Here is a 69,910-nt window from a genome sequence, read left to right on the forward strand (position 1 = left end):
AAATAATGTCAAATTTAACCAAAAAAGCAGCAAAGAAGATTAGCATTCATTTTTATTGCAACTGAGGTAGCAGCTAGTTGGATAATGGACCCCAGCAACATCATGAGCTTGTAACCTTTATAATGTCACGAGGCCATCGGCAAGTTTCTAAGGATTTTTAAACTTTTGAACATTTCGTCCCATATGACAAAGAGCAACTAACAGTCAAAAAATGGCCAAAACACCCACAAAGAGAGAGAGAGAGAGAGAGAGAGAGAGAGAGAGAGGAAAAAAGACAGGAAGGAAGGCAAACAGATCAGACGGATTGCAGTTTCATCTTTGTGCAAGACATAGATTTCAAAACTTGAAGCACTAACAGCGATCAGAAATACACAAACACTTGCTGTCAAACCATGACGTCTTGACAGAAGATGTCGGAATCAACAACAGCGTAGGATTTCAGTAGTCAAGTCTATACAAATAAACACATGAGAGAGAGAGAGAGAGAGAGAGAGAGAGAGAGAGAGATGGACATTTGCTCTGGTGGAACTGCATATATTCTAATAGTTGGTATTGATCTTCACATTGAAAATGAATCAATCACTATGTAGGATGAGTACCAGAAGAAAAGAGCCCGATCTTTGACAGACAGGAGGGATTTCACACAAACCAAGTCAAATTCAGCTCAGCACACAAGCGAAAATTCATGTAATCAACAAGCACACATGTTTGTGCTCTAAATGAACTCAATTATCAGAATACTGAGATCGGTCCGTACCTTAGGGAAAACTGGCTCTCTTCAAGAAACCCTTGAGAAAAGCTGTCACAAACCAAAAGGAAGGGAAGATCGAGAAGAGAGATTATTCTCTCTTCCTGTCTCTAGCCTGGACCTCCCTTTTGCTCGCTAGAACACATGATACTTCCCCTTTACAGATATTTGGTACTACTTCATTCTTTTAACCATGACTCCCCATCTCTCTCTCTCTCTCTCTCTCTCTGTAGGACTTGGAATCTTGGTGCTTGCTGGTATGAATTAAACCTTTTTCCCTCCCTCCTACCTTTCACCTTTTTTCTGGGATTTATAAATTTTATGTTTCTTTTGGCTTCACCATCATGATGAGAGAGAGACGCACAGGGTTGGCCACTTTCTCACTCAAGATGGCCAGTTTCAACTAACATTACTTCAATGGGAAGACTATAGACAAGCAACACTTCCCACTTACAAACGGTTGTTGTTAGGTTGGTCCTCTGCCTTTTATTTTTCTTGATTATCCTATAATCATGGTATCCCAATCTTGTGAAAACTAATAAAGAACTGAACAATGTGTTCCATTTATAATGCAATTTGAAGATTCCCTATGCTCCTGTCTTGCGTATATGCTCATTGATAAATCAGGATCTCCTGTTTTATACAAATGTACCAACCGTGAGCTTATCATCTTGTGCGTCATCAAATCACGTGCCAACCATAATTGAAGAATTCTATAAATAATTAATATCATGTAAGCCTCGCTGCTTAGACAGGATGCATTTTTGGGGGATCGAATTGCCTAAATGTCATGTATAAATTACCAATAATTTAGAGGTATTGTGAATATCTAATAAGAACTCATCTCCTAGGCACGCAAACGTATCTTAATGAAGTAATATATCAAGTCTGCTTTCTTGTATGGACATCACATGTTCAAAAATATTATTTAACTTTGTTGGAGTATCTAACAAAACCAATACGTTGCTTTCCTCATGCGACCAACATTCTGGGGAACAAATCTTTGGAGTCCTCAGGTCGCAAAAGGATTGCATCACAATAGTAACTTATTCATAAATGCAAATACTGTATTTACAGGAGCAGCGATAACTAGTCGGTTTTGTCGGGTAGTGGGTCTTCTTCTGGTGACATCAAAGAAAGGTATCAGAAGCTTATCCTGAGATAAAAGCCAGCCAACCTCAGATATGTTCCATTAATTAACTTGTTTAGGGCATATAGAGTTTGCTGTTTGACCTAGAAATCATAGACTGCTGGAAAAAAAAGGATTAAGGATCTTTCGCTGTAAACGGTGAAATAAATGTTGTTCCCAAGTGATTCTCATGAAAGGAACCAAATACCAACCACTACACCGCCACCACGGGTGGTGAAAAAATTAAGGATCTTTCGTCTGTAATCGGTGAAACAAATGTTGTTCATTCATTCACATGACATGATGCGTGCCCTTTGAATGAATGAATGAATATTATCCGAGGGGATACAATGCCTCCTAAATGTCTTTTGGATTAGTGGACTTCATTGAATATGTAACCCCGTAGACTTATCTTTTAGATGAATGGAACTAGCACTTCAAATGTATTTTCCCATGACTAAACACCATCACTTCAAACATGTCTTTTGAGCCATTAAAATGTTGCAATATTTCAGATATTCATGTTTGATCACTTTGTCACAACTTTTCGAATTGGATCATCCGGCAATATACTACACACTATAGCTCCAATATCTATCGACCTCCATAGGTCAGTTGAGTTCTTGATGGTTCTTTTTCAAAGTATGTGAAACATTTCATCTTCAAAACATTTCATCTTCAAAACATGGTAAACTTCACTTAGAGTAATTTTAGAGGTCATGCACGCCATCTTGTATGTAAAGCCTTAACCCTATGGATGGCAGGTTTTTGCTCATTCGTGGAGATTAGGCGAGTCAAATGTTCAAATGCTTTTGCATTACATCAATATGTACGTACGTATGTATGTATGTATGTATGTATGTATGAATATTTTGCCCCTGTTATATTTCCCAACTGTCCAGCACCTAGTAACTGATGGAGTGTTTTCTACACCGTCAGATATATGCAAGCATTGTGTCCTTCTGATGCATGTGTGGAGTGGCATTGATGAGAGGGAGACTACTCGAAATTGGACCATCTTATCCCGAGACATCCCAATTGGACGCAACCATTAATGCCAAGAGGCTGTGCTGTGACCATCAACCATGTGCGGCTTGCCTCATGAAGGGACGTACGCTGGGAACACACGTGGAAGGAAGCGTGAGTTTTATGTACGTGAAAAACGGAGATGGTCCTCTACTTCACGAAGCATCCTAATCCATGTCGCAGTGTATAGAACCGGCTGCGTGCAACTTTAGCTTTCACAAATTAAACAATCTAGATGACATGTATTGGGATACTACGCATCTGACATGAATTGAGACATTGATAAATTATGGTTTACAAACATCTAGCGAAATGCCTTTGAAGCGATGATTCAAAGGAAAAAAGTGGCCAATTTAGGACTTTAGTATTCACTTTATTTCATGGGTGTCATTGTTGGCTAAAATTACTGTTCCTAAAAGATGTCACATAAGAACCAGATATGTAAATCAATGGCATTGTGTAGATTATTCAAGAATTTTCGGAAGATTAATTGCCAGGAAATGCAAAATGTGTCATGTAAGGATAGAATTATACAAAAAGCACCATGTTGGAAGATGGGAATGGAGTCTTAGAGCATAACAAGCTCTGTTTCAGAATAAAGTTCCCATAACAATAGAAGCTGGAAGATTGCTCAAGGACTAAGCTAAAGCCCACATGCTAGGCTTATTTATCACTTCCGTTTTAAGAAACTGCTGATGGAAATGATGGTAGAAGATGAAGATTTCTCTATCTGCATCATTTGGAGAGACAAACATACAGCAGATCAGCATGAGGTCAATCGTCCCCGAAACTTAGGACGAGTTATGAAGAAAAGCAAAGGGTCAAGAAGATAATTTGGCAAAGGCCAATGAAAGCCAGGTTTCAGGACACAGATGCTTTAAGGAAAGTGATAATGCGGTCACCAAACCAATTGACTGAGCAACTATTTGGATAATAAAGGCGAGACAGAGCCCAAGCCCTCTCACCGATTTTGCTTCGAATGTTCATTTAGAGTGGCGTAAAAGCAAGTCAAGAACTTGATTTTCCCTAGTGGGGTCCCAGTGTCCTTATAAGATCCTAGGATTTGGTTTCTCCATATTTGGTTGTTAAAGTAGAGGGAGACGAATGTTTTCAGTTGTTGGGTCATTGAGACACGAATCTATTCCAACTTATAGATGGTGAACCGAATAATATTGTCAAGAAAGAAATGGATTGTTATAATGCAACTCATTAAAAATGAATAATTTTAAAAATATTTTTCCTAAAAATTAATCACTTGTATTTGCAAGAAAATTGTTCAAAAAATCCTAAACCTATTACACTTTTGTCAATTCAATCATAAGCTCTCAATTTTGTCCTTTGAGTCCTTTTCACCTTTTACCAATTAAGTCTATCCAACCTATTTTAATTGAAAAATTGCTGACGTGTAGACAATTTTTTATTAGATTTTTTTTATTTTAATTTTTTTTACTTTTTTTAGTTAAGGCTAATGAGGGTTGTCGGCCAACCCTCACGAACCCTTGGGCGAAAGCGTTATAGCCCTCACTAGCTTTAGGCAAGAGTTGCAATGCCCTAGCTGGCAAAAGCAAGGACACATGAACCCTCACCGGAATCAATGAGGGCCTCAACACCTCTCGTCAGGCATCTGGCGCCCTAGGCAAGGGTGTCCCCTGCCCTCACTTTTGCTATCCGTCCAAACCTTTAAAATAAAAAAGTAAAAAAAAAAATCAAAAAATCAAAGAAAAAAAATTAAAATATCATTAAAATATTATTTAAAACGTGTCATGTTACGTTAGCACGTCAATAATTTTCAGGTAAAATTGGCCGGATGGATTTAATTGACAAAATGTAAAAAGATTTAGGACATCCACATCAATAATTTTTAGTTAAAATTGGCCAAATGAACTCAATTAATAAAATGTGAAAAGATTTAAGACTTAATTGGTAAAATTGAAAAATTTAGGATTAAAAAAAAAAAAAAAATTGAAAATTTAGTACAATAAATTTAGGACTTTTTGGACAAATTTTCCCTTATATTGCTTTAAACTAATTAGTTAATAAAAAAGTCATACTTTTATCACATGGGAACAATTTATGTTTAAATATTTTCATTTTCTTAAATGATGAAATTTTTTTTAAAAGGAGCCTAAAAGATTTTTATTCATTTTTTTTTTTTTTTGACCCCGGGGAAGTGATAAATACAATCATTTTTTAAAAATGTTTTTTGTATCATTCATTTTCTACAAAATAAAAGGAACCTAAAAGATTTTTGTGCAAATATAATCTTTGCATTTTCTTTCAAGAGAAAAGGACACTTATGACATATTTACGTAAAATAATTTTTGTCTAAAAAGAATGTACGAAATAGAAATCACATGATATATTGCTCATAATTAATTTTTGTTTCACAAAATACTCACATTAGTATCCCTAATCTAAATCTTACCTTCATTAGCATTCCATTCATTATCTTGTTAACACCCATATGTTTCGACACATGTGATAGATGATTGCAAGGTGGATCTTACGGTGAGAATGTCATAACTGACATGGAAAATTTCATGTGTGTTGACACGTATGCGTTTTACTAAAATGTAGATTTAGATCAAGAGTACAAGTTTAACATTTTTGGTCGGACAAAAATTAGTTTAGCAGCAAATGTATCGCACGGTGCCAGTTGGGCCATTTTTAATGGACTTAACCCTTTCTGAAATGTAGATTTTTTTTTTTTTCAATTTTTTCTAGTTAAAGAAGGGCAGCTCACAACCAGAAAGAGAAAACAAAGAAAAGAAATAGAGAACAAAGGGGAGATTCATTTGGAGGCCCATGTGTCAATTCCAACTCCGACACGACACATCATGGGCTTTCCCTCTTGGGCTTAATCCAACTCCAGACAGCTCCGAAAAGAGAGACAGAGAAAAATGCCCTTCTTCTTCCCCGTCGTACTTGGCAACGCTTCGACCGATCGAGCTTCCAGCGCCGCGCAGTGTTCCCTCCGCCGTCGTCGGTCGGCGGCTCTTCCTCGACACTCCGAGCTAACTCGAGCAATAAGGCCATTGAGATCGAGTAGTGAGCTACCAAGAAGACCCAATAAGCAAGATCTGAGTTTCTGCCGCTGCGGTTGAAGTAGTTTAGGAGGCTTTGATTTAGAGTACAGAAGCAGGAAGACTGGAGTTTGAGCCATGAAAAGGAAGGAGAGGAGAGAGCATGCGGGTAAGAGCTTAGCGGCGAAGAGTTTTTGATGGATAAAGGGCAATTTGGAAGGATTCACAGAAGATGCCAAAGAAATCAAGTGTCTTCAGATCACCATAGACTGGATTTACTATGGTGTACATGTTAGTAGAAGTTAGTAGATGTTTACTTCTAAACTTGTAGCGAAGTTTGAACTCCACCCTTCTATTCTCCCGGTATTGCGAAAAGAATTCAATTCTGGAACATTTGATTGAGGGCTCTCTTGAATGTAAATGCATTTACGCTGCTGAGCAAGGTCTCAAGTTGGGTAGACAGTGGTGAAGCACAAGTTCCGTCGAGCTCCTAAAAAAAGAAGAAAAGAAATATGTTTTCCTTTGAACTTTTCTCATACTGAATGAATTAAATATGTTTACGACCAGCTACAGATTTTCCGTATTTCTGTGTGTAGTATGAGTGGAAAGAAGTACGGGAATTATATTTATGGCGTGTGGGCTTGGATTGATAAAAAATTAGGAAGGATGAATGCTGCTGCCTTTTCGTTTCTGCGAGCTGAGGTTTCTCCATAAACTCGGTCTTCTTGTACATTGAAACGCAATCATCAGATTATTCCGTTCTTTATCTTTGTAGGAAATTGAGAATGCCCATGATAACCCTCCAATTTCTCTATTATATTCTTTTTCTGAAAATGAAAAAGAACAGAATTTCATTTTGATAACGGCAACTAATTTTTTTATTACCCATAATAGAAAAGTAGCTGAGAAATATGAACAAAATAGGAAGTAGAAAAAAAGAAGAAAAATAATAACTTCTTTTCAAATAATTTTTTATTTCGAGAAATAGAATAATAAGCGAGAAATAGGAATAAAGTAGCAAAAGTAGCTTGGTCCTGAGAACAATTTTTAAATATAAGACATTTTTTTTTTTCTTTTTCCTCACCGCCGCCACCAGCCTCGGTTGCTGTTGATTGTCGACCCTGTAGTCGGATAGAAGAGCAAGGAGAAAAAGAGAGGAAAAAAGGAAAAATGTAAAAAAATTAAAAGAAATTTCACGTTACAAAGAAATTTATGGATCGCACTAAACGCATTCTTATTTTTTTTTTTTCTATTTTGCAAGTAGAAATTTTGTATTTTTACTTAGAAATTATTCCAGACTATTTCTGAAAAGAAATTATTTTTCATAACAGGACAAGAGCCCCCCTCATCATCAAATGCTATCTTCGAATGAGGCTCATCTGTTAGAAACTAGGAATATCAGATATTTTTGTTCTTGGATGAGACTAAAATATATACCAGTAGTTCTCTCTTTTTCACTTCTCGGAACCCTGTGGTTTACTCTTTCAAAATAGCTTCAAGGCTTTCTTACTATAAATTCTCTCTTTCAAAGTAGCTTCAAGGATCATCACACCAGACATCGCTTGCATAATTCTGATGTGAGCACTTCAACTGGAATGTGTCCTTTGGGCCTGAGATCAGAGTTTTTGAAAGACGGCACCTCACGTTCTAAAAGTATACCGCGATTCGTGACCACATATTGGAGCACAGTCCATCCTCAGCTCAAATTCATTCAACAATATTCAGTCCTACTAGCTGAAGATAAAAACCCCTTTGGGCGGGGAGTAAAAGCTGAACATACGGAATTGGCTCCTTACAAAGAAACGGAAAAAACAAAAACAACGGATGAAATCACAATCTTTAATAACCAAATTCCGACAAGGTTTCTTGCTAATAATACAAGGACTTCAACATGGAAAACAATCTCAACTCAAGCAAAACTCCAATCTTCTGATAATAACAAAAATGGCCTGCCGATGATGGCCAAAACGTGTTTGCCTTGTAAGTCTGTAGGTGAAGAAGCCTCGATCTTTACTTCTTAAAGCCAAATCCTGTGCCTTTGCAGAGTTTTCTTTCCAATCATCAACTGGGCATCTTTGCCTTGATATATTGTTGGTTGTTGCAATCTTCCTGATGGCAACTACGACTTCTTCACCACCTCTGCATATTTTAGGTACTAAAAAGTCTCTATCTTGATGCTTGTCCTTTGACTTGATGATTCGAACTTGACTTGTGTTGGTACAACTTGCTTTCTAGTTGGCGAACCGGAGGGGTTCTCTCTGTGGAATGGACCCCCATTCGCTAACGGTCAACCCAGTGTCAAGCTCGAGAGGACTCCGTGCACAAGCACCATGTTCAGCACAGACGGGTCCAGGTTGATGGTGATAAGGTCCGACTCCGTGATTGGCGTGTATGACTGCAGCAACTTCAAGGAAATCAGGAATTTCGAGATCCCCAATTTGGCCACGGCAGCATTGTCCCCGTGCGGGACCTATCTTCAGACTTTCCAGAAATCCTCAACGCCACAGGTGAAGAATGTGATCTTGTGGAAAGTTGAGTCTGGGGAGTCTGTTTATCAGCTACTCCAGAAGAACATAACAAAAACGACATGGTACATGATATTAGTCAGGATCATCAGTTGGTCAATGATAGATTACTCATGATAGTGCGTACGCATTATATAGCATTGCACCATTAATTTTCCTCATTTATGTGCATTGCCTCTCCATATTTTCACTACTTAATGGTTTGTGTGCTCCTCTCCAGGCCCTCCATCCGATTTAGTTCTGATGAAGCAGTTGCGTGTCGACTTGCGACAAATGAGATACAATTTTTTGATGGTTGTGACTTTTTCGAAAGGTTTCAAATATAGGCTGAGAGTTCCTGGAATTGCTGCAGTTGAGCTCTAAAACTCCAGGGTCCCACATTGCAGCATTTGTTCCAGAATCTAAGGTTTGTGTTTCATGGCTATCTTGAATTAGTAAGGGACTGGTTCATAAACTTGACTAATGTGGCAACTCACGAAAAGTTCTATGACCAGGCCAGAGCAGACAACAATGTGATGAACAGTATCAGTAGCTATAATGTCTAGTTGCGTTCCTTTTTTATTAGACATTAGTTTCAAGCTGACTTTATGACCTGGAACCTATTAATAACAAACTCTTAGATTGGTTGGTTTGGTATTTGATGCTGATTCGAATAACTAGTAGAGATTCCGGTTCTTAAAAGATGACACAGGTGCTTTTGACTGCTCCTATTGGTGTTTAATGAATACAGAGATCACTTGTATTACATGATAGCAAAGAGCATGATGACTTAGGAAGATCCATGTTTCGCACTGTGTACTGTAGAGAAAAATAGTCTTTATTTGCAGCGACCTAACGTTTAGTGTATTTTACGGTCAGCCATTACAGCTTTAAAGCATGCGGGTTTTATAATTTTGAATGGCGTTTCCTTCTTGTCTGGAGAGAAATGAGTTTGGTGCTTAAAAGTAGGTTTTTAGAAAGTTTTGTCCTTTGTTATTATATACGAATGGTCCTTTATGTATATCAAGTAACTTGACCTTGATAAGATATTTGTGGTATATGGGGTGTCCCTGCCAGTGTCCAAATATTTGCGTGTAGGGAGGATCCGCAGAGTCAACCTGTTGCACGGCAAAGTTTCTTCCGCTGCTCATCAGTGCAGCTGCACTGAAATTATGGGTCCACTGGACTTCTGGTTGTGGTGCAGTCTGATGTTGATAAAACCAACCAGAGTTACTATGGGGAATCGAAGTTACTTGACAACAGATGGGACTCATGAAGGGCTCGTGCCTCTTCGTAAGTCTTTATTTGTTTTCTTACTAAAACTACCTATGTAATTATTTTCTTGAGACTTATCTTTTGAAGTTTTGGTGCTTTATCAGGTAAAGAGGGACCTATTCATGATGTTCAATGGTCATACTCTGGTTCAGAGTTTGCTGTTGTTATGGCTGTATCCTTCACTGTTTTCAACTAGTATCATCACATTTATCACGTGGGAGTATGATGGACAAACATCCATCTTCTTATTAAGTTTGTATCCTCAAGGATTTAGCTGGTGGAACTTTGTAATGATTGTTCTTACTCATTAGTAGTTAATTTGAGCTCTAGAAGGTACTAGGTTGTGTGATCTCAGTTGGATCTTGGCCTGTGATGGAAGATTAAGACGCTCAACTAATATGGAGTAAGGTAAATTGTGATTAACTCTGATATCATTGTGTTATGGTTCAGAAGTTTCTTGTAGTGACACTTCATTATCTACATTAGACATGTAGGCATCACTTACTTCTCATGCATTATTGGAACTTTGTCCTTGCAACCGTTAGCTTTCATTTTGACTTTTCCTTGATCTGATCTAGTCATACCTGCAAAGGCAACCATTTTTGACAAGAAGTGCAATCCACTTCTTGAGCTTGAACGGGCCCTTATAATACCATCAGATGGAATCCGAAGGGGAAGTGTATCCTTGTGAAACATTATTTGCTATGAGTTGATACCGACTCACTATTCAAGATAGCCATGAAACACATTACTATTCTTTAAGAAGATGTTTGACAAGTTATACCACGTTAGCCTTCTCTGCATTATCTCGTATGAATTGTACTAAATCAGCCCAATCCTTGGTGGAATAGAAATGGCTAACAACTTGCACAGGCTGAATGGAAACCAGAATCACCCGAGAGATTTTGTGAAGTTGCTGAACTGATAAAGTCTGTTGACTCTCTAAAGGTGGAAGAACGAAAACCACAAGGTTTTGATTTGTTTTGGTAATCAGAGAGTGCTAAAGAAGACACTCCTTTCTAGAGCTATGTATATTTTAGGATCTGCTGAAGAACTTTTGCCACTTAAACAGGACAAACAGCAAAATCATCTCAAAATTCTGCAAAGGTAACTTCTATTAACATGCCCGCACAGAAACCTGCTGCCTATCGTCCACCACAAGCTAAGAATGCAGCTGCTGTCCAGGTAGAGGTGATGATCAAATACTTATAACGTGTTCAATCTATACCATATCAATGTGGGATGCTTGCCTGATAATTGGTTTTTCTATTAATCCAGTAATAGCATTGTCTGAACTAGTTGGCTGTTTATATGGAACATTTAGGTGGAATTCGCTTTAAAACTTAGAAATTGTTCTTTAAGGCATTCACTTTTGTTAGTCTGGCTCATGGTCTGGCTGTAGTTCCACAAGATGGTTGTTCGACTCTAATGTTTCTCCCCTTATTTGAATTATCTGCAATGAGATGTTCCAACACTATAAGAGATTATCTCCATTTCTATCCGGAAAAAGCGAAACGAAACTTTGTGGAACTCATGTGGGATTTGTTACGTTTAAACTCAAGATTGAAAGGCATAAGACGGGCAAGGCTATTGCACATGTTTTGCTATTACTATCATCTGTATGATTTTATATCCTTTCTTATGCTCAGTTTGAATGTGCTGCTAGACATTTTTGGCTCATGTAAAAAATGCCTAGCCTTGCTACCTCTATTTTAGCTACAGTTGAAGCCATCATAGTCCTCTCCATGTCAGATTGGCTATTCATTTGATATAGCACGAAATGTTTATCATGTGGTTGCAGTCAGCTGAGACATTATGAAGGAATTAAAACCAAAGTGCAATCTTCTTGTTCTTATTCTACTCTTCCCTATTGAAGTCAAGTGTGGAACTCAGTAGTTCTACTTCTTCCTATAATTTTTTTTTCGCCGGGGGGGTGGGGGTGGGGGTGGGGTGGGCGGGGGGAGGGGGAGGGGAAGTGTTAGGGGGTGATTGTACTGTTTGATTTTAACTTTTTGTCTATGAGAGTCTGAATCCTTTGCTTGTGTTGTGCAGCTGTTTGGAGAGAGCTCTTCGGAGTAAGTTTTCTGTTACATGTTTCATTCATTGCTACGTCGTCCTTTAACTAATTCTGGCCCCTAACTCACAATGCTGGATGAATGCTGGATGATATTTGATAACAGAACACTGAGCAAGAATGCTCTGAGAAACAAGAAGAAAAGGGAGAAACAAAGAGAGAAAAAGCTGCGGAGGCTGGTTCTGCCCCGAGTGATTCCTGACATCATACTTAGTGTGAGTTCCATGTCTAGAATCTTGGTCACTGGTTTAATTTCCCTCACATAACAAAGCGGCCATAGGGAAAAGCAGCAGCAGAGTCCCTTCTGGCATTTCCCTTGGAGTGGAGCGACTCCAATGATGCTGGAATATTAGCCTTTGAGTGAAGATTGGAAGACATACTTTTGAGGGGACGATCAGAATACTTCTTTGCTCTCTATTTACTGTTCTTTAAATTCTTTGGGATGAGGGGTAACATTGTATGAAACTAGGAACTTCTTTTTTCAAATAATGTTCGAATTTCAGCAGTACCTTATCTTTGAAATAGCAAAAAAATTTCCAATCACTGATTTGGCAAATGAGTCTTGTTCCTTTGTTTCTTGATCTATAAATCTATATATGACGGAAGCTATTGCAGAGAGAGCATTCTCAGAGCTTGGGTGCTATATTTTGCCAATCTGCTTGGTTGGAAATGTTGGGTGGGTTCCTCTCTCGCCGAGGCACCTCCTCTATTACCCCTTCATTATTTCACTATTTAATTGTAAATTCTTATATTAAAGAAATGATTTTCAGTTTAACAAATAATTTAATTTCGGTGGGAGACAAACCATTATTTTGAAATTAGCGTACTTAATCAAGGTACAATCAGGAGTACATGGAATATATAGGTTAGACCATAATTGCTCCAAATTAAATTATCACTCATATTTTCATTTGTGCGGCCCAATTTTCTTAAAAAGCTCCACAGTTGACAAATTCCTTGCGAGCGGCATTCTCTGGAGTAGGGAAAATTTGGTGTTTAATTTGACTTCAACCAAAGTAAAGCGTTACCTTGCATTTGATATTCTTACGTTGCAGCGAAGTGAGAATTTTCTTTAGCTCCATTTGGTCCAACTTTTGAGAAATGTTTTTGAAAAATGTAAATATCTTTAAGTTAAAGAAAATTTCTAAAATGCAAATAATATTTAGTAAATTATAATTTTAAAATACATTGGAAAATGATTTTAACTTAAATGTCGTTTAGTAAAAATTGTATTTTGTAAACAACTTTTCCTATTTTTATTTTAAAAGGTCTAAAATATTTCCTTATGGAGGTCGGTCGTTGTCAACCAAAATAGTCCTTGGACAGCCTCATTCTGAGACAGCCTCGTTTAAGGTTGCACAACTCATGCCAACAATTGCCTAGTTCAAGCAATTTAGGTGATGCCTAAAGGTCCTACAAGCTCAAGCAATGATATCGATCGTTGCCGTGCTCTTGCTTGGTGGTCATAGACCTCCGTTTGGCTTTTCCGAGCGAAGCACGGAGAAGATGAACGGTATGGACGAGATTAAGACTTATTTTTGAAGAATGCTACTTTCTAAAGGACCTCCAAACCTTTGAATCCACAAATTAAATGCTTTTCTTGCTCTTTTACAAGGAGAGGAGAGATAAAAATGAAGCACAAAAAGAAAAATATTTGCACCGCCAAAATCCATCCTGCTGTATACGCCTCTTGGTCACAACTTGGGCGTATCTTCTGTGCAAACGTGGCAAACAAGATGGGTTCCGATTATCAACACGTGTCCAAGTAGGGCCCGAGTAGTTAGACGATTTTGAATTCTCTCATCTCTCTCTCTTCGTGGCCCTCTCTCTTCCACCAAGCCCTCGGCCGACCGACGAACTTCGCGATGATGGAGGTAACCTTTCGAGTGGGAGGCGGAGGCCGCACGATGGTTCGTTGGACGAGGGCTCAGTTTGACTCGGAGGGAGAGAGACAGGGCATAGCTGGAACCTCTCCAGAGAACCCGCTGTGCGGCAGGTTCAGCGTCCCGGAGAGGCTACCAAGCTCCGCGAGCGCTTCGGGGAGTGACCCATTGAGCGAGTTGGAGAGACAGGTCCAAGTGGGCGAGGTTACGGAGGTTCTTTTGATCTGGGTCGGGATCAGACGGGAGAGCGAGTTTCGGGAGAGGTCGAGAGGAGTGACGTCGCACTGAAGAGGCGGGAGGAGATGGGCTTGGAGGAGTCATCGCCGGCAAGGTTGAGCCGTCTGAGCAAGCTGAGGAGGCCAAGCTCGGAGGGGATGTAGCCGGTGTAGGAAAAAAACTGATGAGAACAAATAAATTTATTTGAGGCATACAAGCGTAAACAGTGTCTTTTGAGGATAATTCCGCTCTTTGAAATGCAAAACTCGGTGCGATAGGCTGCTATTTTCCAAATATACAACAAACCTCCTTTTATATTTTGTATTGAATATTAGAAGGAAAAGAAATAATGTTAACATTGCGTATAATACAGTAAGGAAATGAAAGATTTCAAATGAAAAGAATATTCTCTATTTCGTACATTTATACGTGACGCAAAAAGCCTCAAAACCTATACTCGCATAATGCGTTTACTTCCATTTTCTTCTTCTTTTGCTTTTCAGGTGAGGAATGCCCTTGCCCACCTAGGGGAGGGCAACCCTCGCCCCATGTTGGCGAGGGCCCACCTTCACCCGACGCAAGAGAAGTCATCCAATTTTGTAGACGACGACTAAAGCCATGGTCATTAGAAATGCCAAGGCCGCAGCCAGTAATCCGATGCCACTCATTTTGTAGCAGCAGAACCATTTGCCAGCGAGAGCTACTAAGAAGCTAAGCACGTCACCAGCCACAATCAGGTAAAACAGCACGTCCTTAGCTGTTGAAGAACCGTCGCTCTTTTTATAAGCCACAAGAGAACAAGCACTCTGAACGATCACACTGAGCAACGGATCTACCATGGCGGTCAATCTCTCCCAGTTGTCTTCGGGAGCATGATGATAGGAACATAACTCTCCCAATCTCGGCTCACGCTGAACATGACCCGAGGAACGCGTGCCTCTCGTCTGGATATTACTGTCATCAAGACCAGCACCTTGGGATGAGGAATCTCGCCGAAGCAGCGGCCCACCTTGAACACCTTGAACATGAACTGAGGAAGGGATGCCTCCTGTCTCGTTATCACCGTCTGTGGAAGGCATATTGAGCACCCGATTCGGCTCATCGGGATCATATTCCAAGGAGTGCTCACATGAAGGGTTGTCTTTTTCTTTTTCATGAAGTTCCCTCAGTAGCTGCGATTGCCTAGAGGACTCGACAGTTGGAGGAGAATCAGAAGCTGAGAGGTCAGCCTGAGAAGGCTCTGATGTGAATTCATCCAACACAACGGGCATAGTCGGTATCGTCACACGGTGACAGAGATCGTGGCCTGGTCCCATCTTGATATCACCATCTTTACGAGCAGACTCATTGACCCCGCTGCTAGAACCGCAAGTCCCTCCAAGTCCTTGTGAAGGACACCAGGAAAAAAAAAAAAAAAATTGAGTGGTTGTGAGGCTATTCAAATCCCTGGATGAGTAAATTGACTCAGTTTTGCCTTTGATCGGATCTCTCAATCTCTCCTCTATATCTCGAGAGGTTTTGGTTGTCCCATTAAATTAGTCTCATGCACAGATTGTAAAGTTTCAAGGTCATATCACCAAATTTCCCTACTTGAAATTCTCTCTTGTGCGTTGGAATATTTAGACACTACAGAAAACCACTGAATTTTTGCACAAATTGCATGCATATAATCAATAGCCCAAATAGGAGTTCTTACTGTTTGCTCATATGCTATGATATGAATATACCACATCAATTCCTTATGTATGGATGATCATATTCCATTAATACAGAGCCAATTTCAATAGACTTATTGTAGGGTTCCATTGGCATTCATCTAGTAGGATTGAACCTATAAATTCGTCAATTAAGAGATGGACGCTTTAACCATTCAGCCATTCATAACTCTCTCTCAAGAGATTTCCTATTAAGTGCTTCTAGCCATGGATTCTATCTTCAAGACTTTCTATAAATGGATTGAATCTGAAAGACTAAATTGACCTATTTGATCGGATCTTGCAATCTCTCATATGGTGACGTGCGATCATCTCGGGGAAATCAAGGGGGGGATACGATGAAAGAAACTGATAAACGAACGTGCAACTTATAGATTTGCTTACCTTCGGGATCGGGATCGACCTTGGGGACCATCCTCGGCGGTGATATTTCTGAGCCGGCAAACTCTCCGCCTCTCGTGATGAATGTGGTGAGTGATGAGCGCGGTGTGCGTTTACAGCAGGAATAATGGAGTTAAAGAAATATGCGGCTTTTCTTCTTGCTTTTTTCGAGTGGGGTGTAGGAAGTTGGGAATGGTTGAGCTCGTTCGGTCTTTTTTCCTTTTATTCCTTTCGAATAATAATGCGTAAGGGCTCATCTTTGGTGGATCCAATTGAGTTTCGAAGTCTTAAGATTCCTATTCTGGGGAACTGTTTATTTTATACTAGTGCAGATGGACAAGAAAACAATCTCGGGTCTGAAACCCTCGAAGAAAAAGCAGATCCTCTTCTTCCCTTTTTTTCTTCCCCATGGAACTGAAGACGCCGCTTCATCACAATCCATCCCGAATTGATCCCAATCATCATCATCATCGTGAAGCCTCCATCCCGAGATTCATCGTGACGTTCACCTTTGTAACCGGCAACGGCCTAGCCCTTCTTCCGACGTCGATCCTCAGGCGAGACTCGTCCACCTTCAGATGGCTAGCGCTGTCGATCATGCTCGCCTTCGCATCTGCTTTCATCTCGCTGCTGTTGATCCACTGCAACAAGGCGGGATTAGCTGAGAGAATTTGCCGATGGACTTCCATGGTCGCCATGGCAGCAGTCTTAGTCTCGCTTCTGGCCGTGTCGGCTCTTCATCTATGGTGAATGGTGAAGCACAAATTCCGGCAAGTTCCTGAGAGAGCCGGGCGTTGCTGCGAATTTTCTATGTTTCCTTCTGAACTTTTTTTTTTTTTTTTTCGTTGGTGACCAGGAACCCGCAAACCTCTCATGCGGGCCTGGGAGGACACGTGGAAACCACCATCACGTGTCCCCGGGCAAGGCCTCCAGCGACGCCACCCTGAGGGGTGGTTTTTCTTTTGAACGTTTCTCCAACATAATGTTATGAAAAATGTTATAATTCCTTTTTTCGCTTGCTTAATGACTGCAGTGCGATTATTTAATGCAACATGGCGGGATTATGTTATGTTTTCTTCTGAACTCTTGTTGTACATATTGAATCCAATGGATCTTTTCCCGTACTTAGGCCCCATTTGTTTGCGTTTTTTTGTTTTTAAACAGTTTTTTTGTTTTTTTCCAGGAACAAAAAGAACAAACGTTGCGTTTGCTTTCTGTTCCTTTTTTTGTTCTTTTGTTCCCAGGAACAAAAAAAACAAAACAAGAAACACAAATCGAAACACTTTTTTTTTTTTTTTTTTTCTTTTATTTTCTTGTTCTTCTTTCATGGCCGAGGTCGCCGCCGCCTCGGCCACACCCGGCGACTCGGCCGACGAGGGCCGGGGCCTCGCCCCCCCACGGCGAGGCCGACGCCGCCGTAGCCGGGCGAGGGTCGGCTCGCCATGGCGGGCGAGCTCGAGCTCGCCCGGATCCGGCGAGGCCGACCTCGCCACGGCGGCGGCGAGCCTCGAGCTCGCCCGGCCATGGCGAGGCCGACCTCGCGCCGGCTCCGGGCGAGCTCGGCCTCGCCGGATCTCGCCCGAGATCCGCGAGGCCGAGCTCGCCCGGCAGGCGAGCCTCGGCCTCGCCTAGCGGTGGCCCGGCGAGGCCGCTCGCCGGCTGCCGGGCGAGCTCGGCCTCGCCGGATCAAGGCGAGGCCGACCTCGCGCCGGCCCGGGCGAGCTGGCCTCGCCGGATCTCGCCCGAGATCCGGCGAGGCCGAGCTCGCCTACGCCGGCGAGCCTCGGCCTCGCCTAGCGGTGGCCCGGCGAGGCCGCGGCTCGCCGGCCGGGCGAGCTCGCCTCGCCGGATCAAGGCGAGGCCGACCTCGCGCCTTTGCCCGGGCGAGCTCGATCTCGCCCGATCCGCCTCGAGCTCGCCAGCCGGCGAGGCCGAGCTCGCCTGGCCGCCAAAAAGAAGAAAAAAAAATGAAAAAGAAAAAAAAAAAAAGGAAAAATAAGAAAAAAATAGAAAAAATAAAAAGAAATAAAAAAATTATCCAAATTTACCAAACATGTTTCGTTTATTTTTTATTCCCGAACAAGTTTACCAAACGCGTTTTTTGTTCAGAAAATTGTTCCTGAAATGTAAACACTTTTTTCTATTTCTTTCCTGGAACAATTTTTAAATGAAATGCAAACAAACGCACCATAATGACTGCAATATGTTTTCCTTTGAATTCTCTTGTACTGGATGACTCTCGTCAGCTGTGGATTTCTGTATTTCTGTTTGTAATATGAGATCAGAGAGGTTATGGCAATTATGGGAAATGGGCATGGATCTATCGAAATTGGAGAGGCCGTTCTGTTAGGGAAAATCAGGAAAGAGGAATTCTGCGTTTCGTTCGTGTCTTGAGGTTTCTCCAAAAAAACCTCAGAAGTCATCTGCATCGAAACACAATCGTCTGAGTACCCCCCATGTATTCTGTTTTTTTTTCTTGTTTAGGAAACTAAAAGGGTAGGAGCCCTCCATCTTGAAACGAGAGATACGAATGAGCAGTGCCCTGATTGGCCCCCAGATGGCACCGGCTGGTTTCGCGGTTCAGACAACACTCACTATATACCCATGGTTAATTCCCTCTTTTTTTTTTTTTTGGTAGCTCTCTCCTGGAGTAGTCACATTCTAAAAGTAACACCACGATTCGTGATCACATAACGCAAACATAGTCCATCCTCAGCTCAAATTCATTCGACAATATTCAATCTTACCTGAAGAGAAAAATCCCTTTGGGCGGGGAGTAAGAACTGAACATACAAATCGGCTTCTTTCAAAATAAAAGGTAATGACAATGGAAGAAGTGACCATCTTTGAAAAACCAAATTCTGGCGAAGTTTCCAGCTAATCATACATGCCTTCGACATGGAAAGCAGCCTCAACTCAAGCAAAACCCCAGTCTTCTGATGCTTAACAAAAATGGCCGGCCGATGATGGGTAACGCGTATCTGCTGGGGCTCCAAAGTCGTCCCTTACATCCCTGTTAGACACCATCTGATTCTTGTGCAATCATAGAAACTCAACTATATATATACACATACATATACTCATGTCACCCAAGTCACCGGCCAGTTGATCCAAAGTCCGCACGACAGATTTCCACCCAAAGTAGCATTTAGCTCTTGAACCTAATGCTTCGACTGATTCCTGCATTAATACCAGATGCTTACCCACCACAAGGTCCGCAAAGCTTCTGATCTCCCGAACTTGCCCTTTTCGTCAGACCACTGCCTTCTCATGCTTACTCTGCACGCAAAATGAACATAAGTTACAGTCAATATCGAAAGTCGATGAGAGAATATACATAAACAATCTGATTCTCTTGACTTGCCTCGTACTTCTTGGATTTTTTGTTTGTTTCTTCCGATTATGCGTCAGTCCTCTATTTTTCTTCATGTAAAACAGTTTTCACAGCAAAAAGTTAAATCCCTGACTATGCAACGGGTAGCTAAGACCATTAACAGAACTGACCAGAACCATTGCACGTAGGCTCACCTGATAAGTGATATGGCGCTTTCTATCGACTGTTTCAGGCAAGGATGAAATGGCCAGATCCCTGTAGGCACATCAAAGTTAACAATATATTGATCATATTCTGAGAGCAATTTTACCATGACATGGCACTAAATATTTCCATTGAGTTTTCATATGTGTCACTAAAACAAAAAGAAAACTCATGCAATTTGCAAGCCATAGGTTGATGATTTTGATGCATTGGTAGCTATCCCAAGTCTTTTCCTTAATCTTCATTTGGTTTCTACTTTTTAATTAGATCCAGAATGCTATGCACCCTCCTCGAAAGTTTCTCGTTCCTTTTCCTGCTTAGTTCATAGGATAAAGAAGCAAAAAGATTGATATAACTACTTTCTTATTTCATGATAGCAAATACAACTCATAGAGATGTAAGTTTAAGTTTTAGCTTAATCCAGCTGCTCGATAAGGTTCAATATCCTTTAGAAAGAAAGAAATGATTTGTTTATATGAAGACACATTATACACCCACACCATGTTATTTTGCGCTTTATATTTGGTGATAAAAATTTGTTTTCATTCCAAAAGATTCTTCAACGTTAAGACTTTTCCTTGCAAGTAAAGGTCTCAACCCTCGATATCAAATGTCTAAAAATTTTCAAGAAATAGAAATGTAGAAGAAAATAAATATTGAATAGGTATATTCACAGAGCTCAATATGACTGGAGAAATTTCAAGGATCTCCTTGTTCTATACCCGCACGTAACTATCAACATGCTTTTCAAAGCATAAGTTGTAATTGATTGATGAAATGGGTGCCTAATATCACTCTTCCAGGACCACGTTAAGGTTAAGATGGAACACATAGGACCAGCAACAGAAAACAAACCTTGAACACATCTCTGCTTCGGCAGCAAGTTTTGCAGCTCATTGCTGCTTCACTTGCTTATAAAACTCATCTGCTGACTCTTCATATTCACTGTCCTCAGAGTCAGTGCCTCCATTAGCCTCAAGATTCCCATCTTCATCACCGAGATCATCCTCTGACTTAACTCCAGCTCCAGCCAATACTTGAAGCTCATGTTTTCTTCACCGTTCTCCAATATCATCCCTCCTTGGCAAATCATCATCACCCGATATGACCTTCCAGGAGATGAAGAGTTTCTCATTCATAATATTCATTTCTGGATTAATATGGTACTGTCACTTAGAGCTTCCATTGAATCCTTCCAGAATTATTATGATGGTATCACATGAGCTGTTTAAAAGATTGTACTCAGGTCGACTTATGACCCTATTATTCTTGCGATGATTTAACAATCATCTAAATGGAAGGTATATCAATCTATCATCTCCAACAATCAAAAAAGAGTTAGGACAGAAGGAGCTTCAAGATATCATCGAAATCTGAATACAATCACAAGAATAAGAAACAGTTCCTCAAAAACTTCAAGGGACAAGTAGAATATTGTTTTTTCCCCAATTTTTAGGTATTTTACTTGACATGAGCCATACAAGATTGTCCTATGACATGAAAGTAAGTAAAAATAAAGTGCTAACATGTGTTAGCCATTTACCCTAATTGTAGCCCATGATGATTTTTTATTTTTCCCCTTTTTGCAATGTTTTAGGTATATTTCTGACATGGTTAGTTCCATTAGTACTAGATTATCCTAAAAGTCTTGTCCATTTTGAGCAACTAATTCAGAAACATCTAATAGGAACACTGTTCAAGGATGGTACCAAATGGAAATTCACTTCCATTTTGAATCTTTAACCCATTTATTCCCCTTGGTAGGAAGCTGTCTAGTTGGAGCAAACACATTTTGATCAATCACACAACCTCTAGCACTTGAAGGAAAAAATTGAATAATCATGCTGAGATCCAAACCTTCTGTCTCTTGTTTTCGACCCGCAAAAGATTGGAGAGTTTAGTTGATTCCAACGATCCCGCATGCCCATTCATCAGCCCATTACAAGATGCTACATCTTCAGTAGCACGATCATCGAAATCTGCATAGGTCTCTAGCTGCCTGTTGAAGAAGGAACTGAAGTAAATGCCTTAAATTAATGCAAAGAGCAGTTGTTGGCAATTAGAGCATTATGTGTTCAATGGTTTTGAAGATTTTTGGTTTTTCTCCCCTTTTGAAGCAATTGAACTGAAAACAGTCTTGTGTCTCAATTTTTCCTCAAGGGCAGCCATCACCTTTCAAATCTTCAATCTTTGCACCCCAAATTGTTCCTTCTGCCAGATTTTGTGATAATCAAATTCAAGAATCCTTAAGTTATTTTATGCAGCTAGGGGAGAGAGAGAACTGACATTTCTGGGCTTTCAACTGAGCCAGACTCACCTGAGGTTTATGTTTCTCTCCAATATTCTCATCATCCTGAATGGGTACATGAGGCTGCAAAACCAGCGTTCATGTTCATGCCAAAGACACAAGGAGGCAAATATACAATCTTGATTAAGATGAAACATGCATTTTTTGCCTCTTGAACTTGAACATCAATAGGCAGTAGAATGGGATTGTCATCTTCATCAGAATCATCAGATTGCAACAAATTTTTATCATTCACCAACTTTTCTGCCATTTCTTCTGAAGTACTTTGTTTTAGAATCTCTTCAAGGTGAGACGGAAGGTTTTCATCAAGTTGTTTTATCTGCCAAACATGGTGCCTCTAAGATTTTTGACAGCTCTAAAATAAAGACTGAAAAGTAACAAGACAGTAGACAAAACCCCATGCAATGCCAGTACAGTGATATGTATTGAGTAAGAGAAGTGGTACAGTCATATGCATGACTCAATGTAGGGGGAGAAAAGAAGCAATCTTCAGGCACTTGCATAGTCGGTCAACACTCAAGGAAACTGAAAGCTAACTGCAAAAGATGTTGAAGAACAAATATACATGTGCACATTCCTGTCAACCTTCCAGTCATTCCCGTCTGCCCTCAGAATACTACACTGCACTAAAGATCAGGGATTACAGAAGAAAGATCGTCATTTTATAAGGATCCAGTGCTGCTTAAAGTCGAGTCGAGCATAATGAAATGGGAGACACCACAAATAAATGGCTTACACAGCCCGACCAAATGGTTCATTAGTCCTCAGTAAATGGAAATGTGAAAATAAACAGAGATTTTAGTAAAGATGTTCGACTAGCAGCAGACTCTAAACAGCCATACATACTACTAGGGACAACTACGACATTTAGCAAATCACTGAACATAAGGGGGGAAAAAACCGAAACAGGCTAAGTACATCACCACACTCCTTGAGTAGCATATTACCCTTAATCACAATGATGGCAGGAGCAATGACACCATTCAGTGTACTGTGACTTTGCCTATCGTGCCCAAGAGTGATTTCTAACAGGAATTAACAAGTAGGCTGAAAGTTAACAACGATATTCATCAGCATGCCGCACAGCATGCGTGTGCAGATTTATAGATAAAATCACTAATGGAAATTATATAGCTTCTTTAAATACCTTCTCCAATAAGCTTTTGATCTCCACAAGGCGAGCTATAACAGGATGGTCACGAACTGGTTGTCCCTCAGACTCAAGGAGGAGATAAAAGGTAATTGCTTGGCAGTAGGCCAGCAGCAGAATCTGCTTCACCCCCAAATAGCGTGATCCTCCTTTCATTGTAATTTCCCTCTTTTTAACCTTCATAGAATAGAAGACACATGCCGAGCAACAAGAAAATATGAGCTGCAAATTCCACATTCAACACAAACTGTAGACAGCGAGTAATAAAGAAACAATGTTGTATACGAGCCAAACGGACTTAAAATATCATAGGAATACAGCTCATACGATAAAAAAATATTAAAGACCCAAGCCAAGAAAACTTCAAAGCAAGACACCAAAGCGCTCCACCAAAAGCACAACACATATTTGTGTGTATAAAGAGAAGAAAAACTCCCTCTCATACGATTTGCCGGAAGGTCCGTAACCCTCGAAGAAAAAGCAGATCCTCCTCTTCCCCTCTCGTTTCCCTTCCCCATGGATGTGAAGACGACGCTTCATCCCAGTTCATCCGGAATCCATCCCCATCATCATCATTATCGTGAAGCCTCCATCCCGAGATCCATCTTGCGGTCCACCTCTGTAATCGGCAACGCCCTCGCCCTTCTTCCGACGTCTATCCTAAGGCGAGACCCATCTATCGCTAGCGCTATACATCATGCTCGCCTTCGCATCAATTTTTGTCTCGCATCTGTTGATCCACCTCGGGAAGGCACGGAGAGAATTTGCCGATGGACTTCCATGGCTACCATGGCTGCAGTTCTAGTGTCGATCCTGTCGCTCTCCACTCGGCTTTCCGCCATTTTTTAGGGAGTAGCAATTAGAAAAAGAAAAATTACAAAAAAAGAAGAAGAAAAGAAATATGATTTCCTTTGAACTTTTCTCGTACTGAATGAATTAAATATGTTTACGACCAGCTACAGATTTTCCGTATTTCTGTGTGTAGTATGAGTGGAGAGAAGTACGGGAATTATATTTATGGCGTGTGGGCTTGGATTGATAAAAAAAATTAGGAAGGATGAATGCTGCTGCCTTTTCGTTTCTGCGAGCTGAGGTTTCTCCATAAACTCGGTCATCATGTACTTTGAAACGCAATCATCAGATTATTCCGTTCTTTATCTTTGTAGGAAATTGAGAATGCCTATGATAACCCTCCAATTTCTCTATTATGTTCTTTTTCTGAAAACAAACAAAAAAACAGAATTTCGTTTTGGTAACGCCAACTAATTTTTTTATTACCCATAATAGAAAAGTAGCTGAGAAATACGAACAAAAATAGGAAGTAAAAAAAAAAGAAGAAAAATAATAACTTCTTTTCAAATAATTTTTCTAATTCGAGAAATAGAATAATAAACGAGAAATAGGAATAAAGTGGCAAAAAGTAGCTTGGTCCCGAGAACAATTTTTAAATAGAAGATATTTTCTTTCCTTTTCCTCACCGCCCGCCACTAGCCTCGGTTGCTGTTGATCGCCGACCCCCGTTGTCGGATAGAAGAGGAGCAAGAAGAAAAGAGAGGAAAAAAAGGAAAAAATGTAAAAATATTAAAAGAAATTTTACGTTACAAAAAAAATTTATGGATCGTATTAAACACATTCTTATTCTTTTTCTATTTTGAGGGTAGAAATTTTGTATTTTTTACTCAGAAATTATTCCAGACTATTACTAAAAAGAAATTAATTTTCATAACATAAATATTATCAAATGCACCGACAAGAGCCCCCTCATCCTCAAATGCGATCTTCGAATGAGGCTCATCTGTTAGAAACTAGGAATATCAGATATTTTTGTTCTTGGATGAGACTAAAATATATACCAGTAGTTCTCTCTTTTTTCTTCTCGGAACCCTGTGGTTTACTCTTTCAAAATAGCTTCAAGACTTGCTAACTTGCTATAAATTCTCTCTTTCAAAGTAGCTTCAAGGATCACCACACCAGATATCGCTTGCATATTTCTGATGTGAGCACTTCAACTGGAATGTGTCCTTTGGGGCTGAGATCAGAGTTTTTGAAAGACGGCACCTCACGTTCTAAAAGTATACCGCGATTCGTGACCACATATTGGAACACAGTCCATCCTCAGCTCAAATTCATTCAACAATATTCAGTCCTACTAGCTGAAGATAAAAACCCCGTTGGGCGGGGAGTAAAAGCTGAACATACGGAATTGGCTCCTTACAAAGAAACGGAAAAAACAAAAACAATGGATGAAGTCACAATCTTTAATAACCAAATTCCGACAAGGTTTCTTGCTAATAATACAAGGACTTCAACATGGAAAACAATCTCAACTCAAGCAAAACTCCAATCTTCTGATAATAACAAAAATGGCCTGCCGATGATGGGCAAAACGTGTTTGCCTTGTAAGTCTGTAGGTGAAGAAGCCTCGATCTTCACTTCTTAAAGCCAAATCCTGTGTCTTTGCAGAGTTTTCTTTCCAATCATCAACTGGGCATCTTTGCCTTGATATATTGTTGGTTGTTGCAATCTTCCTGATGGCAACTACGACTTCTTCACCACCTCTGCATATTTTAGGTACTAAAAAGTCTCTATCTTGATGCTTGTCCTTTGACTTGATGATTCGAACTTGACTTGTGTTGGTACAACTTGCTTTCTAGTTCGCGAACCGGAGGGTTCTCTCTGTGGAATGGACCCCCATTCGCTAACGGTCAACCCAGTGTCAAGCTCGAGAGGACTCCGTGCACAAGCACCATGTTCAGCACAGACGGGTCCAGGCTGATGGTGATAAGGTCCGACTCCGTGATTGGCGTGTATGACTGCAGCAACTTCAAGGAAATCAGGAATTTCGAGATCCCCAATTTGGCCACGGCAGCATTGTCCCCGTGCGGGACCTATCTTCAGACTTTCCAGAAATCCTCAACGCCACAGGTGAAGAATGTGATCTTGTGGAAAGTTGAGTCTGGGGAGTCTGTTTATCAGCTACTCCAGAAGAACATAACAAAAACGACATGGTACATGATATTAGTCAGGATCATCAGTTGGTCAATGATAGATTACTCATGATAGTGTGTACGCATTATATAGCATTGCACCATTAATTTTCCTCATTTATGTGCATTGCCTCTCCATATTTTCACTACTTAATGGTTTGTGTGCTCCTCTCCAGGCCCTCCATCCGATTTAGTTCTGATGAAGCAGTTGCGTGTCGACTTGCGACAAATGAGATACAATTTTTTGATGGTTGTGACTTTTCGAAAGGTTTCAAATATAGGCTGAGAGTTCCTGGAATTGCTGCAGTTGAGCTCTCTAAAACTCTGGGGTCCCACATTGCAGCATTTGTTCCAGAATCTAAGGTTTGTGTTTCATGGCTATCTTGAATTAGTAAGGGACTGGTTCATAAACTTGACTAATGTGGCAACTCACGAAAAGTTCTATGACCAGGCCAGAGCAGACAACAATGTGATGAACAGTATAAGTAGCTATAATGTCTAGTTGCGTTCCTTTTTTATTAGACATTAGTTTCAAGCTGACTTTATGACCTGGAACCTATTAATAACAAACTCTTAGATTGGTTGGTTTGGTATCTGATGCTGATTCAAATAACTAGTAGAGATTCCGGTTCTTAAAGGATGACACAGGTGTTTTTGACTGCTCCTTTTGGTGTTTAATGAATACAGAGATCACTTGTATTACATGATAGCAAAGAGCATGATGACTTAGGAAGATCCATGTTTCGCACTGTGTACTGTAGAGAAAAATAGTCTTTATTTGCAGCGACCTACTGTTTAGTGTATTTTACGGTCAGCCATTACAGCTTTAAAGCATGCGGGTTTTATAATTTTGAATGGCGTTTCCTTCTTGTCTGGAGAGAAATGAGTTTGGTGCTTAAAAGTAGGTTTTTAGAAAGTTTTGTCCCTTGTTATTATATACGAATGGTCCTTTATGTATATCAAGTAACTTGACCTTGATAAGATATTTGTGGTATATAGGGTGTCCCTGCCAGTGTCCAAATATTTGCGTGTAGGGAGGATCCGCAGAGTCAACCTGTTGCGCGGCGAAGTTTCTTCCGCTGCTCATCAGTGCAGCTGCACTGGCATTATGGGTCCACTGGACTTCTGGTTGTGGTGCAGTCTGATGTTGATAAAACCAACCAGAGTTACTATGGGGAATCGAAGTTACTTGACAACAGATGGGACTCATGAAGGGCTCGTGCCTCTTCGTAAGTCTTTATTTGTTTTCTTACTAAAACTGCCTATATAATTATTTTCTTGAGACTTATCTTTTGCAGTTTTGGTGCTTTATCAGGTAAAGAGGGACCTATTCATGATGTTCAATGGTCATACTCTGGTTCAGAGTTTGCTGTTGTTATGGCTGTATCCTTCACTGTTTTCAACTAGTATCATCACATTTATCACGTGGGAGTATGATGGACAAACATCCATCTTCTTATTAAGTTTGTATCCTCAAGGATTCAGCTGGTGGAACTTTGTAATGATTGTTCTTACTCATTAGTAGTTAATTTGAGCTCTAGAAGGTACTAGGTTGTGTGATCTCAGTTGGATCTTGGCCTGTGATGGAAGATTAGGACGCTCAACTAATATGGAGTAAGGTAAATTGTGATTAACTCTGATATCGTTGTGTTATGGTTCAGAAGTTTCTTGTAGTGACACTTCATTATCTACATTAGACATGTAGGCATCACTTACTTCTCATGCATTATTGGAACTTTGTCCTTGCAACCGTTAGCTTTCATTTTGACTTTTCCTTGATCTGATCTAGTCATACCTGCAAAGGCAACCATTTTTGACAAGAAGTGCAATCCACTTCTTGAGCTTGGAACGGGCCCTTATAATACCATCAGATGGAATCTGAAGGGGAAGTGTATCCTTGTGAAACATTATTTGCTATGAGTTGATACCGACTCACTATTCAAGATAGCCATGAAACACAAACCATGAAACACATTACTACTCTTTAAGAAGATGTTTGACAAGTTATACCAGGTTAGCCTTCTCTGCATTATCTCGTATGAATTGTACTAAATCAGCCCAATCCTTGGTGGAATAGAAATGGCTAACAACTTGCACAGGCTGAATGGAAACCAGAATCACCCGAGAGATTTTGTGAAGTTGCTGAACTGATAAAGTCTGTTGACTCTCTAAAGGTGGAAGAACGAAAACCACAAGGTTTTGATTTGTTTTGGTAATCAGAGAGTGCTAAAGAAGACACTCGTTTCTAGAGCTATGTATATTTTAGGATCTGCTGAAGAACTTTTGCCACTTAAACAGGACAAACAGCAAAATCATCTCAAAATTCTGCAAAGGTAACTTCTATTAACATGCCCGCACAGAAACCTGCTGCCTATCGTCCACCACAAGTTAAGAATGCAGCTGCTGTCCAGGCAGAGGTGATGATCAAATACTTATAACATGTTCAATCTATACCATAGCAATGTGGGATGCTTGCCTGATAATTGGTTTTTCTATTAATCCAGTAATAGCATTGTCTGAACTAGTTGGCTGTTTATATGGAACATTTAGGTGGAATTCGCTTTAAAACTTAGAAATTGTTCTTTAAGGCTTTTACTTTTGTTATTCTGGCTCATGGTCTGGCTGTAGTTCCACAAGATGGTTGTTCGACTCTAATGTTTCTCCCTTATTTGAATTATCTGCAATGAGATGTTCCAACACTATAAGAGATTATCTCCATTTCTATCCGGAAAAAGCGAAACGAAACTTTGTGGAACTCATGTGGGATTTGTTACGTTTAAACTCAAGATTGAAAGGCATAAGACGGGCAAGGCTATTGCACATGTTTTGCTATTACTATCATCTGTATGATTTTATATCCTTTCTTATGCTCAGTTTGAATGTGCTGCTAGACATTTTTGGCTCATGTAAAAAATGCCTAGCCTTGCTACCTCTATTTTAGCTACAGTTGAAGCCATCATAGTCCTCTCCATGTCAGATTGGCTATTCATTTGATATAGCACGAAATGTTTATCATGTGGTTGCAGTCAGCTGAGACATTATGAAGGAATTAAAACCAAAGTGCAATCTTCTTGTTCTTCTTCTACTCTTCCCCTATTGAAGTCAAGTGTGGAACTCAGTAGTTCTACTTCTTCCTATAATTTTTTTCGCCGGGGGGTGGGGGTGGGGTGGGCGGGGGAGGGGAAGTGTTAGGGGGTGATTGTACTGTTTGATTTTAACTTTTTGTCTATGAGAGTCTGATTTCCTTTGCTTGTGTTGTGCAGCTGTTTGGAGAGAGCTCTTCGGAGTAAGTTTTCTGTTACATGTTTCATTCATTGCTACGTCGTCCTTTAACTAATTCTGGCCCCTAACTCACAATGCTGGATGATATTTGATAACAGAACACTGAGCAAGAATGCTCTGAGAAACAAGAAGAAAAGGGAGAAACAAAGAGAGAAAAAAGCTGCGGAGGCTGGTTCTGCCCCGAGTGATTCCTGACATCATACTTAGTGTGAGTTCCACGTCTAGAATCTTGGTCACTGGTTTAATTTCCCTCACATAACAAAGCGGCAATAGGGAAAAGCAGCAGCGGAGTGCCTTCTGGCATTTCCCTTGGAGTGGAGCGACTCCAATGGTGCTGGAATATTAGCCTTTTTGAGTGAAGATTGGAAGACATACTTTTGAGGGGACGATCAGAATACTTCTTTGCTCTCTATTTACTGTTCTTTAAATTCTTTGGGATGAGGGGTAACATTGTATGAAACTAGGAACTTCTTTATTCAAATAATGTTCGAATTTCAGCAGTAACTTATCTTTGAAATAGCAAAAAAATTTCCAATCACTTAGCATCTACTGATTTGGCAAATGAGTCTTGTTCCTTTGTTTCTTGGTCTATAAATCTATATATGACGAAAGCTATTGCAGAGAGAGCATTCTCAGAGCTTGGGTGCTATATTTTGCCAATCTGCTTGGTTGGAAATGTTGGGTGGGTTCCTCTCTCGCTGAGGCACCTCCTCTATTACCCCTTCATTATTTCACTATTTAATTGTAAATTCTTATATTAAAGAAATGATTTTCAGTTTAACAAATAATTTAATATCGGTGGGAGACAAACCATCATTTTGAAATTAGCGTACTCAATCAAGATACAATCAGGAGTGCATGGAATATATAGGTTAGACCATAATTGCTCCAAATTAAATTATCACTCATATTTTCATTTGTGCGGCCCAATTTTCTTAAAAAGCTCCAAAGTTGACAAACTTCTTGCGAGCGGCATTCTCTGGAGTAGGGAAAATTTGGTGTTTAATTTGACTTCAACCAATGTAAAGCGTTACCTTGCATTTGATATTCTTACGTTGCAGCGAAGTGAGAATTTTCTTTAGCTCCATTTGGTCCGACTTTTAAGAAATGTTTTTGGAAAAATGTAAATATCTTTAAGTTAAAGAAATTTTCTAAAATGCAAATAATATTTAGTAAATTATAATTTTAAAATACATTGGAAAATGATTTTAACTTAAATGTCGTTTAATAAAAATTATATTTTGTAAATGACTTTTCCTAATTTAAAAAAAAAAAAAAAGTTTAAAATATTTCCTTATGGAGGTCGGTCGCCGTCGGTCAAAATAGTCATTGGACAGCCTTTAGGCGATGCCTAATGGTCCCACAAGCTCAGGCGATGATCGCTGCCGTGCTCTTGCTTGGTGGTCATAGACCTCCGTTTGGCTTCTCCGAGCGAAGCATGGAGAAGATGAACAGTATGGACGAGATTAAGACTTATGTTTCAAGAATGCTACTTTCTAAAGGACCTCCAAACCTTTGAATCCACAAATTAAATGCTTTTCTTGCTCTTTTACGAGGAGAGAAGAGAGATAAAAATAAAGCACAAAAAGAAAAATATTTGCACCGCCAAAATCCATCCTGCTGTATACGCCTCTTGGTCACAACTTGGGCGTATCTTCTGTGCAAACGTGGCAAACAAGATGGGTTCTGATTATCAACACGTGTCCAAGTAGGGCCCGAGTAGTTAGACGATTTTGAATTCTCTCTTCGTTGCCCTCTCTCTCTCCCACCAAGCCCTCGGCCGACCGACGAACTTCGCGATGATGGAGGTAACCTTTCGAGGGGGAGGCGGAGGCCGCACGATGGTTCGTTGGACGAGGGCTCAGTTTGACTCGGAGGGAGAGAGAGAGAGAGGGCATAGTCGGAACCTCTCCAGAGAACCCGCTGTGCGGCAGGTTCAGCGTCCCGGAGAGGCTCCCAAGCTCCGCGAGCGCTTCGGGGAGTGACCCATTGAGCGAGTTGGAGAGACAGGTCCAAGTGGGCGAGGTTACGGAGGTTCTTTTGATCTGGGTCGGGATCAGACGGGAGAGCGAGTTTCGGGAGAGGTCGAGGGTCGCACTGAAGAGGCGGGAGCAGACGGGCTTGGAGGAGTCATCGCCGGCGAGGTTGAGCCGTCTGAGCGAGCCGAGGAGGCCAAGCTCGGAGGGGATGTAGCGGGAGAGGTTCTTGCCAGCGAGGAAGAGGGAGGCAACTCGGCCGCAAGCGATGCCGGAGCCGGAGCCGGAGCCGGAGCCGGAGAGGCGGCGCGGTGGATCATTGGTCAGAGAGAGCTCGGTGGAAGAGAGAGGTGGCGGGAAGAAAGAGAGAGAGAGGTGCATGACGATCCAGAATTTCTATTTTAGAAATTTTTTCTTATTTCAAAACATTTTGTTAAAACCGTTTGATAACATTATTTCATTTTTTCTATTTCCAAATAGATTTCTATTTTAAAATATATTTGAAATAAAATCAAGTAGAAATTATACTTCTCTATTTCTAACAAAAATGAGAAATAAAATTTTTCTCATTGTTCGTCAATCGGTCCTTCATCCGTTGCCGACATTCGTCTCGTCGGGGCCGCCCGCCGGCCGCCCAGCCGCCCGCCGTAGCCGCCGTCGTCCGTCACCGTTATCCGCCGGTCCGCCGCCGTCCGAAAGGAAGAAATTTTGTGTCGTTATCAAACAAATTTTTATTTTTAGAGTAGAAATTTTGTGTCATTATTAAACAGTTATTTTTGCTTAGAAAATTTTCTATAAATAAAAATTGAAAAATCTATTTTTGTTCAAGAAACTATTTCAAACAGAATGGTTATCATGCGCATCCTCATATTATGGGCAAATTAATAAAAATTCTAGTAATAAAAAGTGGGCACTCTTGGGAATGGAGACACACTCGACATGTAGCCGGGGAGTCTCGAAACCATTTCTTATATTTTTTAATCGAGTCCCAGTAGGACCATAAGATCACCAAGGTAGCACCGAGGGCCGCATAAATCGGCATCGGGCTATACAAGAAGATTAATAAGATCACTAATAAGATCATCGATGCATAAATTAGCATTGGGCTATACAAAAAGATTAATAAGATCACTAATAAGATCACCGAGACAGCACCTCCACATAAATCGGCACCGGGCTATACAAGAAGATTAATAAGATCAACGCACCACCGGCTATACAAGAAGGTTAAAATCAGAAACCCAGGCACCTAAGAGTAAAATCATGGTCAGGAGAAAGCCAAGCACTGCGGCCACCGATCCAATTCCTCTCATTACTAAGCTATCACGCAGTTTGCCTCCAATAGCAGCTAAAAACCCAATCAAATAAACAATTGCAGTGATGGGAATTAGTGCGTCGTTAATAGAAGTGTTGCTTGTCTTCAGACCCACAAGAGCAAAACTTCCCTGAACGATCACATCCCACAATGAATCTCCCAGGATCGTCCATTTTGGCTTGCTATGAAGTTATTGCGTTCGATCCAAGCGCTGCACGTAGCCTTCCACACACATTTCTCCCTCCTCAAGAATATCGATAATGGTATGTTCAGCATTCTCATGGGTGACAAATGCATGGTGCTGTCTATGGAGAAACGTTTCTTTTGAAAAAGACAAGTAAGTCCTTCAATTAGAATCCAATTCTAATAATAATGAAAGAAACTAAAGAATGAACGGGCAACTTATATTATCTGCTTTACCTTTGCCATCCTAGGTCTTGACGACAGTCAACGATCAGACGGGTCGAGGTCAACGGGTTAATGGGTCGAATTCGATTAGATCAGTCGGGTCGGACGCGCCAGTTGGACTGGTCGGTCGGACCGGCTGGGTCAGACGAACCGACCGGCACGTGCCATGCACGTGCGCGGCTGACGTCAGTTGGCATGTGTCGTGTGCGTGCGCGGCTAACGTCACGATGATGTCAGTTGGCACGTGCCGTGTGCGTGCGCGGCTGACGTCACAATGATGTCGTGCGTGCGACGCACGTGCCTGGGCTAAAACGGCACGTGCGATGCACGTGCATTGCACGTGCCGATGACCCCCATTCGTTCCGGCTGCGCATGGCAGCATGTTCAACGGCCCCCGACAGTGATCCACCACTCATTTTTCTCGTATCAACGAGACCTTTGACCCTACGTTATCAGAAACGAATTTTGATTTACAGAAAATCAAAAAATGGGGTGACTAGTACGCGGGTGTTGGGATTTTTCTGTCCTCGATTGGTTGACGGCGGTGTTTCACGAAAATTCAATCAAAAACAATTCATAAACATGAAAATGGGTCGGAAAACATGAACGATGGCTTTGATACCAATGTTGGGAATAACTGATTCCCTAAAACTAATCCGATACACAATCGAACCTCTAAAACAAATACGGAAGACAAGCCCAGGAATCACATGTATCACCGATCAAAGATACACCACGGAATCGAGTGTACTTTATTGTCCATGAATTAAACACCAACGTTGAAGTTTGAGAAAGAATCATGATCCTGTTCTACTGAGTGCTATTGCTATTAGGGGGAGAAAACTATGAAAAAGACGTACGTTCTTTTTTCTTGGAACATTATGTTGTCTTACGTTGTTTGGAGGGGAAGAAAGTGTTTTCACATACGTACTCCAAAATGTACGTTCCTTTTCCTTTTTTACTTTCCCTTGAAGCGTCTCCTCCAAAGGACGCATTTCTTCAACGTAAAAATGTTCCTCCAAAAGACACAACCCTTCCTCTATGGGCCCTTAATCTACGGGTTGGGTTCTTAGGCCCAACATGGGCGGACGGGCCTACTTAGGCCCATCATCACAATTAAAAAACCCATCACCTAGAAGGGTCAAACGGCAGGCCTCCCTCCTGGAAGAGGCCATTCGAGTGGCGATGGCTAGAAAGAAGGCCGGGGTGCCTAGAATCAGGCTAAGGAGGCTCTGAAGTGATTTCATCCAAAAAAATCACCATGGAAGGAGATGGCGCGGATGGGGGTGTATGGGACAGGTTTGTGTCAAAAGCAGAAGCCATGTCGCGGATGGGGTTGTATGGAAGCCTTATGGTGAAACCGCTAGGGGCTCCTCCTTCCTCGACACATTTCTTTCTTTTAAAAAAATAAAAAAATAAAAGAAAACAAGTCTTCGTCTTACGCGTCTTATCCTAATCTCAAAAACATTTAAACATAATAATTATCATTCGTGTGTTTAGTCGTAGAGATTACATAAGTATTAAGGTTGTTGGGCGCGAGAGATGTGAAAAGAATAATTCCAAAGAAGATTCTAGAAAGAAAGAGGAAAGAAACAAAAACAGATGAAGACGGTCAACACTCAACACCGACCGATGCCGTCCCCCAAAAAGAGGCTTTACTTGAATCGTTGAATTGATCGTTGAATTGATTTTCCCTCGTGGGGTCCTAGTGTCCTTATAAGATCCTAAGATTTGGTTTTTTCATGTTTGGTTGTTAAAGTAGAGGGAGACGAATGTTTTCAGTTGTTGGGTCATTGAAACATGAATCTATTCCAACTTATAGATGGTGAACCGAATTATATTGTCAAGAAAGAAATGGATTGTTTTAATGCAACCCATTAAAAATGAATAATTTTAAAAATATTTTTCCTAAAAATAATCACTTGTATTGTGGGAAAATTGTTCAAAAGTCTTAAACCTATTATATTTTTGCCAATTTAATCCTAAGCTTTCCAATTTTGTCATTGAGTCATTTCCACCTTTTATCAATTAAGTCTATCCAGCCTTTAATTGAAAAATTGCTAACGTGGTAATTTTTTAATAGATTTTTTAAATATATATTTTAACCTTTTTTTTAGTTAAGGCTGATGAGGGTTTCCGGCCGACCCTCACGGACCCTTGGGCGAGAGCGTTATAGCCCTCACTAGCTTTAGGCAAGAGTTGCAATGCCCTAGTCGGCAAAAGCAAGGGCACGTGAACCCTCGACCAGAATCATCGGGCCTCAACACCCTCGTTAGATCTGGCTAGGCAAGGTTGTCCCGCGCCCTAGCTTTTGCTAGCTATCCAACCCTATAAAAATAATAAAAATCATAGAAAAAAATTAAAATATCATTAAAATATTATTAAAAAAGTGCTACGTTAGTGCCGGCTGTCAACATCAATAATTTTTAGTTAAAATTGGCTGGATGAACTCAATTGATAAAATGTGAAAAGATTTAGGACTTCATTGACAAAATTGAAAAATTTAGGATTAAATTTAAAAAAAGGTACAATAGATTTAGGACTTTTTGGACAATTTTCTCCTTATATTACTTAAAATTAATTAGTTAATAAAAATATTTTTATCACTGGGAACAATTTATATTTAAATATTTTCGTAAATGATGAAAATGTTTTTGTTTATTCATTTTTGTAAGTGATATATACAATCATTTAAAAAAATGTTTTCTATATCATTCATTTTCTGCAAAATAAAAGGAGCTTAAAAGATTTTTGTACAATTATAATCTTCGCCTTTTCTTTCAAGAGAAAAGGACGTTATTAACTTTGGGCACTTTGCACCCTCAATATCGAAAATTAACATTTTAAGACCTAGAAAAACCTATGTTTTACCATTTCATATATGCAACGCCTGCAGAAGAAAGGCTATGAAAATCAAGAATTAGATATTGCATAATGTAGATTTCTATTGAACCCTCGCGATGCAAAGTGCAAAAATGTAGAGCCTTAATTCAGATATTGAGAAGCATAATTTTTGAAAGGGTTTTTACCAATAAATTCATAAATAGCACACTTATGACATATTTACGTCAAATAAATTTTCATCTAAAAAGAATGTACGAAATAGAAATCACATGATGTATTTTCCCAAATTAATTTTTATTTCACAAAATCCCTGATCTATTAGTTAGCATTCCATTCATTATCCTGTTAACATCCATATGTTTCAACACACTTGGTAGACGATTGTAAGGCAAATCTTATAGTGAGAATGTCATAATTGACGTGGAAAATTTCACATGTATGGACATGTAGGCATTTTAATAAAATATAGATTTAGATCAAGAGTACAAGTTTAGCATTTTCGGTTGAACAAAAATTAGTCTAGCAGCAAATGTATCGCACGGTGCCAGTTGGGCCTTTTTAATGAACTTAACCCTTTCCGAAATGTAATTTTTTTTTTTTCAATTTTCTCTAGTTAAAGAAGGGCAGCTCACAACCTGAAAGAGAAAACAAAGAAAAGAAATAGAGAACAAAGGGGAAATTCAAATTCATTTGGAGGCCCATGTGTCAAGTCCAACTCCGACTCAACACACCATGGGCTTTCCTCTTGGGCTTAATCCAATTCCAGACAGCTCCGAAAAGGGAGACAAAGGAAAATGTCCTTCTTCTTCCCCGTCGTTCTTGGCAACGCTTCGACCGATCGAACTTCCAGCGCCGCGCAGCGTTCCCTCCGCCGTCGTCGTTCGGCGGCTCTTCCTCGACACTCCGAGCTTCAGTCCACGTCCGAAGCCCGACTCTTCAGGTCCTTTCTCTCTCTCTCGCGTGAATTGTCGGCCTCGGTTGTTTATCAGGCAGTAACCTCAGCTTGTGAGCTGGTCGCGGAGGTTCCGCATCGTCCTTCATTTAACGCATTGATGGAGTCAAATTCGGAAGGCCCTCAAGTTTTTCCTTCCGTATTCGCTTCTCCGATAGAATTTTCATCGCCTGCCTTGCTGTTTTCCTTCGTTGTGCAGTTTATTGATTTGCTTAATCTTGTGCTGAATGGATTCCGAGTGTTAGTGTAGTGAGTGAGGGCAAGGCCTGGTTCATGGTGTTGGTTTTTGGTTCGGTTCTTTGCCTTGTAAGTCTGTAAATGAAGAAGCTTCAATCTTTACTTCTAAAACCAAATCCCGTGTCTTTGCAGAGTTTTCTTTCCAATCATCAGCTGGGCATCTTTGCCTTGATATATTGTTAGTTGTTGCAATCTTCCTGATGGCAACTACGGCTTCTTCGCCACCTCTGCATATTTTAGGTACTGAAAAGTCTCTATCTTGATGCTCGTCCTGTGACTTGACGATTCGAACTTGACTTGTGTTGGTACAACTTGCTTTCTAGTTCGCGAACCGGAGGGGTTCTCTCTGTGGAATGGACCCCCATTTGCTAATGGTCAACCCAGTGTCAAGCTCGATAGGACTCCGTGCACAAGCACCATGTTCAGCACAGATGGGTCCAGGCTGATGGTGATAAGGTCCGACTCCGTGGTTGGCGTGTATGACCGCAGCAACTTCAAGGAAATCAGGAATTTTGAGATCCCCAATTTGGTCACGGCAGCATTGTCCCCGTGTGGGACCTATCTCCAGACTTTCCAGAAATCCTCAACGCCACAGGAGAAGAATGTGATCTTGTGGAAAGTTGAGTCTGGGGAGTCTGTTTATCAGCTACTCCAGAAGAACATAACTAAAACGACATGGTACATGATATTAGTCAGGATCATCAGTTGGTCAATGATAGATTACTCATGATAGTGCGTACGCATTATATAGTGTTGCACCATTAATTTTCCTCATTTATGTGCATTGCCTCTCCATATTTTCACTACTTAATGGTTTGTGTGCTGCTCTCCAGGCCCTCCATCCGATTTAGTTCTGATGAAGCTGTTGCGTGTCGACTTGCGACAAACGAGATACAATTTTTTGATGGTTGTGACTTTTCAAAAGGTTTCAAATATAGGCTGAGAGTTCCTGGAATTGCTGCAGTTGAGCTCTCTAAAACTCCGGGGTCCCACATTGCAGCATTTGTTCCAGAATCTAAGGTTTGTGTTTCATGGCTATCTGTAAGGGACTGGTTCATAAACTTGACTAATGTGGCAACTCATGAAAAGTTCTATGACCAGGCCAGAGCAGACAACAATGTGATGAACAGTATAAGTAGCTATAATGTCTAGTTGCGTTCCTTTTTTATTAGACATTAGTTTCAAGCTGACTTTATGACCCGAACCTATTAATAACAAACTCTTAGATTGGTTGGTTTGGTATCTGATGCTGATTCGAATAACTAGTAGAGATTCCGGTTCTTAAAGGATGACACAGGTGCTTTTGACTGCTCCTTTTGGTGTTTAATGAATACAGAGATCACTTGTATTGCATGATAGCAAAGAGCATGATGACTTAGGAAGATCCATGTTTCGCACCGTGTACTGTAGAGAAAAATAGTCTTTATTTGCAGCGACCTAACGTTTAGTGTATTTTACGGTCAGCCATTACAGCTTTAAAGCATGCGGGTTTTATAATTTTGCATGGCGTTTCCTTCTTGTCTGGAGAGAAATGAGTTTGGTGCTTAAAAGTAGGTTTAGAAAGTTTTGTCCTTTGTTATTATATATGAATGGTCCTTTATGTATATCAAGTAACTTGACCTTGATAAGATATTTGTGGTATATAGGGTGTCCCCGCCAGTGTCCAAATATTTGCGTGTAGGGAGGATCAGCAGAGTCAACCTGTTGCACGGCGAAGTTTCTTCCGCTGCTCATCAGTGCAGCTGCACTGGAATTATGGGTCCACTGGACTTCTGGTTGTGGTGCAGTCTGATGTTGATAAAACCAACCAGAGTTACTATGGGGAATCGAAGTTAAACTACCTGACAACAGATGGGGCTCATGAAGGGCTCGTGCCTCTTCGTAAGTTTTTATTTGTTTTCTTACTAAAACTACCCACGTAATTATTTTCTTGTAACTTATCTTTTGCAGTTTTGGTTCTTTGTCAGGTAAAGAGGGTCCTATTCATGATGTTCAATGGTCGTATTCTGGTTCAGAATTTGCTGTTGTTTATGGCTGTATCCTTCACTGTTTTCAGCTAGTATCATCACATTTATCATGCGTGAGTATGATGGACAAACATCCATTTCCTTATTAAGTTTGTATCCTCAAGGATCTCTGCTTGTGTATTTTAGCAGGTGGAACTTTGTAATGGTTGTTTAAACTCTTTAGTGGTTCCTTTGAGCTTTAGAAGGTATTAGGCTGTGTGATCTCAGTTGGATCTTTGGCCTCTGATAGAATATTAGGATGCTTAACTAATACGAAGTTAGGTGAATTGTGATATCTTCAAATTCATTGTGCTATGGTTCAGAAGTTTCTTGTAGTGATACTTCATTATCTACCTTAGACATGTAGGTATCGCTTCTCATGCATTATTGGAACTTAGACATGTAGGTATCACTTCTCATGCATTATTGGAACTTTGTCCTTGCAACTGTTAGCTTTTGTTTTGATTTTTCCTTGATCTGTTCTAGTCATGCCTGCAAAGGCTACCATTTTTGACAAGAAGTGCAATCCGCTCCTTGAGCTTGGAACAGGCCCTTATAATACCATCAGATGGAATCCGAAGGGGAAGTGTATCCTTGCAAAACATTATTTGCTATGAATTGATACCAAATCTAGTTTTCCATTTTGGTCAATTATTTTCTTTTATTACTTTCTTTATCCTTTTCCATTATTATTAGAGTGGTTTTCTTTGGTTTGTTTGCAGGAGAATCTGCTGCATTGTTACCTTAATGTTGTGACCTTAATTCTCTGGTTTACAGTTATATGTTTGGCAGGTTTTGGTAACTTACCTGGTGACATGGTATGCTCTTTTCATTTTCACTTGTGCTTTCCTTTTCGATTTTTTTTTTTTCCAGAATTATTTTTCAGCTGAGGGGAGAATTTCGTAAATTACCTTTTTAAGTACTGGGGATGAAGGTTTCTTCCTCAACACCCTAATTTATCACATATTAGGTTCTATCCCTATTGGATATTCTTTTATTGAGGAAACCAATAGACAGGTTTTCCCTATTTATTATTCTGCCTTTTTGCCATTGCTCACGTGTGTCTTCAATTGTTTACAACTATTCTTGCAAACTCATGTAGGCCTTGTGACTTTGTATTGTTGGAAGGATCCAATTAGGGTTTTTTGTTTTCTTTCTATAAAGAAAATATATGTTGATATGCTCGTTTAGGGAAGGTTAGGAAATCTGTTGCTTTACTGTGAGAGCATCATTTGCATTTGGAAAACAGTTTTCCCACATTAGTACTTCTAATAGAAGTTGGAATTTGTGAGGTAATTGGGATTGGATTCTCGGTTAGTATTTGTAGACTCAGAAGTTGGAACGCCATGACCTGTGGCTCATGATAAAGGAAAGTAAAGCTTTTAAAGTTCTGCTGATTTGCTGATGAGTACAAGCTAGTCTGGTCTCTGGGCTCAGGCCCCTAATGAAGTCAACTTAGTACATTGAGAGGCATTGGGAAGAAATATGATGGCCGGAAACTTGAAGGAGGGGCAAAGTTAAATATTTTTGACATAACCAAGCCACTAATGTTATAGAATCTGCGGTATTATTGTTAAAGCTTAGAGGGCTTCAACGCAGATGGAGTAGCAAGAAATTTGGGCTGCAGAAAACATCCCTTCTGCTAGAGCAAGAAAAGCTTTCATTTAATCAGTCTAGTCATCAGTTGATGCCGTATAAAGAGAGATAGATGAGGCCTTTTAGTATTTTGATTTGATGGTTATGTTATGAACGGTACTGGCAATAACCAATGTCAGCACACTTAATATTTAATAGAGTTTCTTATTGTTAATGACTTTGTATCCCATATGAAAAACTAGTGATAGTAGCTTTCTTTATTCTGTTTTCTCCATTTACTTTCACTTTAACATAGCTCCTACAACTTTGGTTTGCGTCTTTGCCAATTAAGCATGCTTCCTCATCATAATTGGTTACCTTTTGAATTTCTAGGCATTTTGGGATTACAGGGAGAAGAAACAGCTGGGAGCAACAAAAGCTGAATGCTCTGTGACCAGTGAGTGGTCTCCAAATGGCTGCTATTTTATGACTGCCACAACAGCTCCAAGACTACAAATTGACAATTGGTATGCTGATTCTTTTTTACATCTAGATGTTGTGTTATCAACAGATCAGTCGACTTACTATGTGGGTACAACATGGTAGTAATTTGTCCTCTTGGCCTTATGGGAATGAGTTCTGTCATACTTGTTAAGAACTTTTAATAGCTTTAGTAGTTGAATTAATGGTGGGATTATCATCGATGGCAAATTATAAGTTGTATAATTTTAGTCTAAAGAACCATTCATAGTTCAAACAAGGTCTCATTGGCAAATCTTTTTCTTTGAGCAAATGATTCAATTCAATGTAGGTTTTGATTCTTATACCTTCTACTTGTGGTATTACTGTCAGTCAAACTACTTGCTAGTAGAAAATATTCTTGCTAATTCTACATTTTGGATTTTCCTAGGAGAGATGTGAGACCTTATGTAGTGCCAACGATATGATAATCCTTCAAGCGCCACTTAGTAATGTGCAGCTAGTTTTGGTGAGATAGTGTTGTAGGAATGTATGTTTTAGCTCTTGATTGATTTGTCTTTCTTGTGGTAGTATTAAAATTTTCCACCACAATGGATCACTATTCTTTAAGAAGATGTTTGACAAATTATACCAGGTTAGCCTTCTCTGCACTATCTTGTATGAATTGTATTAAATCAGCCCAATCCTTGGTGGAGTAGAGATGGCTAACAAGTTGCACAGGCTGAATGGAAACAAGAATCACCCGAGAGTTTTGGTGAAGTTGCTGAATTGATAAAGTCTATTGACTCTCTAAAGGTGGAAGAACAAAAACCACAAGGTGTTAATTTATGTTTGGTAATTGGAGAGTGCTAAAGAAGACCCTCCTTTCTACAGCTATGTATATTTTAGGATCTGCTGAAGAACTTTTGCCACTTAAACAGGACAAACAGCTAGATCATCTCAAAATTCTGCAAAGGTAACTTCTACCAACATGCCTGCACAGAAACCTGCTGCCTATCGTCCACCACATGCTAAGAATGCAGCCACTGTCCAGGCAGAGGTGATGATCAAATACTTATAATGTGTCCAATCATACCATAGCAATGTGGGATGCTTGCTTGATAATTGGTTTTTCTATTAGTCCAGTAAGACCATCACCTGAGCTAGTTGGCTGTTTATATAGAACATACAGGTGGAATTTGCTTTAAACTTAGAAATTGTTATTTTTATGTGGCTTTCACTGTTATTCTGGCTCATGGTCTGGCTGCAGTTCCATAAGATGGTTGTTTGACTCTAATGATTCTCCTTCAATTGAATTCCACAATGAGATGTTGCAACACCATAAGAGATTATATCCATTTCTTTTAGGAAAAGGCAGAATGAAACCTTGTGGAACTCATGCAGGATTTGTTACATTTTAACTCATGTAAGATTGAAAGGCATGAAACAGGGGCAAGGCTATTGCACATGTTTTGCTATTACTACCATCTGTATGATTTTTATATTGTTTCTTATGCTCAGTATGAATGTGCTGCTAGATATTTTTGGCTCATGTAAAAAATGCTTAGCCTTACTACCTCCATTTTAGCTGCAGTTGAAGTCATCATAGTCCTCTCCATGTCAGAATGCCTATTAATTTGATATAGCATGAAGTGTTTATCATGTGGTTACAGTAAGCTGAGTGACATTATGAAGGGATTAAAACTAAAGTGCAATGTTCTTGTTCTTGTTCTACTATTCTGCTACTGAAGTTGAGTGCGGATCTTGGTAGTTCTATTTCTTCCTATAAATTGGGGGTGTTTTGTTTTGTTTTCGGGTGGGGGTTATCGTATCATTTGATTTTAACTCGTGTCTATGAAATTCTGATTTCCTTTGCTTGTGTTGTGCAGCTGTTTGGAGAGAGCTCTTCGAGTAAGTTTTCCATTACATCTCTCATTCATTGTTACATCATCCTTTAACTAATTCTGGCCCCTAACTCATAATGCTGGTTGGAATTTGATAACAGAACATTGAGCAAGAATGCTCTGAGAAACAAGAAGAAAAGGGAGAAACAAAGAGAGAAAAAAGCTGCGGAGGCTGGTTCTGCCTTGAGCGATTCCTGATATTATAATTAGTGTTAGTTCCATGTCTAGAATCTTGGTCACTGGTTTGATTTCCCTCACATGACAAAGCGGCCATAGGGACAAACAGCGGTGGAATGCCTTCTGGCATTTCATCTTGAAGTTCATCTTGAAGTGGAGCTATTCCAATGATGCCAGGATATTAGGCTTTTGGGTGAAGATTGGAAGTTTTACTTTTGAGGGACGACCAGAATACCTCTTTGCTCTCTATTTACTGTTCTTTAAATTCATTGAGATGAGGGGTAAACATTGTGCGAAAGTGGAAACTCCTTTTTTCGAATAATGTTCGAACTTTAGCAGTACCTAAGGGCGCGTTTGGCAACAATTTTGTTTCCTGAACGATTCTCGACAAGAAATGATTATTTTTTATTCTCGTTCCCGAAACCGATTCTCGAGTAAAAGAACGTGTTTGGTAACTATCTAAAATTTCTGATTCTAATAGAACTGCGTTTGATAACGTGTTCATTGATTATGTTCCAAATTATTATTATTTTTAAATAATTTTTCTATTTTTTTACTTTTTTTACTTTTTTTTTTATACATTTTTCCTTTTCTTTTTTTCATTTTTTCTTTTCTTTTTCCTTTTTCTCCTATTTTTTCTTCTTCTTCTTCTTGTGGCCGTCGCCGGACCAGCGGCGATCGCCGGACGAGGGCTCGGCGACTTCACCGTAGCGTCGCCGCCCCTCAACGAGGTTGGCCCTCGTCGGCCGAGCCTCGGCGGGGCGGCGAGGTCCGCCCGGCCCGGCCGGGCTAGGCGAGCTCGGTTAGTGGCTAGGCGGGCCTTCCCTAGCCCTGCCGAGGCTCGGCCTCGCCTTGCCGGTGGACGGCGGGCCTCGCCGGGGGCGAGGCCCGCCCGGCCACCCAAGCTAGGCGAGCCGGCCGGTGGCAGCGAGCCTCGCCCTGCCCCGCGAGGCTTGCCGATGGGCTGGGCGAGCCTTCGCAAGCTCCTGCCGACCGGCGACGGCGATCGGCGGCGGGCGGCGGTGGGCGGCGGCGGACGGCGGCGGGCGGCGACGGGCGGCGACGGACGACGGTCGCGGGATGGCGGAAGGAAAAAGAAGAATTTTATTTTGTTGATTCTTTTTTTGATTCTCGAACGTAGAATCAACTTTTTTTTTTATTTTCAAATCTACTCCCAAACTGATTCTGGGAACAAATTTGTTCCTGAACAAAAATTTTACCAAACGCGATTTTCGTCCCAAACCGATTCTGGGAACAAAAATTAGAATCAGTCACTGTTTGGCATGGCCTTAGCATCTACTGATTTGGCAAATGCGTCTTGTTCCCATGTGTCTTGGTCTATAATTCTATATATAACGAAAAAGCTATTGCAGAGAGGGCAGTCTTAGAGCTAGGATGCTATTTTTTTGCCAATTTGCTTAGTTGGAAGTGTTGGGTGGGTTCCTCTCTCGCCAAGGCACCTCCTCTGTATTCCCCCTTTCCCTTCCCCTTTCTCTTCATTATTTCTCTATTTAATTGTAACTTGTTATATAAAAAAATGATTCTCAGGTTAACAAATAATTTAATATCGATGGGAGCCAAACCATTCTTTTGTAATTAGCGTGAGCAATCAAGATATAATCAAGAGTATATGGAATATATAGGTTAGACCATAATTGCTCCAACTTAAATTAATACTCATATGTACATTTGTCAGGCCCGATTTTCTTAAAAAGCTCCAAAGTTGACAAATTTCTTCCGAGTGGCATTCTCTGGAGGAGGGAAAATTTGATGTTTAATTTGACTTCCACCAATGTAAAGCATTACCCTGTATTTGATATTCTTACGTTCCAGCAAAGCGAGAATTTTCTTCATCCCATCAGGCCATTGCCTTGCCTCATCCAGATCCTCCGGAGCTAGTGAACTTTGGTGGATTGAGTTTCAGAAATTGCTCCACCAAACCCTTCATAAGATGATCGGATTTGTCTCCACAAGCAGCAAACATATTTCTCAGGTTCCTGTTGTCAAACCACATAAGCCTTCAACATTAAGGCTCCGTTCGTTTCGTGGAAAATATGGCGTTTTTTGGAAAATATTTTTCAGAAAAATGTAATTATTTTTCGGTGTTTGAATGAAACCTAAAAATGAAGTGGAAAATTATTTTCACTATTTAGTAAGGAAAATCTTTTCCTCCATATGCTCTTTTCCATTTATTTTATTTTTAAAATGGATTTTTCATATTTTTAAAATTGATTTTTAATTATTTTTAATTTTTAAAATCTATTATTAGTTTTTTTTCATTTTTTTTTTTCTTTGTTTTCCATCTCCTTTTTGGCCGCTTGTCGCCATGGAGATGACCGGTGATCGGCCACCGGCGAGCCTCGAGCTCACCGACGAGCACGAGGCTCACCGCTCACCAAATTGGTGAGAGCGAGCATCAAGCTCGAGGCTCACCAAATCAACGAGCGTGAGCTTGAGATCAACGAGCTCGAGGTTCGCTGGCAATGGCCGACGACTAGCCAAGAAAGAAGAAGATGGGAAACAAATAAAAGAAAAAGAAAAAAAGAAAAGAAAAAGAAAAAAAAAAAGAAAAGAAAAAGGAAATTAAAAATAATTCGAATTAAAAAAAATAATTTGAATAAAAAAAAGAAAAAAGAAGAAGAAGAAAGGGGAGGAGAAAGTGATGATTTGTAGATGTGTGAGATAAGACTGATTGAGGAGGAAAATGTTTTCCACTTTTTAAAAGTAGAAAACATTTTTCCCTAATTTAGAAGACTTTTTTTCTTTAATGGAAAACATTTTCCCTAATGAATTTATTTTCCATAAAATGAACATCAGAAAATCCAGAATACGTTTTCCTGAAAATTATTTTCCGTGAAACAAACGGAGCCTAATATTATCCCATGCTTGTAAAGCACTTGCCATAAGACGAACACAAATCGCTCATATTACATAGGCATTCACATGTATTATGGCAATCACATACTCTTAACAAGCAAAGTAAATGTGATTTGCTTGTGAAGACGTTCACCTGATTAATCCACTAGGCTAAGCATACCTTATCACTCTATTACAACTCTAGGCTTTGCTACTACTTAATACGTCACGCCCTAAAACTCTAATGTTAGAATTATAAACACACCTACCTCAAGGTACTACCACGTGGATAGTCGAGAGGTCCGAAAAGTAAATAAATGGAGAGAATTCTACGGGATAAAGTGCCTTCCAAACTAATTCAATTGCTTTTATATGGTACACTAATTTACCACCTAATTCAATGTATGATTAAACAGAGATGAAAAGACAATTCCTTTTTAAATTTTTATAGAACAAATACTTACAAAATCTGGCCAGATTCAATCAAAATAATAGTGATTCGGTAGACCGGTCTATTGCTTGATTTAAAGCGTCTAAAAATAAATGCCTTACTTCAAAACGTCAAAGAGAGCTAGTACCAATTTAAGTTTTATATGTCGAAATATGGTGAGGAAACTATTATGCCTTTCGAAATTACTACTAATATGTTAAAAGAGGACCACGAAACGAACGGAAAAAGTTGGATGAAATTCCGACAGTCAGCATTAGAGCATATTATTGCTCAAAAGAAAAAGTTGCTAAGGCGTATAATAATACGTGTTAGGATTAAACAGTTCACCTATAGTGACGTGGTGTGGAAACCATCTTGCCAATTAACACAAAAATTGAAGAATTTGGCAAGTGGTCCTAACTGGGAGAAACCGTAACAAGTGACTGATTCATTGATAATGCTTATCGATTAATAAACATGGATGATGAGGAATTACCACGTTTGATAAATAGAAATTATTTGAAAATGTCTTATCTGAATAATAAGGGCCTAGCCCAGATCTAATGAGGACATCGCAACCCTTGCGCATCAGTAGATGAGGACCGCCAAGCCCTTGGCAACCATAGCAAGGATCACGAGCCCTCACTTGGCAGCTGGCAAGAATTATCGGCCCTCACTCCAAAAAGTAACGAATGATGGTTATAACAATAAACAAAAGGACATTTTTTTTTTATAAAATATTTATCGAAAAATATCTATGTTAGTATCTGTCGTGTTACGTAAAAAAGCCAACAATATGACCGGTGTCAACCTCAACGATTTTTAGTTAAAATTAGATGGATAGAATTAATTGGTAAAACATGAAAAGATTTAAAACTTCATTAGCACAATTAAAATGTTTAGAATTGAATTGACACATATACAATATGCATTGAACTTCTTCTTTTTTTTTTTTTTTTTTTTTTTTTTTTTTTTGTTTTTGCTTTTTTGTGTAGTTTTTTTCCCCTCGAATAGGTTTTAGTTTGATTACTTCTTGTGTAATAACAGGCCCAGCCCAAGCCCATGTTCTTTTAAAGCCGAGATTCAGCCCCACCGTCAATATTCCTTCTCCAAGATGGTGCGCATTAAAGTAACTAGACTTTCGACCAAAAAAAAATAGAAGGTACCTAGAAAGGAAAGGCAACTTGTGACAAAAACAAGGAGAAGAGAAAGTTAGCTCACCGTGACTAGAGGGGAAAGGAACCGCAGAGAAGAGAAAAACATAAAACTTTCTTTTGTGTAAATGCTATTAATCATCGCTAGTAGCTGTAAATATTAGGATGGGAGCAAGAGATTGCCAATTGATCAATAAGCTCCCATCATTCTATTTTATCTTCCTAGTATCTTAATATTTCATTACTGCCTCGACCTTCTCTTGGGTAAAAACCCTTAATAGAAAACTAATGAATTATTAAGAACAAAGATTTAGAATGAACTCTCCCAGACCCATATCAACTGTAATGTTTGGGGTTTAATTTAATAATATAAACATGCAATGAGTTTGGTAAAGATGGGGCTTGTAATGATGGGAAAAACTAAAGACAGTGAAGTTGATTGCATAGCCGTAACTTGAGCACTAGCAAAGAAGAGGGAAGAAGAGGTAAAAGTGGGCGCAATTTTATTGAGAGGTGGTGAGAAATTGAGATTAACGAAGAGAGAAGATGACGAGTAAAAAGATAGTAAAGAAAAAGAAAAATTGGAATTGTATTGGAAATTATTGAGATAGGAATTGAAGTAAAAGAAATGTTGATTTGGGATAAAGATTAAAATTGGATGCGTTTTCTCACTCTGATATTGAGAAAATAACAGCAAAGCATTTATGCTGGCTCTGTCCAATTAAGATTGTATTGTAAGATTGTATTGTAATAATTTCAGTAAGGCTTTGGTTGTTTCGTAAAAAATCTAGCGGAAATGAGTGACCAAAGAAAACATTTTCGAATAAGTGAAAATGCCCTTGTAAAATTAGGGAAAATGATTTTCGTTTCTGAAAAAAGAAATCATTTTTCCGACATTCTTGCTGATGGTTTCCTTTGAGAACCGCCTGCCCACTCAGCAATCGTAGCTAGCTCACTCCTTTCTCTCTCCTCTTCGGACGCTCGACTCTTTACTCGAATCTCCCATGCTCCGTCCTTTCTTTTCCGAGCCTTCTCTCTCTCTCTCTCTAGGCTCAAATCTCCGCGAACCTCATCTCTCTCCGACGCGGAATCTGCTGGTGTTCTCGATCTCGGTCATTGCGCTCTCGAGTGAGGATAGCTGCGCCTCGCGTGAGGCTCTTCGAAGGTGAATTGGAGATTGATTGCGCGGCGCTTGATTGGAAGAGGCTCTACCTGAAGCGGCCAAGCTGGGAATTTTGTGCATGGGGAGTAGTGATACTTGTTGTTCCTGTTGTTGTTCTTCATTGTGTGGATTGGTTATAGGGTGAAGGCTCAACCTATAACCATCAATAATTACTCTCCTAATCCTTCTCAGTTGCGGCTCAACCTCATCATCATCAATAATTACTCTCCTAATCTTTCTCAGTTGCGGCTCAACCTCACACACCCAGTTCCAGCCCTTACTTTTAACTTTTGATTCACGATTTTGCTCTCCATTTTTTAGCTCGCTTTTTCAGGTATAAAAGGGTCCAAAAGGTCTCACAAGGACCCTCATCTCTCCCTTTTATAGCTCACGGCCGGCCCTCATTTTTTGGTCCAATTTTTCAGTCCCACTTCCAGCTTGATTTGGCCTTTGTCTGAGCTGATTTTCCTCTTGTTTTGGTGAACTCAATCGGCCTCTAAATCACCTCAATTAATCGAGCAATCGTCTCCATTTTCCCTCATGTTTTCTAGCCCCAAAACTCTGCTGAAACCGGTCCATTTCCAGCAGCAGTCCTCGGCAACTCGAGCCACGTATTCCCACCGAGTTTGGCCCTTAGGGTTCTAGTTCAAGTCTTGTTAAGCTTCTAGTTCAATTTTAAGATGGCGGCTAGTTGAGTAGCTTAATGAGGCAAGCAAATATGAGAATAAGTGGGTGATTAGAGGGTGAGGGGATTATGAAACATAAGGAGAGGCTGTGTCCACTTAGCGTCCTCGTTGCTTTCAATTTTCGACATTGCAAAACTGCAGCTCCTCTAGTTGCTAAATGTGGGAAGACAGTTAATGCAAGACTATGAAATTCCGTCACTACCAGCTTGATACCTAATTGTTTTCTATTTTTTTATTTTTATTTTTGGAAATGCATGAATCTATCTCGAGGCGAAAATTTAGTTGTCACAGCGACCCTCTAAGTCATTGGGATTTTGCTTAATAGTTGCCACCCTGTCATCCCTGGTAAAAAGCTTGCATCCACAAATTGGATGCTTTCTTGATCTTTTACAAGGAGGAAGAAGAGATAGCTAAAAATGAACCAAAAAAGAGAAATAGATTTGCACCGGCAAAACCCATCTTCCTGTATATGGCGGCTATGTCCTCCCGCTGGAGCGAGAAGATGGAGCTCGAAAGGCTTTTTCTAGGGAGAAAGTATTGGATGCAGCTGGGGGAGCCACTTCGGCAATGCACCAGATGGCCTGTGCTTAATGGATTGGATTTGTGCATGCTAGTCTCTAAACCCCACAATTTCACCTAGCCTGGTACCTTCAACAACAGAGGTAGCTAAATGTACACTTAGAGGAGGAGCAAAGCCATGGTGACGAGAAACCCAAGCACCGCAGCCGCAGAACCGATCTTTCCCAAATTTGAGTTGCCAATCAGTTTGCCTCCGAAAGCAGATAAAAACCCAACCGTGTAAACAATCACAAGGACACGAACTAGCGCGTCCTTGGCTGGAGAAGAAGCGTGGTTCGTCTTCAGACCCACAAGAGCAAAAGGTCCTTGAACGATCACGTCCAACAACGAGTCTCCCAGGATCGTCCATCTCGGCCTGCTGTGAACTTGCTGTGCTTGATCAACGGACCGCATGTAACTGCCTCCCATCTCGATGTCAATGTGTTCATGAGCAAAACCATCAAACTCGCGGTTTGGAGATGCACCGCCGGAGACCATTGTGCTTGTGCCTTCGCCAGAAACATTCCACATGGTTGGCACATCGTACTCGAGGGATCCGTGTGGTCTTGCCTTCATCACCGAGCTCCTCAATCCGGATCTGTCACCACCTATGACTGTTTTCAGCTTAAGGTGATTAGTACTGTGGCCTCCACGGGCTTGAGGGAATTGAAGGCCCCAGGTTTCGCGCTCGTGAGCGCTTTCAGGTGACTTGGCGGTTCCATCTGAGGACCACCTGCTGCCTTGCAACGGGATGGATCCGGCAAGTTCATGGGCAAGACTATCAAAATTGCCGCTTGGAGATGCACCATGAAAGACGGGATTGTGCGTTGTGCTTGTTCCTTCACCAGAAATACCGTGGGGCCTGTGCGATCTTGCTGGCGGGACGCACATTTCTCCCACCCCAAGAATATTGATGACAGTGTATTCATCAGCATGAACATTGAATTCGCCACGAGAGACCTGATCCCGCATTCTGTTTTTGACTTCCCTGGGACAAACCCTCTCAGCCAGGTCACAGGAATGGGGCAAGGGGAGACAGCACGGTCTTGCTCTCGCTGTTGAGCTCTTTAACTCGGATCTATGTCCACCCGGGATCCGTCGTGGCTCAGGTAGAATGGATCCGTGGCATCCTCCAAGGGCTTGAAGCGGATTGGATTGCCAGCCGCAGGTTCCGCCCTCACAAATGCATCCAGGCAAGTGGCCATCATCATTCTCAACGACTACAAAGGCATGTTGCCTCAAAGCCGACACTGAGCCAGTCCGACGGAGTTGCTGCCTGCGGAGTATTGAATAGTAACGATCTTCAATCAGTCTCCGTGGATCTGAAATACCGAAAGGAGAAGTGTGAAATGGATTGGATATGGAAGACGAGAATGAAGAAACATTCTTTATGTTTGGAGTTATACCACCAAAATATGTCAAAGTACTATAGGTATGATAAATTTACTCAAAACTAATTTTTTGATAACAAAAAATCCCAAATTAATATACATCTGATAAATTTTATCGTTAGTTAATTTTTGTTAAATTTTATCATTAAATTACCGAGTTGAATGATACATAAAAAGTTCTTGGTCTACTAATTTGGAGTTTTACTTGTCATAGGTGTATTAGTTTGTGGGCTTTTTGTGGTATTGATTCAATTTAATAGAAATTGAAGAATGAATATATCACAAATATATTAGTTTTGAGTTTTTTTATATTTAAAAATTAATTTGGGGTAAATTTATTATGATTGCACCAGTTTGAATTTTTTTTTTTTTTTTTGGTATTAAGCCTTATCTTTATGACTTTATTGAGTTTTAAAGAGCATATTACCAATCCTTGAAACACTCTCTTGTGCATTGGAATATATTTACACATGACACGGAACTAGTGGCTTTGCACAAATTGCATGTATATCATCAACGCTCGAGTATATTATTGAAAAAAATAATTATCTACCCATGTCACATAATTGATGTGATGTGACCAATCAGACTATTGGCAGATCAATTTTGTAATTGCAAAAGTCGGACAAGAAGTTCATGCAATTGGAAGTTAATTAATTTAAAAAAAGTCGCATAATATTCTTAACCTAAAAGCGAGAAACGTTTCAATTGAAAAGGACAAGTGAGTCCTTCCGTTAGAATCTCTGATGTAAACTAATGAAAGACTAATCTAGGAAAGTGGAGTTCCACGTCATTAAAAAAGAGCCATAGAGATTTCAGTTCTAACAATTTGTAACTCATGGCGACACTCGCAACGTCCCTCCTACTCCTAGTCCTTATAAAGTGACACCAGGGAAACAAAAAAAAAAAAAAAAAAAAATCACAATTGAGTTGGTGTGAAGCTAATGAAATCCATGGGTGAGTCAATTGACTCGGTCTCTCCTTTGATAGGATCTCACAATCTCCCATCCGTTTCTTGAGGTGACGTGCCATGATCATATAAGGGGAAAGGGGAAAAATGCGACGAAAGAAACCGAAGAACGAATGTGCTGCTTGTATTATCTGCTTTACCTCTGCCATCCGAGATCTCGGCAAGCTCTTCACCGGTCGGGTGCAACCCAACTTTCAGACGCCTGGCATGGTCAGATGGCAGGCCTCCCTCCTGGGACGAGCAATATGCGTCGAGACGGCGAGAAAGAATGCGGCAGTGCCTAGGATCAGAAGTTGATAGGTCAGGCTGAGGTGGGTCTGAGGTGATTTCATCCAAAGAAGTCGCCATGGTTGATGATGGCTCTGAGTGACAAGGAGAGGGGGGCAATGGATGGGGGCTATAAGGAAGACGACCAGGGGCTTGTGTAGGAGCAAACGCTGTTTATGGGCTGGGTTGCCCTGCCAAGTCATCGCGGGTCTCTCCACGCGTTCATTTCTTTAAAAAAAAAAAGAAAACAAAATAGGAAAAAGAAAAGAAAAATAAGTCTTCGTCTTTGTTGTTGTTTCCCCGTTTTTACTATTTTGACTGAATTCTCGTCTGTGTTGTTTATGGTAGACGAGTATAGGGGTCTTGACGAGTCAATCTTTAGTCGTCTCTCTCGACGCATATTCCTATCATTACTAAATTAAGAAAAGAAACGAAAAGAAGTCTTCGTCGTCTGCGCGTCTTCGCCCTTTTTCGTTATATTGCTATAAGTCGTACGAAGGTGCGAACAATATTCATGGAAATAATCTCTGGCTTTTCTTGCAGACACACGCGTTTGATTGTGGAATTGCGGAACGGAGTCGGTCAGAATGACGCATCTTGGCCTTTTTTTTTTTCCCTCTTTCTTTCTCAAAATTTTGTTTAGAATTATTCTTTGCACGTCAGTGGGTTGACCGGCCTCATCAAAACCACGGTCAAGACTCTTGAGAACCCTCAGACATCCCAAAACTATTCTCGTCCCCTCTCGTTTGTGGCTTCCATGGATCTGAAGACGCCGCTGCTTCATCCCAGTTCATCCCGAATCGATGCTCTTCCTCCTCCTCCTCGTGATGCCTCCTCCAGCATGAGTAGATTCATCGTGACGGCCACCTTTGCAGTCGGCAATGCCCTCACCCTTGTTCCGACGTCGATCCTCAGGCGAGACTCATCAACCTTCAGAGCACTTGTGTTGTCCATAATCCTCGCCTTCTCGTCCGCTTTGGTTTCGCTTCTGATGATCCACCACGGGAAGGCGGGTCTTCCTGCGAGAATTTGCCGATGGTCTTCCTTGGTTGCCATGGCCGCAGTTTTGTTGCTGCTTCTGTCCGTCTAGTCTGTTCATCGTTGGTGAAGCACGTTTTGTTGCTGCTTCTGTCCGTCTCGTCTGTTCATCGTTGGTGAAGCACAAATTCTGGCGAGTGCCCAGATTGGGACGTCCAAATACTCCGTTGGTTACCTAGTTCCTGAATGTAGCAAGCTTTTTGTTTTTTCATAAATTTTTTTCTTCTACCTCATGGAGGCCGCCGTAAATTACAATTATGGTTGTCCACCCCTCCACCCTCTTCCCTCTTAAAGATGCTTCTCTCCCTCTCCCTCTCTCTCTCTCTATCCCTGTCTGAGATGCTTCTCTTCCCCCCCCTCTCTCTCTGAGGACAAGAATGTAGTGACTTTTTTCTTCTACTTAATGATTCTCTCTCTCTCTCTCTCTCTCTCTCTCTCTCTCTCTCTCTAGTGCAACCAGCTAGGGATTTCTGTATTCAATTATGGAAGTTAATTGTAATTATGGCAAAATGGCATGGATTGATCGAAAATGCAGACGGACGCCACTTTTTAGGGAAATTTAGGAAGGATGAGTGCTGCGTTTTGTTTCTACCATCAAGGTTAGTCTCAGCTCGACTTCATTCGACAATATATGCAGTCCTAGCTGAATAGAAAAATCCCTTTGGGCGGGGAGTGAGACTTGACGTACAGATTGGCTTCTTTGAAGAAAAAGGAAAATCGATGGAAGAAGTTCCAATCTTTTATATCCAAACTCTGACGAAATTTCTCGCTAATGATACAAGGCCTTCGACATAGAAAGCAGCCTCAAATCGAAAAACTCCAGTCTTAACACACTCGGCCGAACATAATTATACTAACGAAACTGGCCTGCCAATGTTGGGAATACGCATCTGTCAAGGCACCTAAGCGTCCTTTACAATCCCTGATGGACACAAACTGATTTTTTTTTGCATTTTAGAAATTTGACTATATCCTTATCTCAACTCCAATTAGCGGCAGGTTGATCCAAGGTTCGTGCCGCAAATTCCAAGCCAAAGTAGCATTTAGCTCTTGAATCTAATCCTTCGACTGATTCCGGCATTAATACCAGATGATTCCCCACCATAAGGTCCTGAAGGCTTCCTGCACACGGAATGAATGTAAATTTTGGGCAATATCAGAAGTTAAACGTGAGAATATACATCAACAAGCTGATTCTCTTGGCTCACCCGGTACTTCTTCCTCGCATAATTCGTTTGTTTCTTCCGATTAGGCATCAGTCCTCTATTTTTCTCCATCTAAAACATTTTCATGGCAAAAGTTAAATCTTTGACTATGGCAATGAGTAGCTAAGAACATTAACGCAAATGACCAGAAAGAACCATTGCACGCAGGCTCACCCGATAAGTGATATGGCGCTTTCCCATTGACTGTTTCAGGCAAGGATGGAATCCCCGTAGGCGCATCAAAGTTAATAACAAATTGATCACATTCTGAGAGCAATTTCAACTTGGCATCACACTATATATTTCCATTGAGTTTTCATATGTGTCACAAAAACAAAAGAAAAATCATACATTTTGCAAGCCATAGGTCCCTGATTTTGGACGCCTTGGTAGATCCCTCACGTCTTTTCTTTAATCTTCATTTGGTTTCCCCTCTTTAATTAGATCCAGAATGCTATGCACCCTCCTCGAAAGTTCTCTTTCCTTTCCCTGCTATATCGTTAGATATTTGAATAGTCCATAGGATAAAGTAGCAAAAAGATCGATATAACATCTTTCTTTTTTCTTGATAGCAAATAATACTCAGAGAAATGTAAGTTCAAGTTTTAGCTAAAATCCAGCTGCTCCATAAGGTTCAATATCCTATAAAAAGAAAGGAATGATTTGTTTATATGAAGACACATTATACACTCGCACCACGTTATTTTGCACTTTATACTTGGTAATTGGTATTGGTCTTCATTCCAAAAGACTGTTCAATGTTAAGACTTTTCCTTGTAAGTGAAGGTCTCAACCCTTGGTATCAAATGTCCAAGACAAATTTTCAAGAAATAAAAATGGAGAGAAAAACATATCTTAAATAGGTACACATCCACGGAACTCATACATGACCAGAGAAATTTCTAGGATCTCCTTGTTCTAGATCCAGCATGTAACTATTAATATACCTTTCAAAGCATAAGTTGTAATTGATAGATGAACATGGGTGCCTACTATCACTCTTCTGGGAGCACATTAAGAATAAGATGGAAAATATTGGATGAGCAACAGAAAGCAAACCTTGAATACATCTCTGCTTTAGTGGCAAGTTTTGCAGCTCGTTGCTGCTTCACTTGCTTATAAAACTCATCTGCCGACTCTTCAGATTCACTGTCCTCAGAGTCAGCACCTCCATAAGCCTCAAGATTCCCATCTTCATCACCGAGATCATCCTCTGACTTAAATCCAGCTACAGCCAATACTTGAAGCTCATGTTTCTCATTCATAATATTCATTTCACGATTAATATGGTACTGTCACTTAGAGCTTCCTTCGAATCCTTCCAGAATTATTATGATACTATCACTTGTACTGTTGAAACATATAGTAGGCTGAAAATTAACAACAATATTCATCAGCATGCCACACAGCATGCACCTGCTGCAGATTTATAGATAAGATCACTAGTACGCATTAAGAACATATAGCTTCTTTAAATACCTTCTCCAGTAAGCCTTTGACCTCCAAAAGGCGAGCTATGACAGGATGATCACGAGCTGGTTGTCCCTCAGACTTAAGGAGGAAATAAAAGGCAATTGCTTGGCAGTAGGCCAGCAGCAGAATCTGCTTCACTTCCAAATGGCGTGATCCTCCTTTCCTTGTACTTTCCCTCTTTTTAACCTTCATAAAATAGAAGACACATGCCGAACAACAACAAGAAAATATGAGCTGCAGATTCCACATTCAACACAAACCGTAGACAGCAAGTAATAAAGAAAAAAAATGCTGTATACAAGCCAAATGGACTTAAAATAATACAGGAATACAGCTCAAACAATAAAAAACATTAAAGACCCAAGCCAAGAAAACTTCAAAGCGAGACACCAAAGCATTCAAACAAAAGCACAAACAGAAAATATCGAATAGCTACAATTCATCCCCTTTAGTGAGATCCTTCTTAGGGACCTTCAAAGTGATCGGTGTAGAGAATTAAATTTATGCCAAGAGAACTTGAAGAAATTTTGAATGAAATCAATCCAAACTAGAGAGATTCAAAAAACAAGTCATCTGTGAGCACGTGCCTCTTTGACAGAGGAATAAATACCTTGCTTAGAAGAGGATTGATTCTGCTTTCAAGCTCTTTAACTGCATCATTCAGCTCAGACAGCAGTGCCACCAATTCTGGAGCATAAATGCAAGAAAAACATTTTATAAAATAAAGAGGCAGGAACATCAAGTATGTAAAGTACATACATTTTCCCTTTCTCCGGTAAGTAACAAATTCATTCAATGCAGGGGAATTTACTTCATACATATCCTTTATGTTTCAATTATCAACTTAAGGAGTAGGATTGGATGCAGGTAACTTCTGACAGGAAAATACCATATACAACAAGATCAAGTATGACCGGGAATAAAATCTCTCAATGGATGACTATATTACATATATATTATTAATTTCTTTGGAATTCATAACTCCAACCACTTCTTTATTTGCTTCTTTCTCGTGGACAAAATTTTTTCTCATTCAACATTGTCGCAATTATTGCAAAATCTACCAAGTCTCAACAATCCTACCCATTTCCTCTTATCATGTGTGGTCGTCTCCATTAACCTTTATGCCTAACATGTCTTCCTCATCTAGCTTGACAAATTATTTTCCCAACAACGAGGTGGCTTATAAAAATCCTATGGAATCAAAAAAGGGAACGTCTTCTCTGAAAGACCATATTACAGGAGGAAAACATTGTTCTTTTTCCGTTGCAGAAAAGGGATCCCTTCCCCCCGCAACAAAAGACGATGAATATGAAGTCCGGAAGGCTGCAGGTACTATGAATCCTCTAACTCCCAATCGGGTTGCCTTCCCAGGTCTCGCCGGTGTTGCCTGTAGTTCGTGATGTGCCTCGAGATGGCCGTCTCCTGTCCCCCTGCCGGTGGGGAATCCGCTCCTGGGTCGTCACTCTGCAGCGTCTGAAGTGAACCTTGTCGCTCTTCTTTCGTCGCGGGCAGGAAGCACACCAGCAGCGTGCGTTGTGTGATTCTACTGTGTTTTTTGCACTTGACTAGGTGGACAGTTGACTGGAAGAGAACTTCAATACGCCCGGCCAGCAGGCGGCGTCGTGCTTATCTTGTGTGACAACACTACAGAGCGAGTGGCTCTTCTAGGCGGGCCCCACTGGGGCTAGGAAGTAAGCCCCACAATCCAAAGCAGCGAAGAACAAATAGAATTTGCTACAAAAGCCGGCTAACGGGGGTATCCCTGCGTATGAGAACATAGTAATGGAGGTCCCTAGAAGGATAGCTTTCACCAGAACTCTGGGAGGGTGCTTCACAAACAGTAGCTGCACTTGGATAGAGAGATTTTTCAGCTTTTGACCCGCCCCAGCATCCCCTACAATCAAGCTCCTTGCACATGGAAAGGGAGTCGGTAGGATATAGGACCTCTGCTCCATCTTTTCGTGTGAGATATACGAGGAGAAATCTGCCAATTGCCTTTTCCTTTTTCATTTGCGTTTAATGTTCGCTTTCATTAGTAAAATCAAGAGAATCAATTCGTCGAATTGGCTTCATTTGTTTCTTCAAAGCCATAGCAAAACAATCTTCATGCTGTCTAGTAGGTTTTCTAAACAAGGAAGAAAAATGTTTCCGAGTTCTACTTCTAAACATTTGGCTTGATTGGTTTATCCTGAGTGAAATTTCAGTGGCTAGTTCTCATGAATCTGAAAGGACTGACAATCGCCACCTGCCAGATAGGAATAGCTAAGATGCACAGTGGAATCACAGGCAAATTATCCAGTTTTATGCAAAAAGGATTATGCAAATTGCATAAGCTTCCACGTTCTAATTTCAGGAAGCACCGTGAAGAATGATGAGTAAATATAGTGCAGCATTTTAACGTACCATGACCAATTACAAACAAGCATCAAAAGATCCGTCTTTGGAGGCCTTTTTTATTTTTGATAGATAAAAAGTCCAACCATAGGGCACCAGGGGGTGAAAACCCATACACAAAAAGAGCCCGAAAAACTAGAGCCATATAAAAAACAGATCATAGTCATTATTAATTGTACATTCATGGTCAATACCTTGTGCCGGTACATGTAATTTTCCCATACCGAAGTTCCCAGCAAAAGATTAAGCTCTTGCTACATTCAGTTGTGATTCCATAACCAATAGCAACACATCAACCAAGGCAGCTTTTAGTTCACTTAAAGAGAGTAAATACCTATATACAACATCCATTTGCTCCTCCTTTGACAGTGCATTCAAATCTTTTTTGACCTCCTCAAAAGCTGTTAAAATATCATCTCCAGTGCCTTTGTGTATGGCAGATTCAAATCTACCTTTTCCTCCAACCATGATTTCCTCTAGAATCACAAATAAGTTGCAATTGAAATAGCACTATTACTTCGAAACTCCACCTACCTCCAGGGAGAAAACATTTCAGAACAACTTTAAAGCCACAGAGTAAACAAGGTTATCGGAAAACACTGCCCCTATAGTTGGTTCCAATGTGGTCTCATCTGGACTAATCTCTTGAACCCAAAGTCCTCCATTGATAATGATTTTGCTTTCTCCATCTGCAATCTTAACACCTCTGCCTCTTCCTCTGCTGGAATTTCCGCATCACTGGAGCTTGCGTGAAGTTCGAATAAAGAATTGCAGAATTTAAGCCCGCTCAAAACCAAATATAAAGGTGTTCAGGTTATGAAGAGAAAAACTTGATACAAGTGAAATAACGATCAGTTTTTAGTTTAACAGGACCCTGTTATCGACTTAATGAAGCGTAATCAGGGACGGATTCAGATATCCAAAACATTTACCTCATCAGCATCATAGTGCTGTCTTCATCTTCCTCCTCATTGTGCATGTCGTCTTCCACTCTACCAACTTTCACCCGCAAAAACATTTTCTGTCTTGAAACTACAAACAACGCAAACAACAATATGGAAATTGAAGTTTAAAAGTGCAAAGTCAACATAACCAACAAAAACCAAGCGTTTTTCCACTACATGAAGTCATTGCGCTTTTAAGAAGTGGCGAATCATCTTTAGGTGAATCATCTGAAGTACTCTGTTTTACAATCTCTTCAAGGTGAGACAGAAGGTTTCTATCAAGTTGTTTCATCTGCCAAAGGTAGTGCATCTAAGATTTCTACAGCAAGACAGTAGACAAAAGTCAAAAAACCCCATGCAATGCAGTACAGCAATATTGAGTAAGTGAGCAGTACAGTTATATGCATGACTCAACCAGGAGAGAGAGAAAGAAAAAAAGGGCAATCTTCGGGCACTTTCATCGTCCTCTTCATCGTCTTTATCCTAGATGAAATTCCAAGAACCATACTACATGCATTTCTCTTTCCAACAAACAAATATTAAGGAGCAACTAACAATTTCGAAGCACCTATATAGAAATGACCAGTAGAATTCCAGAATTTTAAATGTAATGATCAGTTCATGAGAACATCAGAAAGGAAGTCTCTCATGCATGTTAATTTCACAACAGTTTACCAGCTAATATGAAAAATATTAAAAAAAAAAAAAAAACCACAAAAGAAATGCCTTATGAAAGGACACATCACCACCAAAAGATAATTGTCACAACACCACTTTGATCCACAAGAATATTCAAACGCAAATCTCATGCGCCGCTATTTTTCCCTGTGGCCTCTTTGTTGTGCGAGGGAAATCAGACTGGTGACCAAGATTCTAGACATGAAACCCACATTAACTATCATATCATGAATCACTCGGGGCGGAACCACATTCCGCAGCCTTTTTTTTCCCTTTGTTTCTCCCTTGTCTTCTTGTTTCTCGATGCATTCTTGCTCAATGTTCTGTTATCAGAAACCAACCAGCATAGTGAGTAGGGGCAGTCTTGGTTACCTAAAGGACGGTGTAACGATAAACGGAACATGTGACAAAAACTTACTTCAAAGAGCTCTCTCCAAACAGCTATACTGCACGACCAAAGGAAAATATAATTTCATAGACACAAGTTAAAATCAAACAAAGATACCCATTTTCAAAGAAACTATGGCTCCATTTATTTTTGTGTAAATGAATAATTTGGAAAATATTTTTCTAAAAATAATTATACGTGTCACTTGAAATAATTAGTTATTGAAATATATTTTATTTAACAATAACAATTTTAAGTTTAAACTTTTTTCGCACAATGAAAAATATTTTTTTACATTTATTTTTAGGGATAATACCATAAAAACCTAAACCTGGTACACTTGTGACAAATTTACCCAAAACTATTTTTTTTAACCATCAAAAACTCCAAACCGGTATACTTTTGACAAATTTACCCCAAACGGTACACTTATGACAAATTTACCCTATGTTAGTTTTCGTTAAATTTTATTATCAAATTATTAAGTTAAATAACACGTGACAAGTTAACCAGTATACCAATTTAGGATTTTACGTTCCGTTTGTCATAGTTTACAATTTTTATGATTTTTTTTGTGGTATTAATCCAATTTAGCATAGGGTATATTTGTTACAAATTTACCAGTTTAGGGTTTTTTGCAGTCGAATAAATTAGTTTTGGATAAATTTGTCATAAATGTACCCGTTTAAGGTTTTTTATAGTTAGTCGGGGTAAATTTGTCACAAGTTTACCAGTTTGGGGTTTTTCATGGTCATAAAAATGTTTGAGGTAAATTTGTCACAAGTGTACCAATTTGGGGTTTTTCAAGGTATTAACCCTTATTTTTATAAGGAATACAAATAATCATTTTTTAGAAAATATTTTCCAAATAATTCATTTTCCAAGAAACAAATGCATCATTTATTTGTTTTTCGTCTCCTTGTTCATTTACATGAAGCATTACTAGGGTATGGCAATTAATTCTCTATCCTTTCAATACAAAGTTCATTTGGCGTGGTTAGCGTGCATTTGTTCTCGTATAGAAAGTAGATATATACCGTGGATTTAGCCTCTTTAAATTGGGGATACTATCCATACTTTTTTTTTTTATATGAAATAGAATTAAAGCTAAATAGAAAAATTAACATCTAAAATTTACTATCCTTATTTGATTACCTAATAATATATGAAGTGGCAGTGAAGAGAACTTAGGGTAGAAGCACTTCTCAATTTCAAGATTAACAAAATGAGTTAATAGGACGATTTCCTTCTCATTAACCAAACTAGAAAGGCATACCCCAACTTTAGAAGAAAGGAAAAAAGAAGAAGAATATAGACACTTACGTATTTTGCTTTCTCAACGAGGGTGGGGAAATGAAAAGGTAATTGGAATCGATAATTTTAACAGTAACCATTATAGTTTTTTTTTTTTTCCCCTTTTTGAAGTTCTGAAACTTACATCCTTATCTACGAAAATAACATCTATATAAGATATGATTTAAAGACTTTGAAGGAAGGAAGGAAAAAATAATAATAGGTTACCTTATGAGTTTTTCTTTTTTTTTTGAAAAAAGTGCTTGCATTCATTCATAAAGTGGCTTTACTAGAGCTGGATAATTGAGTTTCTGAACACAAAATATTTCAAAAGGGCTGCAGGAAAATAGACAACCAATTACAGGGAAGAGCCTTATTTCCGTGAACCATTGCAATACAGTTGATGGCTTGATTAGCCTTTATGGAGCAATGGACAAGTTTCACCTTATTCAATTGGGCTAGCCAAAAACATTCATTCATCAATGATATCCTGTATGGCCCATCGGCTCTCAACTCAACTCACAGTAGCTTCCAAGATTGATAGGCAGTTTGAAGGGAGTTCACTGAGCAAATCTTCATTCACATGCGCCTTAGATTCTGCCCCTTAGATTTCTCTTACAAGTATAGGAAGGAGTCCTGCCACGGCAAGATACCGGCGATTGAGGCTTCAATCCATGAGCAATCAAATATTGAGCTTAAGGAATCCTCTCGTATGAGTTCAATGACAAGAAAATTGGTGCGTCAAATAAAAAAGGAAAAAAAGAAAATAAAAAGAAGATAAGTTTAGAAAACCAGGTCTAAATCCCAGCCCATCCCAGACCAAGAAAGTTATGCCCAGCACTTGGAGGTGGCAAGCTATGTAGCACCGACACGAACACGTAACATGTGTCATGACACAACATGTCGACATGTCATTTCTCAAAAATAGAGAATTTCAATGACGTTCCGACACGTTATATATTAAATATACTTTTTTATATATAAATGTCAAAATAAGTAGATAATAATAAAAAGAGTATATAATTAAATTATACTAAAAACATCAATCCAACATTTGTTAATATTATTCATTATTTTAATTTGACAAAGATTGAATGAGAAATTCAAAAATTGTAAACACAAAGGAGTAAATTTGAAGGAACATTTCCTATTTTTTTACACTTTTCGGAAATTAGTGAGATTTCTTATAGTCCCATACAAAGTTTGGAGTTCTTAATAAATACTAGCTTGGAGCTCCTCTGCAAAACAAGGTTCGAGAAAAATGAAAATTCAGGACAAGAACTCTCAAAGTACAACCAAAAGAGAAGGAAATCACTAAGGGCGCGTTTGGTAACGATTACGTTCTCGGGGCGATTCGATCGAACCGATTCTTTTTTATTATGTTCCTGGAACGATTCTAAGCATTTTAAGCCGTTTGGTAATCTGTCCAAAATTTCTGATTCTCGGAATAGAATTATGTTTGGTACCGTGTTCATTAATTCTGTTCCAAATCAATTTCTTTTAATTTTTAAATAATTTTTTTACTTTTTTCCTTTGTTTTCTTTTCTTTTTTTAATTTTTTAATTTTTTTCTTTTCATTTTCCTTTTCATTTTCCTTTTTTTCTTTTCTTTTTCTCATCTTCTTCTTCTTCTTCTGGCCGGCGACCTCACCGGAGCGTCGCCGGCCCTCGGGCGAGGTCGGCCCTTGTCGGCCGAGCCTCGCCCGCAGCCGGGCGAGGCTCGCCTAGCCCCGCCGAGGCTCGGCCTCGCCGGATCTAGCGAGGCCGAGCCACCAGGGTGGCCAAGCCGACCTCGTCGGGGTTGGGCGAGGCTTGCCGGCCACCGGCGGGCCGGGCGAGCCTCGCTTGGCCACCGGCGGGGCGGGCGTCACGAGGCTCGCCCGCCCCCGCCCGATCTCGGAGAGGCGGGCCTCGCTCGGCCCCGCCGAGGCCTCGCCCGGCCCGGCGAGGCCGCCAGCCACCGGCGAGGCTCGGCCTCGCCGGATCTGGGAGGCCGAGCCTCGCCGGTGGCTGGGCTTGTCTCCGGCGAGCTCGCCGGACCTCGCCCCGTCCGGCGAGCCTCCGGCGAGCTCGCCGGACCGGCGGTGGATGGTGGTGGCGGACGGCGGACGGTGGCGGGCGGTGGTGGACGGCGGTCGCAAGATGGCCGAAGGGAAGAAGAAAATTTATTGATTTTGATTCTCAAATTTGTTCCCGGAACAAGAATCAACTTTTTTTTGGTTCTTGATTCTATTCCCAATCTGTTTCCGGGAACAAATTTGTTCCCGGGAACAAAAATTTTACCAAACGCGATTCTAGGCCGAAATTGATTCCGGGAACAAAGAATCGGGGGATTTGGCCCCGTTTGGATGGTTACCAAACAGGCCTAAATTTCCCATCGATAATGTGAGAAATAACTCACAAGCCAATAATATAGACCAAAAGAGATAACTTGCAAGGGATGCTTGCAGGCGAAAAGAAGGAAAAAAAATCACAACTTTAAGTCTACTTTTACGAATCTATGAATCATACAAATATTGAGTCCCTTCTACTTCATCCTTATCAATCTTTCTTACCATGAGCCAATTACATACGATTGGATCACGAAATCACTAATCCCAAACTAGCAAAAGATAGAATTTCCTAATCAGATCTCATTCCGAAAGTAACAAAACTACTCAAATTTCAAGTTCCGATCAAATTTGACTCCTCATGGAAAAAGTCAATCCTGTTTGACATTTTTCCCCAAATGCGACCATACAACAACATGGGATCTCCAAAAAGGGCTGCTAAACAACATAGTTAGATAGGTTTGCACAAGATACGCGACCCTTAGAGAAAATTCAAGACCCCAATCAACCAAATCAAGCCGCAAAAAGGGTATAGAAACAAACCTGGTAGAGGTGAGGTCGGGGTGAGTTGGTATGAGGGGAAGGCGATTGCGACAGCTGGTGGGGTAGGCCACGAGGGGCAGAGTGATGCCAACAAAAAGAGGGTGTTCGATCGTCAACTCAAAATTAAGAAATTTGAGAGTGAGAATTTTTATTTCTCCTTTATTTTTGTTATTTCCATTATTTTTTCATATATATATATATATATATTGGTAAAATGTAAGAATATATTGAGCTTTGAACCAAATATATAAAAGTTCGGCGTCAAAAACTTATACTCAAAGACGTCAAAATGAGTGAAAGGGAGTCGAAGTAAAAATGGAAGACCGCAAACAAAGTGGACCAAAACAAGCACATAACAACTTAAACAACAGGCAAAAGGAATCTAACAAGAAATAGGACTAGGCAGCACAAGGCCGGATGGACCCCACAACCCCATCCCGCATCCGCCAGCGACAAAAGTGAAGAGCCACCAAGGAGATAGCCGCATGCAGAGAGAGCAGCCATTCGGCAATCAAAACAAGCTAGGGCCCTACGAAAGCAGGAGAGTCCCCAGCAGAGAAGATAATCGGATCGATACCCTAGTTACGCTGCAGCCTCCTATTCTGAAAGTATCGTTTACATTCCTGAAAGTGATGGCCTTGTCTCTGACGACTTTAAAGAGATGATTCTTCATCACTCGAATGGCTAAGTTATGCTCCCTAAAGAGGATGTTGTTCTTATGCTTCCAAATAAAATAACAGAAAGCACCAAAAGAGAACCGGACAATGCACTTATAGAAGTCCTTGCTTGCAAGAAAAGAAACGGCCTAATTGAGATTTTAACCCCATGATCTGTTCCGCCACAGAAGGTTGCATCTCGCGGCCCAAAAGAAGGCAATGCCAGTAGTGATGCGACATCCAAAAAATAGGTGATCGATAGAATCCGACACCTCATTGCAAAAAAGACACAAGGCGCTATCTATCCTACCATGAGATAATAATAGAGCTTGGGTAGAAAGCCTGCGTCTGGCAATAAGCCAGAGGTTCCAAGGTGATCGAGTTGTTCTAGATGAACGCATGCCAGAAGACCTGAGCCTTCTTCCTCCTAATGATCTCCCAAGCCGAAGCCACCATGAAAAGCTTAGAAGTGTTTCCCTTCCAGCTAAAACGATCCGAGTTCTGGCCAAGGACTGGCAGGCGAAGCTCCCAAGAATCCAAGACCATCTTGACTGTCAAGCCATGGTTGGTGAATAGATCCACCACTATTGCCTGCCTAGAAAGGCCAAAGCCATAAATGGTTGAGTCCGAAAAATGCAAGTTCAAGGGACCGTTGGGATCTCAATTATCAAACCAAAGAGACATCAATCAGCCAACTCCAATCCTCCAATAGAAGGAGCTTCGAAATTCAGTCCTGAGTTGGAGGATCTTCCAAGCTCACGAGCAAAATGTCGGCTTTTTGGCCACCCGGAAGTTCGTCCTTTCTAAAAAGGTCGAGCGAACCCATTTGCACCATAATGATTCCTTATCCGAGAACATAAGCCAAATATGTTTTAGCATGTCGGCCTTATTATACTCACGAAGCCTTCGGATGCTAAGGCCCCCCTCCTCTTTTAGGCAACAGACATTCTCCTAGGACACATTCGCATCCCCTTTACCCAACTCCGATCCTTTCTATAGAAACCATCTAAGGATTTGTTCAATTTGATCCAACATAGCCATAGGTAAAATGAAGACACTAGCCCAGTATGCTTGGATGGCATAGAGGACTGACCTGATCAATTGCAGACGGTCAGCAAAGGATAGAAAGTGATGAGTCTAAGATTGAACCCTTGCTATAATGCGGTTGACAAGTACGCAGCAATCTCGTTGCTGAGCCTGGAGGTGATGATGAGAACCTTCAGGTGCCGAACGGTAGGCTCCCTTCTTGAAAACCAAGGACAAGGATAATTTGGTTTCTTAAGGTAGGTGATCCTCCTGCAATGTAGATCTCACTCTTGTTTGTGTTTGGATACAAACTAGACCACTTCGAGAATATTTGGAGACCTTCCTTGAAGCGCTTCGGTGGCAAGTCGGCTTTACAAAAAAGGAAAATGTCATCTGCAAAGAATAAGTGTGAGAGGCTTGTCACTTTGCTTCATATATCTATATTTTGATGTGATTCATATATCTATATTTTGACGTGGGAATCACGTGTCGGAATTTTGGACTCGTTATCAAAATCGTGTGTAGAAATATGTCGAAAAGAGTTGACCACATGTTAGATTTTTCAACACTCATTGACTGCATGTGAGAAATGATCAAAGCATGTTGGAGCGTGTTAGAAATGTGTCGAATTATCGAATTCATGTGTCGAATTATCGAATACGATACGAAGGCTCTTGGAATGTGTCAATGCTCCTTAGGCAGCAAGATTTCTCTTATTTCGCTCTTCGTCCAATCCATTAAAAAAATTGAATAACAAATATATATATTTCATGCTTGTTGCAGCTGCAGGGAGAAGTGGGAGATTAACAGGGAAAAAGCTACGGTTTCTTGCGAATTTGGCCTCCTCTGATGTCAAAGTCTCGATCTTTCTTCCTGCTCTCCTCAGCTCTCTCTTCGCCGAACGGTGGGTTCGTCGCGTTTTCGTCGAATTTCGTGGCCCCTTATTGAATTGGTCGGTTCAGTTTCGCTTCTGTGTTTCTGATGCTTGTAGTGGTAGGAGAATGCAAGATAGCTGCTAAAGGTTTCACGCTCGGTCCTACTTTGGCGTTGCTTTATCAATCATTTTTAATTGGGTCTGCCAATGAAAGTTTCGTTTCATTCATTTTCGTTAATGCTGCAGTAAGAATTCGAAGGACTTGAGCTAGAAGGACCATGGGGAAGAGGTCCAGGAGTCAGGAAAAGGAGAAGAGGGGCTCTAAGAGGAGGGCTGTCGATGAAGACGTGGCCTTGGAAGACATCGATGACGAAATAGATGCCTGTGAGTTATAGCTCCCTTGACTGTCTGCTATTTGGCGCTGCGTGCTTTGTGTTTGTGTAAATGCCGGTATGAAGTTTGCTGCTTTATAAATGGGTTGCTCTTATTGATGTTTTCATCTGCAGTTCACAAACAAAAATATGTTGAGCCGCGAACATTTGTAGTGATGCTGGGTAGTCAGATGGTGACAATGAACAGCCTGTCTTTGATTTTAAGGTACATAAATTCCCTTTGATGTAGATTTGGTATAATTCATCCAGTGAGACTTGGTTTGGAACAGAGTAGAATTTTGTTTAGCGCATGGTGGGGAAGGTTTTCAAGGGATGTAGTGATAATTAAATAAATGTTTGCATGAGATTTGCGTCTGAATATTTGTGTGGATCAAACTGTCTCGTCTTGTGATAGTTATCTTTTTGAGGTGATGTGACCTTGCATAAGGCATTTCTTTTGTGGTTTTTCTTTACATTTTTCACATTAGCTGGTGAACTGTTGTGAAATTAACATGCATGAGAGACTTCCTTTCTGAAGTTCTCATTAAATGATTAGTCCTTTTAATATTCTGGACTTCTACTGGTCATTTATATATCAGTGCTTCGAAATTATTAGTCGATCCCCAATACTTGTTTATTGGAAAGAGAATTTAATGGAATATGGTGTCTTGGAATTTCTTTTAGGACAAAGAGGATGAAGAGGAGGATGGAGATGATGACGCTCAATTGCCTGGGCTTGCTGCGAAAAGTAAGATTGTCTCGAGTTATTTTGCTTTTCTTGATTTACTACTACTGCCCACCGAAGTTGTCCTTTTCTACATGCCAGTTCATCAGAGTTCCTAATTCTCTGGAGTAAGTTGTCATACCTGCTCAACATTTAATATCTGAAGCTAAGTTGCCTTAAGCTCTGCAGTCAATAATTCTGGTTAGAAAACTGGAAGTCTTGTTGGCCATGAAGTCCTTGAGAGTAAACGTGTTAACTGCTAGCAGATGAAGAACTCTGAAATTGCAGTCTAACTGCATGTTTTCTTGTGTTGAGTCTGGTATTATGGGAATTAGGTGCTAGTTATTGATGAGATTGGCCTAGAAATAGCTGTTTAATTTTTAACCAGTCTTCAAGAGTTGGTTTGCTCTGTGTTTCACTCTGGTTTGCCTGTTCATGTCATTTCAATGGTAAAACCTTTACTGGTGAATTTGTGATGTTGTAACATCAAATAAAAGTGATGGAATATGATCTCATTTGAATATGATATATTGGAACATTTTTAGGGAGCTCTGCTATCTTTTCATAACCTCCTTGTGAATTTGTGTGGAGAGGAAAAATATCCTCTGATTTCGCCAAGCCTGCCATAATAGAATGTACAGGTAAAGCAACCAATAGCAGTATGCTCTGCTATTATCAATTTCACATGCTGCCATGCTGGGGACACTCAATCTATCCTCATTTATGATAATAAGATGGATGGTAATTGTTACAGTTATCTGTAAGGGAAGTCATTTTGGTTCATAACTGGTAGCTCCACATGTATAATGTCTCCTATGAATGACCTATTCTAATGGTGGGCAACCATTCAGCGTATTGCTTGATAGGAGCAAGGTGATTGGCCTAGTGATGATCAATTTACCAAACCCAAGAAGTCTTGCATTCAGTTCTTTACTTCTTCATCCTCTTCATTGCCTGTGAAAAAGGAGAGAGTAAAATATCTTGTACGCCATTGCCTTGGTTCATTTTCCCTTAATGATGATTCACTCCTTTTTAAAAGTGTAATGACCTCATGTAGTGGAAAAATGCTTGGTTTTTGTTAATGATGTTGACTTCCACTTTTAAAGTTCAATGTCCATATTGTTGTTTGCATTGTTTGTAGTTGCAAGACAGCAAAAGTTTTTGCGGGCAAAAATTGGTGGGGCGGAAGACGAAATGCACGAGGAGGAGGAAGAAGATGAAGACAAGAAGGCCGTTTGGGGGCAGTAGTAAGAGACAGCACTATAATGCTGATGAGGTACGTTGAGTTGGAAATCTGAATTCATCCCCCCGTATGCTTCATCAAGTTGATACGGGGGTTCTCTGTTAAACTAGAAACTGATTGTGATTTCACTTGTAAATTATTTTTCTTAAGAACCTGAACCCT

At 40.2% G+C, this 69,910-nt stretch overlaps 5 protein-coding genes and 2 pseudogenes across 20 annotated transcripts in view; 4 read left to right on the top strand and 3 right to left on the bottom strand.

Annotated features, from left to right (window-relative positions):
• LOC104456207 (protein IQ-DOMAIN 14) overlaps positions 1 to 1,029 on the bottom strand; it is a 4,438-nt gene extending 3,409 nt beyond the window's left edge. The window contains exon 1 of the mRNA XM_010070947.3: positions 758 to 1,029. The gene's annotated coding sequence lies outside the window, so the exon portion shown is untranslated. The remainder of the gene's footprint in view (positions 1 to 757) is intronic.
• A 6,944-nt stretch (positions 1,030 to 7,973) lies between these two features.
• Positions 7,974 to 9,477, top strand: LOC120286879 (annotated as a pseudogene).
• A 4,988-nt stretch (positions 9,478 to 14,465) lies between these two features.
• On the bottom strand, positions 14,466 to 16,963 carry LOC108956856. Its single transcript, XM_039301112.1, has 2 exons — positions 15,978 to 16,963; positions 14,466 to 15,262 (listed from the first exon to the last, which is right to left on the bottom strand). Exons 1-2 carry the CDS (start codon positions 16,006 to 16,008, stop codon positions 14,466 to 14,468), a joined length of 828 nt encoding a protein of 275 aa, XP_039157046.1. The 5' UTR covers positions 16,009 to 16,963.
• A 1,702-nt stretch (positions 16,964 to 18,665) lies between these two features.
• On the bottom strand, positions 18,666 to 23,973 carry LOC104429889. 15 transcript variants are annotated; one of them, XM_039300793.1, is made up of 8 exons: positions 23,416 to 23,972; positions 22,968 to 23,147; positions 22,386 to 22,441; positions 21,830 to 21,883; positions 21,370 to 21,511; positions 20,368 to 20,662; positions 19,503 to 19,563; positions 18,666 to 19,253 (listed from the first exon to the last, which is right to left on the bottom strand). In XM_039300793.1, exons 1-6 carry the CDS (start codon positions 23,518 to 23,520, stop codon positions 20,657 to 20,659), a joined length of 543 nt encoding a protein of 180 aa, XP_039156727.1. In that variant the 5' UTR covers positions 23,521 to 23,972; the 3' UTR covers positions 18,666 to 19,253; positions 19,503 to 19,563; positions 20,368 to 20,656. The 15 variants fall into 15 exon arrangements, 2 of the variants coding, with proteins under 2 accessions (XP_039156727.1, XP_039156726.1); XM_039300792.1 differs by having other exon boundaries at positions 20,368 to 20,621; positions 23,416 to 23,965; XR_005545882.1 differs by adding an exon at positions 21,685 to 21,723 and having other exon boundaries at positions 21,830 to 22,446; positions 22,968 to 23,972.
• A 1,463-nt stretch (positions 23,974 to 25,436) lies between these two features.
• LOC104416146 lies at positions 25,437 to 29,777 on the top strand (annotated as a pseudogene).
• A 6,801-nt stretch (positions 29,778 to 36,578) lies between these two features.
• Positions 36,579 to 43,510, top strand: LOC104456208 (eukaryotic translation initiation factor 2A). 2 transcript variants are annotated; one of them, XM_039300787.1, is made up of 14 exons: positions 36,579 to 36,722; positions 37,104 to 37,211; positions 37,295 to 37,649; positions 37,805 to 37,991; positions 38,618 to 38,852; positions 38,939 to 39,007; positions 39,464 to 39,565; positions 39,755 to 39,795; positions 40,946 to 41,079; positions 41,603 to 41,666; positions 41,753 to 41,849; positions 41,953 to 42,071; positions 42,901 to 42,926; positions 43,017 to 43,510. In XM_039300787.1, exons 2-14 carry the CDS (start codon positions 37,172 to 37,174, stop codon positions 43,111 to 43,113), a joined length of 1,566 nt encoding a protein of 521 aa, XP_039156721.1. In that variant the 5' UTR covers positions 36,579 to 36,722; positions 37,104 to 37,171; the 3' UTR covers positions 43,114 to 43,510. The 2 variants fall into 2 exon arrangements, with proteins under 2 accessions (XP_039156721.1, XP_010069250.2); XM_010070948.3 differs by having other exon boundaries at positions 42,901 to 42,922.
• A 23,790-nt stretch (positions 43,511 to 67,300) lies between these two features.
• The window catches only part of LOC120287660, a 2,949-nt gene continuing 339 nt past the window's right edge, over positions 67,301 to 69,910 (top strand). Inside the window, exons 1-5 of the mRNA XM_039300794.1 lie at positions 67,301 to 67,440; positions 67,657 to 67,794; positions 67,917 to 68,007; positions 68,466 to 68,529; positions 69,647 to 69,781. Coding sequence (XP_039156728.1) covers positions 67,689 to 67,794; positions 67,917 to 68,007; positions 68,466 to 68,529; positions 69,647 to 69,781 — 396 coding nt within the window. The 5' untranslated portion in view covers positions 67,301 to 67,440; positions 67,657 to 67,688. The remainder of the gene's footprint in view (positions 67,441 to 67,656; positions 67,795 to 67,916; positions 68,008 to 68,465; positions 68,530 to 69,646; positions 69,782 to 69,910) is intronic.

Source organism: Eucalyptus grandis, chromosome 8, assembly GCF_016545825.1.
Source record: "Eucalyptus grandis isolate ANBG69807.140 chromosome 8, ASM1654582v1, whole genome shotgun sequence".
Lineage (NCBI taxonomy): Eukaryota > Viridiplantae > Streptophyta > Magnoliopsida > Myrtales > Myrtaceae > Eucalyptus > Eucalyptus grandis.

What these genes read in the sequence shown, in the direction of transcription:
- LOC108956856 (XM_039301112.1), bottom strand. Translation starts at nt 16,008, where the DNA reads ATGGTCCCCAAGGTCGATCCCGATCCCGAAG. An exon ending in GGTCGATCCCGATCCCGAAG is followed by an intron (nt 15,263 to 15,977) that starts GTAAGCAAATCT and finishes GTCCTTCACAAG; the next exon opens with GACTTGGAGGGACTTGCGGT.
- LOC104429889 (XM_039300792.1), bottom strand. Translation starts at nt 23,520, where the DNA reads ATGAACTGGGATGAAGCGTCGTCTTCACATCCATGGGGAAGGGAAACG. An exon ending in TACGGACCTTCCGGCAAATC is followed by an intron (nt 23,148 to 23,415) that starts GTATGAGAGGGA and finishes TATTCTATGAAG; the next exon opens with GTTAAAAAGAGGGAAATTAC. An exon ending in TCGAAAACAAGAGACAGAAG is followed by an intron (nt 20,622 to 21,369) that starts GTTTGGATCTCA and finishes ATCTCCTGGAAG; the next exon opens with GTCATATCGGGTGATGATGA.
- LOC104456208 (XM_039300787.1), top strand. Translation starts at nt 37,172, where the DNA reads ATGGCAACTACGGCTTCTTCGCCACCTCTGCATATTTTAG. An exon ending in AACATAACTAAAACGACATG is followed by an intron (nt 37,650 to 37,804) that starts GTACATGATATT and finishes GCTGCTCTCCAG; the next exon opens with GCCCTCCATCCGATTTAGTT. An exon ending in CAGCCACTGTCCAGGCAGAG is followed by an intron (nt 42,072 to 42,900) that starts GTGATGATCAAA and finishes TGTGTTGTGCAG; the next exon opens with CTGTTTGGAGAGAGCTCTTC.